The following is a 72,089-nucleotide window of genomic DNA, read 5'->3' on the forward strand; positions in this document are numbered from 1 at the left end:
ATAGATCTTTAGTATTAGTATTGGTGTTTTAATTCTCAACTCCAAACCAGATAAGACAAATATTAGCAAACTTCTGTAGAGGCCAAAAGTAGAAACAAAGAGAATCCTAAACTAGCATCCCAAGATGTGATGCAGAACACTAGTTCCATGAGTTATTAATAGATATTGTATATTTAAAAATAACCAAAAGGATCACAATTAGTTGGATAACATTTGTCAAAAAGGTAAATCAGTTTTTGGTGATCATTAGCACGACATACAGAGTTGTCAAATCACTATGTTATACACTTGAAACTAATGTAACATAGTGTGTCAACTATACTTCAATATTTCAAAAAGGTAAATCCATTTTTTAATTACAAGGCTTCTCAAAACCTTTAATATGCTAACATATATGGTGACTTTCTGAAGGGAATATTATCTGTGGTGTTTCCCCAAATTTTTTGACCACCTTTCTGTTTCCTTTTTGCAAAATCCTATCTTTAACAAGCACAACTTTACCTTTTGCCCATTCTTTTCCATTTCCATACTCATATTTTTGTTACCTTATTCTTAGAACACACTCTCTAATTTTTTGTTATGTTGAATATCTGTTAATATGTGGAGAATAACCGATTTTCCAAAACAATGTTTTGTCAGAGCAAAGACTACATGAGTAAGCCCATTCTATGTAATATAGAATAGCAGATAGGAATGCAAGGGAATAAAGTATTAACAGGAATCCAAAACAACAAAAACATGAATTATACTGTAGTGATACTTACCCCTTCCTGACCTACATAGCAAGTTTTCATAAAGGTAAATAATCATCATAATTTATATTTAATTATTCTGTCTTGTGAAATAATACTATGACATGAAGTCTTAATTGTAGGTCCTTTTACTATAGATTTTCAAGACCCAGCATGAAACTACATGGTAGTTTCAAGTTGTATAGTAGTTTAGATGCCTATACTCTATGATATGGGGTTTAAAGGCATTGGTTTGCATGCTAATATAAAGACAGAATGCATAGTAAGTTTTTTCATCCAGCACATATTAGGCCTTAGCATAGCTCAAGTGGCACTCAACTCCTTACTGGGGGCATGATAAAGTTCCAGTATGCTCTCAAAGCACACATTTGCTATCCTATATGTGTGCATTCATGTCTGACTGAAGCACACATCTTCCCCTTCTCTCAAATGTTTTCATGCCTCTATGAGTCAGATCATAAGTTCTTGGGCCAGACCCTACCCCTCTTTTTTCCTTTTGTATTATATGTAGTACTTGTAATCCTTCCCAAACACCCAGAGGCCACCCAGGTGTAACATATCTCTGACTGTGGTATTGTCTTTCAAAAGATTGCCCACACCTCCCCCAGTATGACCCCCACACTCCTACAGACCATCATGGCTCATTCTCTCCATTCCAGCGAGGGCAGCCAGGCACAAGCTCCACCTAATTTATAAATGACTACATTCTGCAAAGACCCATCTACAGTCAGAAAACAATCTTGGGTTTGATTTGAGTGTGAAAACCACTGTATTCACTTGTTTGTTAAAAGAGTTATGGAGATGTATTAATCACTTCAATTTCTGGACTATCCCCTTCCCCCCACCAAATTATGAAGAAGAGAAAAACAAGTGGGAAGGAAGCCTCATACAGTATTATTTCATATCCCTTTACTACCATGCTTTGACACAAAAGTTCACAGACTTGTAGAATCTCTGAATTAGAAGAGATCTTAAGGTCAGGATGGTTTAAGCACATAGCCCATAGTGAAATTAACATGAGCACTAGTGAAAAGAGAGGAAACTTTGAAGCTGGATGAAATAGTTGGCCTTGCCATTTCTTGTCACATGGACTTAGACAAGTTACTTAATTGTCCTGGGTCTCCATTCCCTCAGCTGAAAAATGCTGAAAACAGACAGTGTTCGGGGCTATCATGAAGATGGGAAGTTATATATTTAAGATGCTTAACATTGTGCCTAGCACTAAACAAATAATAGCTATGGTCTTATTCATTTACTTACTTATTTAGTTCCTACATACTCGACAAATGATCATCCAGCTGTCTTAACTCCTTGCCCGCCGCATCAGCCCATTCCACCTTTGGAAAGTCTTCCAAGAATTACAAAGTGTGTCCTTATTGTTGTTGCCAACTGCCCAAGGAGGAAGAGACTGAGGCTGGATGGTAGCAAGAGCTATATTAATGACTGATAGAGGAGGCTGTGGATTCAGATAAATAGGAAAAGAAAATAAAAATTCAGCCTCAGTCAGGTCAGAATGCACTCATTAGCCCTCCTACATACACATGCATACCCTATCCCCAAGCCCCATAGTCTTGTTCAGAGAAGGTTGAAAGAATTTGACTATCTAGTTGCTAGCAAAAATGTGAAGAGGCTGGCAGTGCTAAGCACTTTGGAACCTGCAATATCCAAGCAATTCTTAGCATAGTTCATTCTCTAGGCAAGTGACTTGCCTCCGTAGATGAACCTCATAGGGCAAAGTTTCAGATTCACATCTAAGAACAATTGCAGTTTACCACAAGTCACGGACACCAATGAGTTGAAAGAAACATGTGAAGCAAAGTGATTAAGAATGTGGCTCTGGAAATAAATTCTCTGAGTTTGAATCTTTGACAACACACTTAAATTCTCAAAGCCTTAGTTTCATTGCATCTAAAATGAACAAAATAATAATAAAGGAAATCACATAGAAAAGTTGTGAAGATTGGATGAAACCGTGTATACAATGCATGTGTTACAGTGCTTGGTGCTTTTAAGCATTCTCTAGACATTGGCCATACATTATTATAGAAAATTCAACTATTAGCTTTTTTTTTAATTTTTGTTTTTTAGAGAGAGGGAGAGAATGTGTGCAAGCAAGGGAAAAGGGAAGAGGCTCCACACTCAGTGCAGAATCCCAAAGTGGGGTGAGATCCCAGGACCCTGGAATCATGATATGAACCAAAATCAAGAATCAAAAGTTAGTATCTCAAATGAATGAGCCACCCAGGCACCCCAACTATTAGCTCCTTGAATGCCAACATATGAAAGCTACACACATATATATAAGATATTTAGAAGGAATTTAGAAGTAATAAAGACTACAGATATTCTGAATGCAGATGAAGGATTCCCAACAAATACTGACATTATCTTCTGACATCTTCATTTCCAAGCGTAAGAGAATATAGAATGTTAGGGCACCTGGGTGGCTCAATCAGTTGAGCCCCCGACTCTTGATTTTGGCTCAGGTCATGATGTCATGGTCATGGGATTGAGCCCTGAGTGGGGCTCCATGCTGAGCATGGAGCCTGCTTAAGATTCTCTCTCTCCCTCTTCCTCTGCCCCTCCCCTGCTCTCTCTCTCTGTCTCTCAAAAAAAAAAAAAAAAAACTACATTTTAAAAAAAAGAGAATATACATTTTTAAAAAAGAGAATATAGAATATTAAAGTGATCGTATATAGCAAATTATTCACCAAGTCAAGTCTCCTAATTCCAAATGTTATACCCTTTCCACTTTGCCATGCTTTGTTTCACTACATTGTTGTTGATTTGGGATTTGGGATATGGCTATTTTAAAATTCTTTGCTCCTCCTCCCATCTTGAGTTAGAGTTTAATTCTCTTCCCTTTGAAAATGGGTTGCTCTAACTCCTAAGGCAAACTGTTTCTGCTGAATCTGTCATGGGATCCTTGCCCTTGGCCCCCAGCTGCCATACTATTAGGAATATTAGCCATATAGAAAATTCCATGTAGGCCAACAGCCTCTGGCTAATAGCACCCCTGGAATTCCTAGCCAGACACCATCGGCTGACAGACTACATGAGAAGCTTTCAAGGTGGAAAGCGTTGGGAAGTTTTGGAAAGCCTGGAAGTTTTCAGGTTTTCAAGAAGCTCCAGAGACCAAAGTGAGGATCAGCAAGCTGAGTCAGTCGACTTTCAAACCATAAGATTTATTATTATTATTATTATTATTATTATTCTTTATTGTATTGTTGTTGTTGTTTTGTGCCATTAAGTTTGGGAGGGTTTGTTACATACCATTAGATAACAGAATGAAAACAGGAGTACCTTTGGGTGTTATTTGTAGGTATAGGCAACAATCTTCAGAGAACCAATTGGTCCCATGTAGGGAATTGCTCTGTCCACACATAAAAGGAATATAGTGCAAGCTCTGATGATTTGTATTTGCCTTTCTGAAATCAAGTCATCCTGTGCATTTTGCACTAAGAGAAGAATTGAAGAGCTTGCTTTGCAGAAAACAAATCCCACTCAGTCCATTTCTTTCTATTTAGTGCATAGTGCAGCAAAAAGATCAGGAATAGGGGCGCCTGGGTGGCGCAGTCGGTTAAGCGTCCGACTTCAGCCAGGTCACGATCTTGCGGTCCGTGAGTTCGAGCCCCGCGTCAGGCTCTGGGCTGATGGCTCGGAGCCTGGAGCCTGTTTCCGATTCTGTGTCTCCCTCTCTCTCTGCCTCTCCCCCGTTCATGCTCTGTCTCTCTCTGTCCCAAAAATAAATAAAAAATGTTGAAAAAAAATTTAAAAAAAAAAAAAAGATCAGGAATAGATGGTTGAAATGGCCTTTCCCCACACCCTAAAAATAATGGATGCTCAGGGCATGCTGTACAGATATATATGTGTAAAAGGCAGCCAGAATCACTCTCCGGGCCAAGATTCAGGGCTCTAGCCAACCCTAGGTCCCCATCCCCAGCACTACCACCCCATTTCAGTAAGGATCTTTCATCATCCATGACTTTCTCTCTTATCCTTTCAGCTCTCATTTCTCTCTTTCTACTAGCTGCCCTCTTTCCTTAAGCAGCTTAAATTTTTGCCTTCTTACAACAACAAAACTTTCCTTTCCTCTTGCTCTCTAATCAACAAACATTTGAGAGACTGTCATGGACCAGTTACTACATAGTGTGCTGAACTTTGGAGATACCATCAAGGAGTTCCCAGACCAATAAAGGAGCTCAGATGTCAAGAAGCTTCTCTTCAGAAGAAACTTCTTGCCAGAAATTCACTCTCTTGACCTCCCATTTTTCACTATCTGATAACAATTTTTCCTGCTAGAACTTCACTTCCAGCCCCACTTTTTAACTGCAACTAGTCTTACCAAGGCCCCAGTTGCGAAATCCGAAGAGCTGATTTCATCACTTATCTTACCTAATGAACACTGCTGACCATGCTGTCAGACTTCAAATTTTCTTCTCTTTTAGAGTCAATGTAATCATTTCTCTTCTTTACATTGAAATGTATGAAGTAACTATCTTTAGCTCAAAAATAGGCAAATAATAAAGACCTTGAGGAAGAAAAGGATGATGGTAGAACTCAGGGAATTTTTTTAGCAGTCTGAAACTATTCTGTATATTATAATGATGAACACACATCGCTATATTATATATTTGTCAAAACCCATGAAATGTACAACACCAAAAGTGAACCCTCATGTGGACTATGGATTGGGCACAGGAAGAAATTGAACTGTGATGCAGTTACAGTTAAAACAAAAGCCTCAGTCAACTCTACTAGAAGTTCTGGAAAAGGGATGGTTGGCCCTGCTGAGTTTTCCCAATGGTGGCACCTCCAAATTGACCCACCATTGAACAAAGTCTGTTCTAAGGGAGAAGGCATAACTCTGGGTAAAGCAGAGAGCAATTCCTAGAGAAGGTGTCATCTGAAGCAAGCACTCTAGCAGCTCAGAAATGAAGCGTTGATTCCGCAGGGGATCTGGACCGCACATCTTCGTATCCACCACATTTACAAGGGCAACTAAATGGGCATTACATGGTAGAGTTGCAAAGCATGTAACCTTTATAAAAATATTAATACCATTTACTCAAATCTTCAAAAGAAATTAATAAAACTATTTTATTTTATTTTATTTTATTTTATTTTATTTTATTTTATTTTATTTTATTTTATTTTTTGGAGGGAGGGAGTGCACAGGCACGTGTCCATGTGTGTTTGTGCACACAGGCTAACAAGAGAGAGGCAGAGGAAGAGCGAGAGAATCCATGCTGACAGCGTGGAGTCTGATGGGGGGCTTGGTCCCATGACCCTGGGATCATGACCCGAGCTGAAATCAAGAGATGGACGCCCAACTGACTGTGCCACCCAGGAGACCCTAAAACAATTTTATTTTAATAAATTTTTCCAATTGTCAAAAGAAAGCCTATGAGAATGACACTAACATGGTTGGAAAGAAAAATGTAGATAAGCCAGAATTTTTGGCCCAAAACACAGAGGTCACATATGATTCATTGTTTGTATTTGGCGCTATATGAGATATGGCTTCAAATATGCTGAGAGTGAACTTTCTTTGAAAAAATTCAAAGATTATACACAATATTTTATGGACCTGTCAAAAGACAGAAATCCTCATGGAACAGATAGCAAATTTGACCTTACAACTGCTTTTGAGTACATGATGGGAATGTCAACTAAATACTGTTAAAGCAATTAGACTTAGCTTAGACAAGACAGAGAATCCATTAGAAGAATGAAGTGAAATAACAGAAGATCCGCAAATAAAAAACAAATTGTGGTTTTGTTAGAAAATGAAGTTACTTCTGTACTTGTTCTGGCTACAGTTATTTGTTATGGACTATTCCTTGTTATTTATTATAAAAAATAAATAGATATAACATGGATATTTTCTTTTTAAAATAAATTGAAAGCACTTTTTATTTTAGAGTAAATTATTTTTCCAAATGAAGAGAAACTACATGTGCAAAATACAACAAAAGTGGCATTTTAATAAAATATAAAGAAATGGATATGAAGAAGATTCACCTATAAGTAATCCTATAACAAATTTCTCTACAGACTATATTCTGACCATCTGAGATCAAGGCATCATCTCAACTGAGACAAAGAATTACAGTGAACACAGATAAGTTGTCTCATTCAACATTACAGTCAGTGATACACAAATTGTGTTTAAAGTCTTGATTATAACACGTATGATTTGTGCTGAAATAAAAACAAGAAAAATAGAATTATGACATAAGTATATGACAAATTCTTAAAACTCTTTGCTACGGTGTAACAATACAGAAAGTACACAAATCATACATGTACAGCTCAGTGAGTTTTCAGAGCAAATAACCAGCACCTAGTTCAAAAAACAGAGCATGATATGTGTCTTAATTTTATTGCTCATTCAGACACCTCAACCCACTAATGGAAGACCAGCCATATGTGATAATAGCAGAATTCAGCTGTAGTCCATAGTTTGCTCTGTCTTCACACTTATTTTTATGTTTTGTCATCATGAAATTCATCTCAGTCGGGGAATAGAACATATTTATTGACACTTTGTTGCCTTGATTTATGATGTTTAGGTATTTAGTACTTCATCTTGAGCTCCACGAAGATTAGGGCTTGGCCTGCCCATGACTTCAACTTTAAAAGGCCCTCTGTTCAAGACCTCCTTAATGCTTGGCACTCTCCAGGTCTAGGTATAGAGATGACTTACCTATGCATAATTTCTCCCCTTGTCCCCCCAGTCTAAATTTGTTTTATGCTGTCATTCTAGCTCATAAGCCTTATTCTTTTCTTCATAGTGCCTACCTCAGACTGTATGCACATTTTTGTAAGTTTATGTGTTACTGTTTATCTTCCACCTTTTTGAAAGTTCCAGGAGGAGGAAATTTGTCTGCTGTCATTATTTTATACCCAGGATGTAGCTCATAGAAGACACTCAACAAACATGTGTTGAAGGAACAAATGAGAAAATGAATAAACTGTGGATTGATGCCTGACTCAAAAATCTATCTACTAGCCCAGGTCTGACTCTTGAGTGCCACAATTCTGTGGCCAGCTGCCTCAGAAGGCATCTCTTCCTGGATTCCCAGAAACATGTCCAACTCAACATATCCAAAGTTAAATTCATCATCTTCCTTCCCTGCTAAAAATCACTGTCTCCTCCTACATCCGTGTCTTAGATTGCAAGTACCACCTGCTGTAGCACCAGTCAGCACCCAGAGAGCAACTCTCTCCCTCCCTCCAAAAACTCCTAGTCAGCCACCATCTTTTAACCTCCCCAAGCACCTTCCACTAACCCTTCCCTCCGTCCCACATTCTTGTTCCAGTTACTATAGCAGCTACCAAACCACCCTTCACACACTAGCAAAATTACCTTTCTAAAATGCAAATCTAATTGGGTCCCTGTGCTTAAAACTCTTCCAGAAAGTTGGGAGGGTAGGAGTTAGTGTAAATGAGCTAGATCTTCATCTTTCACTGTGGAAAGTATTTAAGTACCGTTAAGTTTAATAAATCAAGAAATATGAATATACACATAGTTAGGGTTATGAAAATAAATAGAAACTGTAAAAAAAATGAAGACTAGTACTGTAGCAGAGGGAACAAGGATGAGGAAGACTTTTAGTGTTTATTGTGTGGCTTTCCATAAGGTAAGGTTATTAATCATAAATTATAATAATTTAAAATGAAGATTTAAAAAATATATATATTTTATTAGCTTTCCAATGCCCTTGGGATAAACTCCAAATTTCTTGGCATGGGTCTGTCATAATATGAAGTCAGCCACACTGCTAGTCTCATCTCTTACATTCTCCCATATCAACCTGCTCTCCAGCCACTCTGAAATCATATGCCGAACTCCTCAAAGGCACCATGCTTGTGTTTTTGCACAAGCTGGTCTCTCTACCTGAAATGTAAATCTCTTCTCTGTGATCTGGTTAAGTCTCCCTTCTCCTTTAAGATTCAGCTGGTGTCACGTGTTCCACGAATACTTGCCTGAGTCTCCCCAACTCCTCCCATGCGTAGGTGGTGCCACACCCTTGAGCTCCAATAACTCCCTATGCCTTATTTATAATAGACCAAAAAAACATGGGACTGGTACTGTGTCTCCCACAACCCGGAAGCTTCCTGAGGACAGGGGCTATATCTAACTTCGGTGCCAAGTTCAGTGCAGGCGCAGAATGAGTATTTCACAAATATTGATGAGGAGCTTGCATCTGCTCATCACTAAAATGAAGGAGTTACAAGCAAAAAGCTAGTTTCCTTGAAGAGGTCCTACATTAAAAGGCAATAGTACAGCTGAAAACAAAATGGACAAAAAATGTGAGTAGATAGTTCACAAAAAAATGAGATATGAATGACTCTTAACCATATGAAAAGATACTGAATTTGATTCACAAAAAAGGAAATGCAAATTAACTCAGTGATGAGATACCATTTTAAGCTACCAAATTGGCAAAGATCAAACTGTGATAAAACTGTGTTATTGGTAATAAATAGGATAACAGTCTCTCTCGTACAAGGCTGATGGGAATATATATCAGTATGATCTCTATGCAAAGCAAATTGACAATATTTCTAAAAATTGAAAGTGCAAATACTCCCCCTCAAAGCAATTCTACTTCACACAAGTTTTAAAAGATATATATACAGTAACATTCATTCCAGTCCAGAGCCAGATCTGAAATTCCAGTCCACCATGATCTTTCACCTCTGAATTTGAATTGTATAACATTTAGTTGGAGCTTAGCATATACTGTTTATGTAAATCTCTTCTATTTACCCAACCAGATAGTAAATTTCTGAGATCAGGACTATGTGTTAAACCTCTCTGTCCTTCTCAGTGTCTGTCACTATACTGAACATGTGTGCGCTCAGTTTGCATTCTCTTCACATGACACAAGGCTTCCTCCAGAAAATCCCAAAGCTACTCTAGAAGTTAATGTGTCATCCCAAGGAAGATTGGTGTTACCTGAGTAGCCACTGCAGAAACTAAGAGATACTGAAGTAATCGGGGCTAAGCCTACTAAACAAACCTACTTTGACCTTTTGGTAGGATTTCAGTAGAAGAAAAATGGGAGAGGTTTTTGTTTTGTTTTGTTTTTTAATTTTAAGCTGCTGGTCTAAATCAACAATGTAATTTTTTAATTATATTTTTAACAAAGTACATTTTGAATTTTTAAATTTAAGATATTTTAAAATATTTATTGTTTTACACCTACTATGACCTCTCTCTCTTATTGGTTCCCCGGAGTTTAAGGAGCATTAAAAATAGTTTCAAACAGAGAGGGAGACAAAATATAAGAGACTCTTAGATAAAGAGAACCAACTGAGGATTGATGGGGGTGGGGAGGAGGAGAAAATGGGTGATGGGCATTGAGGAGGGCACCTGTTGGGATGAGCACTGGGTATTGTATATAAGTGATGAATCATAGGAATCTATTCGCGAAGCCAAGAGCACACTGTATACACTGTATGTTAGCTAACTTGACAATAAATTATATAGAAAGAAAGGAAGGAAGGAAGGAAGGAAGGAAGGAAGGAAGGAAGGAAGGAAGAAAGGAAGAAAGGAAGAAAGGAAGAAAGGAAGAAAGGAAGAAAGGAAGAAAGAAAGAAGTGTAGGGGTACCTGGGTGACTCAGTCGGTTAAACATCTGACTTCAGCTCAGGTCATGATCTTCCGGTCCGTGAGTTTGAGTCCCCTACCGGGCTCTGTGCTTACATCTCGGAGCCTGGAGCCTGCTTTGGATTCTGTGTCTCCCTCTCTCTCTGCCCCTCCCTCGCTCATGCTCTGTCTCTCAAAAATAAATAAATGTTAAAAAAATTAAAAAAGAGAAAGTGTCAAAAACTTCAGTTTTTGGCATGTTTATGTAACAGAAAACAATTATTGACAATAAAGGCATAAACAGGTAAAAAAGAGAAACAAACAAACGCAGGGATAAGAAGAGACCACTCAGCTAGATTTTACTGGTGTGTAGTGTCCTACACTATAAGGAAGCAAACCAGTGTTCTTGTATCTCACATATATATTTAATTCAAGCAAAAATAATATAAAAACAGGGAGGGGGACAAAATATAAAAGACTCTTAAATATGGAGAACACACAGGGTTACTGGAGGGGTTGTGGGAGGGGCGATGGGCTAAATGAGTAAGGGGCATTAAGGAATCTACTCCTGAAATCATTGTTGCACTATATGCTAACTAATTTGGGTGTAGATTAAAAAAGTAAAATAAAATTAAAATAAAATAAAATAAAATAAAATAAAATAAAATAAAATAAAATAAATATATATGACTATAAGTTCCCCAGACTCCTTGTAGGAGGTGCTCCTTCTTATCAGTTAAGTCTTACTGATCTCTTGTGAGGTTCTTGTATCTTCAGCTATTCTGCAATCTACAACACCCCAATAGGCAGTGTGTTCAAGGCAGCAAGTTTCCCAAGTTTCCCATGTCAGCAGGTGTGAATACTGTCGTAAGTATACATCTAGCATAACATTTAGTTATTCACAGTTACCAGAGACTAATTACTGAGCATGTCAACAAGACAAGATACTAGTGAGTCAAGTTCTGTGTATACCAAGTAATATAATCTGAGTGTTTATGAACATCAATAAGCATAAACGAGTTACTAGTTAAATGCTTTAAGCTTCATGCAACAGAAAAGCCAACTCAAATGTCTTAATTGATAAAGTTATTTATTGTTTCACATGACAAGAAGTTGAAGGAAGAACAGCTTCAGTGTTGGTTCATTCTACAGCTCAACGATGTCATCAGAACACAGGTTCCTCCTCTCTTCCCACTCTGTGTATCTCTGCGTGTTCTTTTTGGGTTAACTCTCCTCTCCTCACAGTCCTAAAATGACTGTTCCAGATGCCACTTACAGACACAACACTCTGTAGCAGGAAAGAGACTGTTTATTTCCACCGACCTCTTTTTTTTTTTTTTTTAATTTTTTTCCAACGTTTTTTATTTATTTTTGGGACAGAGAGAGACAGAGCATGAACGGGGGAGGGGCAGAGAGAGAGGGAGACACAGAATCCGAAACAGGCTCCAGGCTCTGAGAGCCCGACGCGAGGCTCGAACTCACGGACCGCGAGATCATGACCTGAGCCGAAGTCGGTCGCTCAACCGACTGAGCCACCCAGGCGCCCCTCCACCGACCTCTTTTAAAGAGCCAGGAAAAAATTTCCCAGAGACCTCTTAGAACATACTGCCTTGGCTCTAGTTCAGAATGTTGTCACATGTCCATGCTTAAAACAGTCACTAATGAGAAGATAGGACCACTATTCCGGCTTAAACCAATTATTACCCACTCCCTGGAACGCCCCAGAAGCACAATGGGGGTAGATACATGAACACAATTAGAGTTCTGTTTGTTGCCAAGGAAGGGGAAATGGGTTTTGCTTCTGAATGTCTAAACAATGTCTGAACATGTATATATTAATAGAATACATTTCGACAATTTATGAAATTCTAAATCTTTATCAGTAGTCCTCAATTTTCCCAAGTCTTTTCACAGTAGCTAGTTCATCTGTCAAAGGCCAAAACAGCTTGCAGATATTTATCAAATGACAGATGTTCATTCATCCATCCATTTGTTCATCCAATTAAGATGTGCTGAGTGGGGTACCTATGTGGTTCAGTCAGTTAAGCATCTGACTCTTGCTTTTGGCTCAGGTCATGATTTCATGGTTTGTGAGTTTAAGCCCCACATTGGGCTCTGTGCTGATAGTGCTGAGCCTACTTGGGATTCTCTCTCTCTCTCTATCTCTCTCTCTCTATCTCTCCCCCCCCCACCCTACCCAGCCATCTGCTGCACAGGCATGCTCTCGCTCGCTCTCGCTCTCTCTCTCTCTCTCTCTCTCTCTTTAAAATTAAATTAAATTAAATTAAATCAAATTAAATTAAAACAAAATGTTAACAACAACAAAAAAAGATGTGCTGAGCACGTATCATATTCAAGATAATAGTTCACCATGGAAGACTAAATAATGTAAAGTTTATGTCATCAAGAAGTTTATTATTTGGAAAGTGATAAACTCTAAAAATGATGTAATAGTTTCTTGTGCTATAACATGAAGGTGCTTTTAAGATTAAATTCACACAAGAAATCCATAAGTTCCAAAAAGTTTTCAAGATTTCTGACCTAAAATGTATGAATAAAATTCATGATTTTCTTTAGAGAAAGTAATGGAAACCTTTATGATCAATTATTGAATTTAAGAGTTATAGGAAATTATAGATTTATTCAAATAATCCTTACTGAAAAATATCAAACATAAAATATTTATAGCTATAAAATAGGAATGTGGTGATGGGCAAAAACCCAAAGCAATGAATTTATTTGGGGATGATTATTTTGGCAGAGTTATAATCAGGAATATGATTTTACCATACCTATTATAGATATCAGACTTGAAGTTATTTAGTCCAAGCCCCTCATGTTCTGAGAACTACAAAATAAGAATACATTCTGCCATTAACAGAAAACTTCCAAGGACAGCCCAGGAAAGAACTCCAAACCTGGTGTTCTCCAGGGCACAGGTTTTTTCCTCTGAGATCTGAGCCAGGAAGTTTCTTCTCACATTACTCCTAAACCACCCTCCCCCCACCAAGAAGCATTTCAGAGAAAACCACCCAACTGAATTAAATTGTGCAGAAAAATAAATAAATAAATAAATAAATAAATAATGTGGAAAAGAATACAGAAGGGACCCAAGAGAGAAATTTTTATGGTATTAAGAACAATTCCACTTTTTTGGTTGATTTTTAACTCTTGCTCATCCTAGATAATTCCTGTTTTGAGAATGAGGACCTAATTTATTCTATAAGGAGTTCAGTCACCAAGTAGCAGAAAGGCAAGCATTCTGTCAGGACCTCAGCAGTCCATATGTGTGGGCAGTAGAGAAAGGCACTCTCTGCAGGTGGACATAGCTCTTGCAGGTGAGTAGCTTAAGGGGACCCAAAGGGATTTCAGCCCCCTCCACCCCCTTTGGCTAGGGGCCCTGTGCAGGGCACACAACACATAAATATACACAGTGGGCCTACATGACGGAAAAGAAAAATCTTGGAATTCCTGAGGCTGTTCATGTAGACCCAGAACTTGAATGCCATATACAAAGTCAGGATAAATTCATTTTGCCAGAATCTTTATTCATTACTGACATCCTAGACTATTGGCACAATGATCTTAATCATCTGACCTTTTAGAGGCAATTTCCTCATCTTGGCTGGACAGATCGGACTAAATGCTACATTTGGCTCTATTTTTAAATTGCCCAGATGGGTGTATGACTTGGGGTGCCCACATATGCTGGACTGCTTCCAGAGACTGTTCGTACCTTGGGTGTAACCAGCAGCTGTAGACAAGAGACATGAATGGAGATGAGAGAATGGTAAGAGCCAGGTCAGTGTCCTTCTTATGTAAGTAAAACTGATTTTACCACTTCCCTGTGAAAGTTTGGATTCCAGGGGGTGGTCACTCTTGGTCACCTATAAAATGGTAGCCAAGTGCAGATTGAAATCATGGATGATGGGCAGAAAGTAGGGAGCCAATTCTGAGACAGCTGCTTCTGATCTCTGCTGCACCTACCCCATGTTGGATTGGATTGTGCTACGTGTGGAAGAGTTCACCGTGAAAGTGGTCCTGTTCATTACACTAAACAAGGCCATATTTTTGGGCCCCTACCTGCTGTGACTCAAAATTTGCTTTGTTTCTTTGGAGATTAAAAGGATTTGATGCTTAGAAAAGAGGAGAAAAGGCAAACTGGACTTGAGAGAAGAGTAACCACAATTCCCAAGATTTTTAGGCTTTTAGCAATAATGTGCAGGGGACTGCATCATCATTCAAACAGCTTCTCCTCATCTTTACTTTTAATTTCCCATTTCTTCTACCTAAAATGACTTTCCCTCAGACGAAGTTTCTTCTTCCTTCTTGCATGATCCATGTCCTTCTTTCAAAACAGATGCTTAACATTCACCACTTCCAAGAAGCCTTTTTACACATCCAAACTGATTGCTTCCAGCCCTAAAAATGCAGATGGTGACTGGAACTCAAAGACATAATTGTAACTAAAATTGTGGCGTGGGTCTAAGTCAGCAAACTGCAGCCTGCAGGCCAAATGCAGCCCACAGCCTGCTTTTGAACAGCCCATGAGCTAAGAATGGATTTTACATGTATAAGTGGTTGGGAAAAAAAATCAAAAGAATACTCATATTGTGTAACATATCAAAGTTACATGATATTCAAGTATCAATGTCTACAAATAAAGGTTTATTGGAATGCAGACATGCTCATTTGTTTACATATTGTCTATGGCTGCTTTTGCACTACACTGGCAGAGTTGAATAGCTGCAAGAGACCATGTGGTTGCAAAGCCTAAAATATTTACTATCTGGCCCTTTCCAGAAAAAGTTTATCAATACCTCATCTAAGACATTAAAGGTGCTAGAAATGTTAAATAAGAACACCTCAAAGAAATAGATTTCAGGCAAACCAACAGAACAGAGGTTATCAAAGAGCCACATGAAGGTCTGAGCCCATAATTAAGGCTAAATAGTTACCAAGAGGAGGAGCGTATTTAAAGAAGAAGGAAAAGGGCTACATAAATTCTACCTTTTACATTTAGTAAGTGTGGAGATAATAATGTCCATGTTGCTCACTGTCACATACCCAGTATCTACCCCATTTCTTAGAGCTGAGCAGGTGCTCGTTGAATAGTTATTGAACGAATGAATAGGAAGGAAGGAGGAAGAAGCATAAAACAAGTGAAACAAGAGTTGCACAGGGTTGGGAGTGAAAAAGGGTCCCCAACAGCAATCTCAAGTTTGTCTATCCTTGCATAATATGCCACAGGTTCTCAAAAGTTAGAAGCTAACATACCATTTAGAAGCTAACATATCAATTGTTAATCTGTGCCCAGGAGATGAAAAAATGACCGAATGACTATAGTAATGGCCATGATCCCCATTCAAGCCCACCTTTCCACCCTTCCTCAATCACCAGACACTTATATATTTAGTCCAGAGACAAAATTGAGACTTGAAGATTAACGAGGGGAAGGAAATCAAAGATAAAGCTCATGAAATAAACATCACCACTTGTTGATCTTTGATTAACTGGCTCTTCTTTCCGAAACAGGGCCTCTTTTTCTTTCTCTCTCTCTTTGCTTGCAGGTGACACCCACACATATCCTTCAGTGTTGGCAGAGATGCTCACTCAGATAACAACTGGAGTTCATGCTGCACATTTTCATCTTCATGTGTCATCATCACCAAGTAAAACCACAACTATAGGAAAACAAAGCTGTTTGCTGCTCTTCTGTTTCAACTGACATTTCCACCCAGCTCTCACAACTTGTTCTTTGGAGCCAGAGGAGTGCTTAAATCTGTCATCAAGACAGCACTATCAAGATGCAATGTAAGGAGAATCTAGTCCACCCCTACTCTAGGATAAATTCACCCTTCTGTGACTTTTCGTCCCCTGAATTCCTGGCACTCCAACACCTTTCAAAATTTAATCAAGCAAACAGGATATGAAGCTGGTCTTTGGAAAGCATATATTCTGGCCTTTTGAGTAGCCTCAATAATGAGGTCAGCTTAGAAAAGACAAAATATTCTTGGATCACCTGTATTTCGTCCCGAGCATTTTTCAAGTATGGAGCCCAAGTGTCCACACACCCTGAAAAGAACAAAAGAAATACCGCGAAAGTGTACTACATTCTCCTCTGGACAGTGGTCTGGGTTTCTAAGTTCTGAGAGCCTGTGAATCTTCGAAGGGAAAGCATCCATTCATTTGGGATGCCATCAGAGAAAGTGGAGAGATCCACCCATGCAGATTTGTTCCTTAAGAACCAAACTTCTGAGTACCACTGACGAAAAGTCAAGAGTGAGGCAGTGCCTCAATTTAGGAGACACAAACAAGTTACCAAACAAGGGTCTGGTAATGACTCTCAGACCATTCCAGTTGCTGCTGCTGGTGTGGTGGTTTGGCCTCCATTATGATGGATCTAGAAGTTTCTTTGATTTTTCTCACTCATCCATTATCTCTGTTACAGGCAAGATGAGAGAGGAGAAAGGGTACTGCTTAAAAAAAATCCATATTTTTTATCAGACTAGAGAAAAAAAGGTAATTCAGGGCTGTGAGCAATTATATCATTCAATAGTTATGTAGTTAGAACATGGTGGGAGATCTGTTAGGTAAAGTTATTAAGTTTGCACTTGATTTCACTTTGAACTTGGGTTTCAAGGTGCTAGAACCTTTTTACATAACTAGGTTACACTATTTTTATTAGTCCAATAAAGGAGCACTTATTGAGCAGATTCATTTAATGGCTGATTTTTACCAGTCTTGTCCCTTTCTGATTGAATTGGTTTGTCCAATTGAATTCATGAGTGATTAGCTAAGGTCAGGGTTTTTTGGAGTAGGAGGATGCATATAAACTCATCTTTTTCAAGTTTACCTTTATTAAATTTAATGAGCTCCATTTCAACAAAGAAGAGTCACTTTGGAGAAGAACTCATGGTACACCTATCTGACTTCAGGCCACCTTCAAAGAAGAGTTTGCAATGAAATAAATATGAGCCACTATGTAAATTATCAGACAAGCTCTGTGCCTCTTTTTCAAGGGCCTTCCCCTACCTGCAAGATGATAGCCGTGTGTGTGTGTGCGTGTGTGTGTGTGTGTGGTGATTAACATATCTGATTTGAATTTTCAATTTACTAAAAGTGCCACAATTTTGTTTGTTGTTGGTCTTTTATTTTTAAACTCTTACAAGCCATTAGAGTGTTCAGTTATGAGCATGACAGATAAAGAAGCTGAAATTATCTATCCCCAGCATTCTCATCTGTGAGCTCTTTTTGAATCATAGTCAGGCAAGGCATTTATAGAATTTGCTGGGGTCAAAAAAAAAAAAAAGAGAGAGAGAAATGAGTAGCAGTTCATAGTGAGATGGGATTTTAACTACCAAGGCAACAGTGTTAGAAGTCTCAGTCTAAAGTCATGTTTAAAACATGGTCGATACTCTGTTAAGAGTAAATTTGGGAACTTCAATGGAAAAGCAACTTACTCTTGTCTGTGGCTTATTTAGCATGACCTTTTAAGATGATTCTAACAGTATTGGTTTTCATCACTGCACAAAAATTTCTAAAATGTGAATGAACTTCTATCTATCAGGTTTTCTTTCATCAGGTTCGGCTGTGTATTACATATGTTTTACCTCCTGTTTCACTGATAAAATGGATTTTTGAACTTATTAATAGAAAAGTAGAAAACAGAGCTGACTCTCTCCTTCTCAGAGTATGATTAGTACATTTAAGCTGACCATTAATACATAAGGTGTATGTAGTTCATTCATTTAATCAATAAATATACATTTCATGCCAGGTACTATTCTAGGCACTGGGGATATGGCAATAAACAAAGCAGACAAAGTTCCATCCCTCATGAAGCTTACATTCTACTTTGGGGAAACAAACAATAAACAAATAAATAAGTTTTTAAAAATCTTGCATAAGACTCTCTCTGCCCCTCACCCGTTCATGCTCTGTCTCTCTCTGTCCCAAAAAAAAAATAAATTAAAAACGTTGAAAAAAAAAATTTTTTTAAATAAAAAAAATTAAAAAAAATCTTGCATAAGAGATGGTGAAATGCTATGGTAACAAGGCAAGCAAGGAAAGTATATAGGGTTGGTGGGGCAAGTGGGGGTATTAACTAGGGCAGAAAGTAACATTTAAGCAGAGGCCTGAAGGAAATGAGGGAGCAAGCCAGATAGATACCCAGAAGAGAACATTCCAGACAAAGGAAACAGTATGTGTAAAAGCCCCGAGATGGAAACATGCCTGTGATGTTTGAAGAGAAATATGTTGGAAAGTATGCATATACCTCTAGGAGAGATTTCCTGAGCCTCAAATGTGCTTACAGATCCCAAGAAGTTACTCAGCCCAGGACTTGAGAAAATCCTTGCCAGTGTCCTTGACTTGGGTCAGTTACAGGTCTACAGCAGTGATGACCCTAGTTCTGGGTCCATCACTGCCACCATCTCTAACCTCCAGAATGTATTTGAATTTAACACTTTGAGGTCAGTCCCTAGGTGGGCTGTGGCTCTTATCCAGCAGAGCAAAAAGCTGAAATAAGGGATCTAACATCCATTTAACCATCAACATCCCCATTAAATTAGCCATGATAACTAGTGGATCCGTTAGTTAACCCAAGGGACTGATGGGGTCAAGACTAAAGTTTGATGTCTCTCGTAGAACATTCACATCACACAAAATGCACAGCCTGACATCTCAAAGATCTAAACCATTGGTCTGATGAGAAATTGTGACTAAAGCCAAGTAAACAAACCAGGAGTGTACCTTGCTTGAAATAAAACTACTATCTGAAAGTTTGGGTTTTTTTTAAAAAGCTAAACTGGAGATTTACTTTAAAAGATTTATCCCACACCATTTTTAAATAGCAAGTTTTCTCCAGATTCATGGCCAAAACTGAAGCATACCTGCTTTGAAAGACAAATACTAAAGCATAAATTTAAAAACAGGTACGTGATAGTTCAGTAATTTTACCACTGAGTACACAGAACATAATGTACACTTGGTCTCTTTAAACTGGCATGCTTGGTCCAACATAAGTGAGTTCACAATCAAAAATTATAGAAATACTATTAACTATGAGACTCTTACAATAATAGCAGCAAATGACATTATTTTCTTCATAATTACCTTATGTGAAACTGTAAAAGCATTGCTCCAACCACTGTTTTTAAACCATTTCTTGGCTCATACTAATAATGAAAATGGACTTCCCTGTTAACATTTCTACTTTGGCTCTGTTCAGAGTGAGTAAGAGAAATCTAAAGTGTGATTCATCTATAGTAGACCTATTTTTCCCATCAGAAAATAAAACCATTTGTTTTTACCAAAGATCAAATCTTTCCATTTTTGAAATTTATGTTTTGACATTGCCCTTTCTAAAAATTCTCTAGCTCTATCATTTTCAAATCCAGTCCAGTCACTTGGATTAAAGAACTCTGTGTGCCAAGAGGCTGGCAATGCAGCACACGTGCCAGTAAAAATTCAGGAGTTTTTGTCACCCAAGTACTAGCAAGTTTGACCTTCTTTGGGTTAATTGTATTCATGGAATGGAAGCCCATTTCAAAGTCAACTGAAGTACAATATTTTCTGTCTGGAATCATAGGATTCCTATCCCTCCCCACATCACACACACACACAAAAAAAATTAAAGAAGACTTCTTTCTATACATAAAAGTGGGGGGCAGAATGCTGTACATTTCATTACAAGCTAAAATATCCCAAAACAGGAAAATGGCAGAAGTTAAGAGATTCTCAAATTTTATAGCACCTTATCCCTGGGTAGTGGGTTTAAATTTGTGTTACAATATTCTTCCCCTTCTCAGGGCATTTCCCAGTTTAATCTTTATACATAATTTAAATGGCAATAATAATAATAATAGCTAACATTATTTGTCAGGTATGGTACTAAGCATCAGGGACAAGCATGAACAAAGGACAAATTTGGGCCATGCCCTGATGGAGATTATAGTGTAGGGACAGAGCCGTACATCACTGGTCCAGTACATTATGATCATTACCTCCATTTTATAGTTGAAAAGCCAGAGTCTTAGAAAGTCAGCAACTTTCCTGAGGCCAACTAGTAATGGGACTTGGACAAGATCTATTTCATCTGCTTCTACAACCTAGACTCCTCTAACATCTGAATAAATCGAGGCACTGAACAAATTGTAAAGGCAGCAGTAAAGCTCTTCTTCAAGGTCCCCAGGCATACTCCATTTGACCCAAACCGGAGGCAGAAAAATATCTGTGCTCATTACAAGGTCAGGCTTTACAGGGTCAGGCTTTGTTGAGTATCTTGAGAACTTTGATGTGGACTCAAAAGACATACTCCAAAATACTTTTCCATGTCATTGGACCTCCAGGGCAAACACACAGCTGAACCCACAGAGTTCTGGAGCACAGAGCCCTAAAGCACATAAAGTCTCTGTAAAGGAGTTCTTGCCACATTTCCTTTTGCCTGTTGTCTTCTGGAAATCTTCCACCAGATGCCAGCCACTCCCTGAGCACACTGGCAAGAGTCCCATCATTCCCTTCTATTCTCCTCCTTTAGAAGAAGCATCTTGGGACTCATCCTCCATATACCCTAAGGAGTACTAACACCGCTTTTTCACAGTATCATTGCTGCTCTGGATACGCTTTCAGCATCCCACTTTAGATTTCTGCACAGATAACAAAGAGACCAACCCAGCAAATCTGAAATATATGGAACAGCAAAGCCCCCTCTATGATGTGACTGAAATGATCTGCTAAAGAAATAACACTTCATAGTATTCAAATAATTTTGACATCAGGTGGTTTCATTTCCTGACACATTCTTCTGTGGTTTGGGGGGACTACTTTATTCTTTTCAAATCATATGGTCAATACTACATTGAATTCCCATTGCAGGGAGTAAGAAGAGCAAGACTGCTTCAAATTGCTTTGAAGGTATTCCACTGGTCCAAAGGACTAAATATGACCAGAATTCAAAAAAAAAAAACAAAAAACAAAAAACACAATGTCTATATCTTTCTTAACCTAAAGTATTAAATAGGAACTAGTGGCTCATTTCATGAATGAGAGACAGTGTTTTAATGATTTTAAAAATATGAAGTCTCCCCCCTCCCCCACCCTTACCTATCCCCACCCTAAACCCCCCTTTAACCAAAAGGAATGGTTTTGTAACCTTTCTTCTCCATCTAAAAAGTCCTTCCATATCACACTCCACTTGGCCACAGTGTTCAGGTGAGTGAGATGAAAGAGAAGTGAAATGGAAAACAGATTTCAAGGCTAACAGAATCCACTGGCTTTTTGTTCTCTACTGTAACCTCTTGATCAAGTCAATAAATACATGGTACGTTGAAATTTGGGTCATGGCACTACAAGATAGAGCCTGCCACAGCAATATTCTTTAACTTCATTTCAGAGCCTCAAAATAATGTTATTTGGTCTAGTCATTCAAGAAACATTGGCATCATTGGCCTAATAGGAGCCCCTAATGGGAGCTGGTGGCCGGCTGAAGACGAGGCAGTTTTTTCCTATCCAGAGCAGTTGTGTTGAGCAGGTGAAGCGCTGCCAGCCGGCTTGCATCTGGATAGGCGTCCATGTCAGGAACGGTATGCTGCAAAGTCGCGTGCTGGGGCATAGGGTTGGTAGTGCCTTCGGGTGGGCCCTGGCCTCCGGGGGGTCATGTTCATATAGTCACTCTGAAGGATCCTACTCCTCTTGGTCTTCATCTGCAGAAAAGAGAAACATCACTGTGAAGGGGGCAGGGGCACAGAAAGAGACGTCATGGGAGGAGCTCTAAGACTTGGGAGCAACTATTCAGAACATAGACTGTCAAATGAAGCTGAATACACCTGACTTCACTGAGCGCCTTGGACCTGGATAGTGACTAATCAAACCTAATTACTTTGGACTCTTCCAAATTAACCTGCGAAATCAGAATCAAACAACGTATTTTAGATAAATGTACCCATGTTACTCTTAATACAATCATTTGATCTGAATTCCAAAAGCATATCTAATTAACGTATCCTTTGTTGATATGTAAGTACTCTTTAAGGCCCTTCCTCCTGTGAAAAGGTTGAGCTTCTCCACTGCAATCTTCTTATGTTAGTCATTTGGTTAACAAGCTGTTTTTCCACAGGTAATCCAAGAGGACCTTAGATTCTGAAATGATCATAAAATTCATAGCAGTGGAGTCCAAATTAGTGGAGAGTTATGGTTCTAGACAACTACTTACATTCCTATTCTTTTATATGCACGTACATTTCTGTAAAGACAATAGTGTCCTTCATCTCTGTTCCTCAGACTCTGCTCCTTCTTCCCCTTTCTATCAGGGGTAAGGGAAGAAAGTAGGGGCAATCCTAAACCCAGAGCAAGAGCATACTTGCCATAAATCTTAGCAAAGTTTTGACTGGGCATTAGGAGCATCTTTTCTGAACCAACATGATGGTAAAATTTACATATTTGATAAAAGTCCCATAAAAATTCTAGAAATAGAAAGCTACCCAGATTTCTGAATGCAGAAGTCTCTATTATGAAAAAAAAAATGTCTATTTCTTGGCACCTAGGCCTGGTGCATAAGTAGATATGTTGCATGTGAATGGAATGAACACTTGAATAAATACGTAAGCAAGTGACTTCTGCCCTGGCCTATTTCCATGCACTCCTCCATGAACCATTCATACCTTCGTTGTCAAATGGGCAGGAGCAAATGTTGAAGGTTGGAAAAATACTGACGCCCACATTACCAAATACAGCTAACATGTTTTCAATTGTCATCATTTGAATTCTCAGCCACATTCTACACTAATGATTATTCTCTCCTTTTTGAAGCACTCTTCCATTTGCCTTCTGTGAGATGGTGCCATCCTGGTTTTCATCCTACCTGTCTGGCTACTCCTTGCCTGCCTCCCGTGCAAGCTCATCCTTCTTTAAGTAGTCATTCAATATGAGTTCCCCATAGACTTCTACTCACTCCTTCCTCTCTCTCTCTCTCTAGGCAATCTCATCCCCATTTGCAACTATTCACCCAAATTTATATCTCTGACCTAGACCTCAAAGGCACTTAAAACTCAACATGTCCAAAAGGAAACTCAAGAGCCTCCCCTAAAGTCTGGTCCTCTTTCATTGTTTCTGATCTCAGCGGGTCAGAAACAGTCAGCGGTTGCCCAAACCAGACGACCTAAGCCTCATTCTTGACACAACCAGCTCCCTATCCGCTGTTCCAGGGGACATTTGACAATGTCTGAAGATATTTTGGGTTGTCACATCTAGGAAGAATGTTATGGCACCTAGTGGGTAGAAGCCAGAGATGCTGCTGAATACCCTCTGATGCACAGGGCAGCCCCCTACAACAAAGAATTATCCAGCCCAAAATGTCAATAGTGCCAAGACTGATAAATCATGATCAAAAGAGTCTGATCATGAAAATGAATGGAGTGAAAGGGAAGTAATGGATACAAAATATGTGACCAAATTTAGAATGAATATTATTGGATTGCTTGTCCCTTCCTTTTTGCTCATACCCAGAGATGACTGATGATTTGAGCCTGGGAGCCTGGAAGGATGCTGCTCCATCCATAGATATAAGACAAGACAGTAGGAGAAGAAGATTTGTAAGAGAAGGTTACAAATTCAGCTTTGGTCATTTGGGATTTGAATGATGGATGAATGATCCAGCTGAAACTAAGAAGACCATAACATTAAACAGACATAATTGGGAGATTCATTCAAGAGAAGTAGCCATGGAAACCAAGTGGGTGAGGGAAGTTGCTCTTTAAACATCTTGGCTCTACATCCTTTCTATAAATGAAAGACTAGAGTTCTCTTGGGCACAAGGTTATGACACGGCAGGAGTAAGAGCAAGGAAATGTCTGCCCCCAAATAAATGTGGAAGGCTGCTAATGATACCCTGGCAAGAATTTTAGCTCTTACTACAGCTCTGAGGACTTCCCTTGCGAGACTCCCAATGACAGCCTTTGCCTTCAGACACCCAAATAAAACTATAGCTGGCCCCAATAATGAAGATGTCTTGAGTCTGAGGCTCTCCAGGTTGCACAAAGACTATGAAAGATCTGCTCAATTGGCTCCCATGCTTACCCTCATGCGGTTATCATATAGTGGACTTAGTCCACTTAGCTATAAACATAAAAGTGGGATGGAAATGACACGTGCATGGCTGGGAACACCATACAGTACCCGTAGTGTCCAGCTGCATCTAGCACATGCCTATATGTGTGGGGAGTATTTGCCTTATGTGTCTGTGTGACTGGGTCATCTATTCTGCCCCTTCACCAATCCTTTGTGTCTGCTAAAGATGTGGGACTTCACAATCTATCTTCCCTTGCCCTTCCTCCACTCCCACTCTTACCTCCTTATTTCCTCAAAACAACAGCAAGACAAAAGACAGTTCGCTTAAAGACACAGTCTTCAAGAACACACTGAATTTAAAGGCAGATACTACCTATCCACATACTATCTACATTCCCTACATTGTGATTGATAGTGGAGAAGACCATGTTTTTTAAAAGGCTCCTTTAAGAAAGAGAATAGGTTTTACCATTCAGCTGAGTGAATGGTGGATTGAGTGACAGTAACAGGTGCTGTTCTGCAGCAGCCTGGCAGAGGATAGCTCTTTATTTATTCAAATGTCAGCAACAGGTCAAGAACAGAGATAGAATGTGCAGCTGCTCCCAGAAACCCACTCAACCTACAACTGCCTACAGTAGCACATCACAAGCACTCAGGAAGTTCCGGGAAAACAGCAGCTACACCAAGGCACAATGTAGACCAGTCAAAAATAGGATCCCAGAATAGGACCCAGGAAATGGCTGAACTCTAGGGATCCCTAATTCCCTGTCTAGCTTAGCAAGTTGGTGGTTGCTTAGATAGTAACAGCAGCAAGAAAGATGAGCCAAAGGTAAAAATGCTGTACTATTCTACAAAATATACACATATATTTATTTCACACCCTTTTGGTCAGAGAGTATAAAGATCTAGGTTGAGATGCAAATAAAGAGTTCTTATTGGACAACCTGACTACAAGAGACCACAGAAGATAAGATTATGCCAACAACTGGCTCTTCCTAATTCACGGGGAACCTATGAACTAGAATAAGACTAAAATAAGTTTTATCAAGACAAAGCAAGTAGTGCTACTAAAGAAAAGCCCATAGCATATATGATGTTTCCAATTTGAAAGTAAACTGTTTAAATTCACTGAAAAGGAGAAGCAGGCTTTGTTCCTCTGGGCAGTCCCAGTCACTGGGCCTGGAATTAGTGCCTGATAATAGTAACTGATATTCTAGTGTGTATTTACAATAAGTTTTAAATGATGAGCAGCACCCTTCTGACCACTGAAAGTTAAAGTAATTCTCAAAACTACTTCCTGGGAAGCTGGTAAATTACATTGACCTAAGTCAGCATATTACAGGGGAGCACCTGTCTTGGAGATGTACCCAAAAAGCCGCTGCACCTATATTTTAGATTAAGACATTGAAATTCCTAAGGGATGAAAATAAGGACTAAGGTTCTACATTCTAAATCATTGGCAAGTACCACAGAGGTTCAAAAGTGGGAAGGTACCTTGTATGAAAACACCAAGATCCAGAAAGATGAGGGACTCAACTGACATCAGAGGAAGAATTTAGGCAATTTTCTCTACATAAAAAGCTCTCAGGGTTGGGCAACTTAGAGAAGGCAAGACAGGTAAATATCAACTTGATATCTAGTATAAAGGATTTCCAGGAAAAAGTAGCCACTTTGGTCCCTACCCTGCAGAAGGTACAGATTAGGCAACAGGCAGCTTAGCAAATATCCATCTGCCCTTAGAATCTCTCACAATTCATGTGGGGAATGGGAAGGATGGAGAGGCAAACTTTGGTAATAGGCCAACGAAGTTTAAAAGGATCTCAGGCTGCATCTATCATTGCATGACCATGAACCCGGGATGCCCTCCTCACCTCCACCTACCACCACCACCCCAGCACTATAACAATGCTATAGTAAATAGGATGATTCCACTTGTCATGGTTTTCACTGACCCATGTGTAGATTAGTTAAATGTGTGGAATATGCCTTAAAGACCCTTATGGGGGTTATCAATTCAACAATCTGACAAGCACTCATTAAGCATTAAATATGCTTAATACCAGATGGATGGTGAATATCAAGAGAAATAGTCCTTTGTCCTTGAGGAGTAACATTTCTTATTGAAGACATGACTCATACATGCATCTGACTTATAAAAAAAAATTCAAAGACAACATGGAATCAAAGCAGGAGATACTCTGTCCCACACCATGTACATGAGAATGGGAGGTTTCTGAGTAAGGGGAAAGACCCTTTGGTAAGGGAGTCCCAATTTAACAGTAGATACAGTCATCAAGATATGTTCAAAACTTCAATTTTGAAGAAGGTAAAGAAAAATATGCCAAGTTTGTTACTTGAACATTTGCACAAGTTGGTAAACTCTAATTCAGTGCTGAGAGCTCAGAAAAGTCTAACTCCCGTTATAGTTTCATAATGACAGCAACCATACTTGGCCTCACAAAATTCAACTGCTTCAGAGGAGATAAAAATATGACTCAGATAAACAGACCTAGTTTCTTTGCTAGGTTTGAATGCAGAATGCATAATTTCAGTAGCCAAATTTCTCACAATTTTTGACCCTGAACCAAAATTGTTCATTGGTTTCATTGCCTAGATTCCCAAGTTGCTTAGATTCTTATACATATATGTATATTAAAGCTATTTTACATGTCATAATGATATTGCAAAATGGGGAGAAGAAAAGTACCTGGCCCTAAGACTCCCAACCATCACCCGCAATGTACCCGTTTAGCTTCTTATTCTGCCTGGCCACCTAATTAATGCCTTCTAAAAACTAGAATTCACATTAGGTTTTCATCTCCAATACAGTTGAAAGCTAAAAGAGAGCCTACTCAAACCTAGCAGGGAAATAATAGCAATAATAGTAACAATCACATGTTAAACAGAGAATAAACCACACAGGCACAGTTCTTGAACATGTTCAGATTACATGTGTAGTGGAAAAGGTACACAAAAGCAGTGTTGCTTCTCTTACCCAGCAAGCACAAAGGGCCAATGTTGCTAGCAAGCTATAGAAACCTAGGATTCCACCAACCACCACCAGTGCCCAAAATGGCTTGGAAGATTCAGGAGACAGCTGAGCTGGACAAAGATGTTTCTCTGAAAAATAGAATAGAGTGGGTTAAACGACATGGGAATGGCACTTGAGTACATTTCCTTCCTTCTGAACATTATGGAAGAATGGGAGATGAATCAAAATATGCAAAATATCACTAGCTTAGAATGTGCAGACTTCCTCTTTGGGAAGTCACTGATCATGACCTAGTTTTCAAGACTGCCATTGAAAACCATTACTTTAGAGTGGTGCACTGGTAGAGTTGCATGTTACCTTTCACGTGGATAATGGTCCCATTGCTCTTCTCATTGTCTATGTAAGGAGGTGGATACATGACTTCAATTTTGCAGAAGTAAATATCCGTTTGGTTAACAAACAAATTTCGGAGGTAGAATGTCACTGTTTCATTGCCCAATTTCCCATCACAGTCGAATCCTGTACTTGAGTAGAACTGAGGCTGATGGGAGTAATTTCCATTCACAACGCAGACTTCCACAGCACTATCTACTCCCTTATAAAGGGATGCCCGGAACTCCTTTGAGAAGAGGTTGTGAGTATACTTGCAGCTAAGGTTGACCTCATTGTTGTACACCACAAGCCTGGGCAACTGCTTCACCAAAATCTTGTTTTCTGAAGGAGGAAAAATCATTTGCTTAGAACAAGGTCATGAGGACTTTTTTATCCCCCTGAAATCAAGATATATTAATGAACAAAATAAACAGATCTCCAGCAAAGGCTTTCTCTTGGCAGAAGAAGATGCAGGAACTCTTCGGAAGACAACACACTGAGAGTTTAAAAGTTTACATTTTTATATTATTTCCATCCTTCTTAGAATGGGACAATGGAGAATGTTTTCACTTGGAGGGCAGAATGTGGCCTCCTTTTGGCATTGAGCACCACAGCTATGCGTTTGGAATTTTTGAATCTTGACTAAGATTCCAAAGATGTTAATCATGTTTAATTTTGTTATTTTCCTGATAGAGTGGGATACTTAGAAATGGCTTGTAAACCATGGCATAGATACACAAATAGATTTGTCTTTAAGTTGTGATGCAGGTTTTTGTGAAGGAATTAAAATGTTTTGAGTCATTTGACTTTATTGGGATGAAGAGTAAGAAGGATGAAGTAGGATGAAGAGTAAGAGAAAAAGTAGGATGAAGAGTAAGAGAAAACATAACCCAAGGAGTTTAACTTACCTTCCATAGCATATTCTGAGAGAAGCCTTCTCAAGAACTTCACATATTTGTTCCCTTAAATCACAGAAGATAGAAGAGATATACAAGAGTTCCCCCTCTTTGCCATTTTTCTACCTTTATGCTATTCCAGTAAATGATCAAAGAATATGGAGACCATCTAGTTCAATCTTTTCACTTTTAAAGCAAAGAACCTGAAGCTAGGTGTTATAACCTACATGTAGAAGAGAGCATATCCATCCCATCTTACTTCCCACTATATCCCCATTGCCTGGAACACAACTATATATATAACTATATATATATATATATATATATATATATATATATATATATAACTATATATATATAACTATATATATATATATATATATACACAACTATAACTACATATATATATATATATATATATAATGACTGTTTAAGGGCTAGAAATAATAGATGATTTGTCTAAATCACTAAACAGATGATGAGCAAAGCTAAGACTAAAAAACCCAAGTAAACTACAATAACCTGAGAAATAGACCACTTAAGCATTAAGAATCAACTTTGCAAAGTTCTCTAAATTTTCCATTATTCTAAAACAATGAATTGCTTTGTGTCTCTGACTCAAACTTTAATAAGAACCAAACATTTTTGCCATTATTTTTGGGTATGCTAATAATTGTCTACCTATTTTCATTTTCTTTAAAAAAAAATGTTAGGGGTGCCTGGGTGCCTCAGTTGGTTAAGCGTCCGACTTTGGCTCAGGTCATGATCTCATGGTCCATGAGTTCAAGGCTGACATCAGGGTCTGTGCTGATAGCCCAGAACCTGAAGCCTGCTTTGGATTCTGTGTTTCCCTCTCTCTCTCTCTGCCCCTCTGCTGTTCATGCTCGTTCTCTCTCTCAAAAATAAACAAACATTAAAAAATATTTTTTAAGGTTATTTGAAGCAACATCCCACACACCCATACTGAAGAGCCAAATAGAATAAGAATCTATTAAAATAAAACCTACAATTTAGCCTGGATTTGAATTCAAGTGCTCAGGTGTTTTGTTTTTGCTTTGGGAAGAAGGAAGATGCATAGAACTAAATCACTAAAAGCTTTTCATCACCTATATAGTTCTAAACACTAGTTGTACACCAAGAACTTAAAAAACAAAAACAAAAACCTATCCAGGTCCCATTTCCAGAAATTCTGATGAAATTTGTCTATGCTGGATGGGAGAAGGGATTTGTATCATCTATTTTCATTTTTTAAAACAACTTATTGGGATACAAGTCATGTACCATAAAGCCACTCTTTTTTTTATAAAAAAAAGTATACAATTATACTTATAAAGTATATTATAATTATACTTTATAATAAAGTATATAAGGTATACAATTCAGTGGTTGTGTTTCATTTTGTTTTCTTTGTTTATAGTTGACACACAACGTTACATTAGTTTCAGTTGTACAACATAGTGATTCAACGAGTTTATACTTTATGCTATGCTCACTACAAGTGTAGCTATTATCTTGTCACCATACAACCATATTATAATATCATTGACTGTATTCCCTGTGCTGTACCATTTATTCCCATGACTTACTCATTCCACAGTTGGAAGCCATATCTCCCAGTCCCTTTCACCCATTTTGCCCACCACCCTCACCTCCTTTCCCTTTGGCAGTGGTTTTTTTACTATACTCACAAATTATGAATGGATTGCCACAATCTGATTCCAGAATATTGTATTTTTCTTACCCCAAAAAAGAAATCCCATGCTCATTAGCAATGACTCTCCATTCTTCCTTCCCTCTAGCCCCTGGCAATCACTAAACTATTTTCGATCTCCATGGATGTGCTTATTCTGAGCATTTCACATATATGGAATCATACAATATGTGGCCTTTTTTGTCTGGCTTCTTTCATTTAGCATAATGTTTTCAAGGTTCATCTATGCTGTAAAATGTATCAGAACTTTATTCCTTTTCATGGCCAAATAATATCCTGCTGTATGGATATACCAAATTTTTTTTTCTATTCATCATTTGCTTTCACTTCTTTGTTATTATGAATAATGCTGCTATGAATGTTCATGTGCACATTTTTGTATGGACATGTTTTCAGTTCTCTTGGGTGTATACCAGGAGGGGAATTGCTAGGTCATATGGTTTAACTCTGTTTAACTTTATGAGGAACTGACAAAATATTTTCCAAAGCAGCTGCAGTATTTTACATTATCTACCAGCAGTGTATGAGGGCTCTGACTTCTCCACATTCTTGCCAACATTTGTTATTGTTCATCTTTTTTATTATAGCCATTCTAGTGGATATGAAACTGTATCTTATTGTGGTTTGATATGCATTTCTCAAATGACTATGACGTTGAGCATTTTTATGTGCTTATTAGCATTTGTATATCCTTTTTAGAGAAATGTTTATTCAGATTATTTGCCTACTTAACTGGGTTGCCTTTTTATTGTTGAATCATCAGAGTTCTTTACATATTTTTGATGCAAGTTCCTTATCAGATAAGTGATTTGCAAATATTTTCCCCATTCTATGGATCATCTTTAGTATTGCCATAAAAATTCCCCCCTTTGATTCTAATATTTAGTTAGGGCTGAAAATCACTATCGTGTAACAGATTTCTTAAGCTGACAGCATATTAGAATCACCTGAAAATTTAAAAACCCTTGATTCCCAGGCCTGTTCAATCAGAATCTCTGTGTACAGGATCCAAACATCAGTACTTTCAGTTTCTCAGGAGATTCTAATTTTCAGTGGTTACAGAACCTTACAGTTGAAAATTCATTTCTTATCCTCAACTCATAGGCCTCCATGGGCTTTTCCAACCTCATTTCCTCAAACCCAAGCCTCCATTAGCCAGACTATTTAAGTCAACATCTCAGCAACGTACTGTGTGAGCATTACTCTCTCCATACTTTGTTAACTAATTTCATGGCCTAGAATATCTCCCTTCTCAGGTCTCAAAACAATTACTATCGGTATCACTTGGTCAGGTTCTACATTTTGAGCACCTCCTGTTTCATATGCTTCAAGCTTTTGACTTGTGTGTATTTCCTCTAGACTTCTAGTTTCCATGTCTTCTTTGAGCAAGGACAACCTTTTATGTTTCTTTGTATGGTACCATGTGAATAATAGGATCTCATTAAATAATCAATAAGTGAAAGATGGTAATCTGACTGTATCATTGTTATCGGCAGCTAGGTCTGATTACCATCTCACTAAATCCTTATTCAAAATGTGTGTCTCAACAACTGAGCTTCATTTATGATTCATTCAAACACTCCCTAAAAGCACTGAAAAGCACATGTAAGGAATCAAAAAGTTCAACCTGTTATGATAGGGAAATGCAACTTGTGTTTTGTTTTGTTTTATTTTGTTTGGTTTTATACTTTGCTTACCTAGAAAGAATCATTGAGCCATTTCTGACCAGAAGAACCAAACCCAGCAAGAAATGCCAGCATCTCCCCTCCTTTTCAAGGAGTACAGGTTAGCTATTGGTATTTCCGTTTTCTGAGCCCTCCAGGGGTTGTTTCTCTTACTAATTATTTGGATTCTGTTTTGAGAGACAGTCAAATTCTTCCTGCTCTGCCTTCAAGAGCTGCTATAAGGAAAAAGATGACAACAGGACTTCTCTGCCAAGGTAATAAAAGGGAGAATAAGCAGATAAACCAAGAAAATCTAGAGAGAAACCCTGGAAGGTTAGCCACTTTGGCTTCCTTCTCCCAGCACCCACAGTGAGAGAGGAAGGGAGACGGAAGAAGGAAGAGAAGCTCTAGCATTTATACTCCAGTAGTTTGCTTAATATTCTTGTGTAACTCAGAATATGACACCTTCCCAAGATGCACACAGAAGAGAAAATTTCATTTCCCAAAGATGAATAGGGCACAGTTTCTATCCTTGGGCAGCTTACAGCCTGATGGGAAAGAAAGATACGTAAACAAATGGCTACTTTTAAAATACTGGCACAGTGATCTGCACAGTGTTTCTAGGTGTGACTGGACAACCAGCTCAGGATTTCTGAAAGTGAGTGCTGACCTAAGTGTTGACGTATGCATACACTTATTCAACAAATTTATTAAGTAAAAGCCTAGCTAAGATGAGCCTTTGTGTCAGGGATGGGGTGAAGTAGGAGACTGTGTGGTAGGACATGGGGCATGAAGTAGTGGACTGCAGGGAATATAAGACAAAGAGAGAAAAAGAAGAGTCTAGGCAGAGGAGATAAGGAGGTGAGAAAGAGTATGACAGAGGTAGAGAATTATAGCTACCTCAATTTTGCTGGACCATGACTTGTAAAAGACAAGATTGGCAAACAAGTAGAGTTCATAGCTTGGGCTCTCTCTTGCAGGTGACGAGGACCTATTGAAGCATTGTAAGCAGAAAGGTGATTTCATTTTATAAAAAATATGGAGGGGTGCCTGGGTGGCTCAGTCGGTTAAGCGGCCGACTTCAGCTCAGGTCACGATCTCGTGGTCCGTGAGTTCGAGCCCCGCGTGAGGCTCTGTGCTGACCACTCAGAGCCTGGAGCCTGTTTCAGATTCTGTGTCTCCCTCTCTCTCTGACCCTCCCCCGTTCATGCTCTCTCTCTGTCTCAAAAATAAATTAAAAAAATTTATGGAAGGGCACAAGTAAGAAAACATGGAGACCATTAGGATACAATCATAGTAGTCTAGGCAAGAGGTGATAAGGGCCTGAACTACAATTACAAAGAAGTGGATGAACTCAAGAAATATTTACAAGTTAAAATTGGCAGAACTCAATCTTTTCTATGAGACGTTGACTTTGTATAACCATGTCCACGCCCAGTTTAGGTGGCCATGTCCACACCTTGATGCCCGGATGAGCTGGGCTTTGCCTGTGTCATAGTGGAGGGGTCATTTAGGGTTGGGCTTGCCCCACTCCCTTTTTCTGGTTTCTTTTCTAATAAAGATGGAACAGTTAAAAAAAAATTGGCAGAACTCAGCATTGGCTTAGATGTGGTGAGTGAGGGAGAAGGAGGAGTTAAAAATGATTGTCCTCAGGCCCACAGACCAACCAAGTAAGTAATACTGTTTTGCCTACATCTCTTCTTCACTCATTATGCTCAGAAACTGAGGTAAAGTTTATACATCTGGGCTATGAAAAGACGTTCTTCCAGCCTAAGAGATCACTGCAAAGAAAATGTGAGTTACCTCCAAGGTTCCTGGGAACACAGTTGACTGCCTGTAACTTTGTTCGGTGTTTTCTGTTTTCACAAAGGAGAAGTGGTAGTCTTCCTCTCCTGAAACTGATTTTCCTTCACAAAGCATAATATAGTGATAATATTTTCCTTCTGTTTATCGTGGAGCCTCCAAAGTCAAACCTCAGCATGTTTAAGACTGCTGGGATATCTCCTGAACATAATCTACCTCAGCACTACAAATTGAGAAATTTCTCAGGGAAAAGCAATCCAAGATCCCAGTGTCTTGGCTGGCTGTTACATATTTGGTATTCTCTCGGTTGATGGCACATCCAACAACTGCAAGAGGGAAGGAATAATCCTTTTGTGTGTGACTCCCTGTACCAATACTGTGTCAGGAAAAAGCTTGAAAAATATTGATTACATGGCCATTTGATGAAAGAGACGTCCAATGTGTTTGTCAATGTTTACTTTTCTCTGTCTTCCATGTCAACACATAATATTAAAATTAGGTGCTATGCTTCAAGTGGTTTGCCAAATATGTGTGAGCATGTGGCTATGGTTTCTAGCTTAGGGTTCAACCAAGTTAAGGATTGGCTGATAGAACTTCTTGTTTTCAACATTTATATCCTGATAGCCCTTGGTTCCACCTTGGTTCATGTCAATCATTCAGAGAAGCCTAAGTGTGAAACCATCTCATAGGACTTCAAAATCTACATCTGCTTTAAAGAGACACTAAATGAAGGAAATTCACTTTTGGTGGTAGAAAAAGATAACCAATTCCTCTAAGTGATATTGAATATATGTGATCATTATAACTTACAGTAGACACCTTAATTCTGATTCCTCTTATTTTTTCTTAAAATGGAGCACTGTAAAAATCCACACCTCTTACTCTAGGGGAGTGGGGCAATAACATGGATAAGTCATAGCAACCAATAACGGAAACAACAAATGACATTGGACTTTGATACGTATTTCGGTTCTCTGAGTTTCAGGGAATCCACACAGTACTTCAAATAATTTAAAAACGCATTGAAAAATTTAAGAACATACCTAGACTCACAAAAAAACTAGAGAAATATCTAGCTTCCCCATACTAACATTTATTTGATTCCTTTTTGCTCTTTAGTTCATGCTAGGAGTGAAAAACATCCTTCTCAGGTTAATTTGGTCTTAGCAGACCAAGCCTTTCCCTGTGGATATTTGGTTTCCTTCTTGTGAGTGCTTAGGCAAGGTCCACCTAGGTCAAACCTACTACATTAAAAGAAAAATACTGTAAATTCAAAAATTGTATTTGCTTCTGGTTTCAAAAGATTCGCTTGACTGACATTTCTCTAACTGAATTGACAAGTTGTTTTGATGATGAATTTAGTGCTTTGCTTTCAAAGCCTTTCCTAGCAGCTAAATCAGCTAAAGGTGTGGGGACAGGAAGCTATAACCTCAAACCTCTCTCCCTCACAACTCCTCCTTAACAACAGGCAACATGAAGAATAAGATTGGAGGCGAAAATGTACTTATCTGTTCCTTATAAGCAAGGCAGTGAGAACTAAAAGATTTCCCATAGATAATCTGTGAATCTTGTGATACAGTTGACTTTTGGAAAATTGGAAGTCACACGTGCTTCCATGAGAACTGGTTACAAAAAAACAAAACAAAAGCAAAAACAAAAAACTTTCCCTTTTTCCCTATTGTAAATGGGTCAATTACTACATTAATAGCTGTCAACTCTCTGCACAGGTGAACCGGATAACCATCTCTAAGGTGTGGTTCTAAGCACCAGAGAAGGAACCCTGACCCTGGAAGGACCCTTCTCACCAGCTCAGTTAATGCTTGGATTTCAAAAGAAGATGAATCCTAAAATGCCATGTAGGGAACATATTGACTTCAATTAGTAATTGTGGCCTACAGTCATAGGACTACAAAATGCTTTTTCCTATTTTATCTCATATGAACTCCATATAAACCTCTGAAGTAAACATATAGGACAGCCATTTTTATGCCCATTTTATAGATAGGGAAACTGAGGTTAAAGAGGCCAAATAAGTTGCCCAAGTTTTAGGACAAGTGACCTTAAGGACGTGGCTCATGCTTCATGACTTGTAATGTATTGTTCTTTTCCCTCTGGGTTGCGTTGTGTAAAACTTTCAACACAATTTCGGTGAGTGATATTAGATCATCTGAAAGCAGGACTGGATAGTTGGATGGTACTAGAAGTGAGAATTAGGGAGGAAAACACAATTGAGTAGGGGAATAAATGGAGATCAAGATAAAACCAAATTAAATTCAATTTTCTCCACCGTTTTGCTGGAGTACCATCATGCAAAAAGTGCTCAGCTGGAAGGAATGTTGGAAATAATCCAAGCCAACCCTTTATTTTATAGAAGAGGTAACTGAAAATGAAAAAAGTAAGTGACTTTTTAAACAAGGTCACACAAATAGTGGAACAGCTAAGATTATTTATTTATGTTTCTAGAAATAATGCTTTAAATCATGAATGAATAGAAAACTAACTTTGTGCATTCAGCAGATTCACGTGATTTCTGGTGATTCATGGTCATATTTAGAAAAAGTGTGTTTGGTTTTTTGGGTTTTTTTTTAAGGTTTATTCTTTTTTCAGAGACAGAGACAAAGCATGAGTGAAGAAGGGGCAAAAAGAAAGGGAAACACAGAATCCAAAGCAGACTCCAGACTTACCTGTCAACACAGAGCCCTAATGGAAGCTCAAACTCACAGACTGTGAGATCATGACCTGAGCTGAAGCCAGGCACTTAACTGACTGAGTCACCCAGGCACCCCTAGAAAAAGTGTGTTTTCAAACTTTCTTTACCTGTAATGCACTTGCACAAAACACTTTGAACATGAACATTAGTTGAAACATAGTCACTTTTCATTCAAACCTCACTGGGAAAATTCTTCAGGACACCTGTGAATTACATATATGTATCATGTTTAATTTATGATATGCCATCTTTCCTTTTCCTTATCATAGCACCACAGAGAAATAGAATAGCACCTAGGGCTAGTGAACTAGAGAATAGAGTAGACAGCACTCAAGACTGGTATTTGCATTAAGACGTTAAGGAAGCAGTAAGTAGAAATATAATACATCTTTAATTGGCAATGTGATTTTCTTTCAGAACCTCTCAAGAACTTTATTGGATTCCATCTCTGCACATCACAATCAGAGGTTTTTTTTTTTTTGTTTTTTTTTTGCAGCTTAAAAATCAGATCGTAAGATCCTAATCACGTCGTTTCCTTTTTTAAAATTCTGACTGAACAGAATTTAACGTGTCAGGCAGGAACCCAAGAAAATGAAAGCTTTCTATTTTCAACTATCTTGCTCTGTGGTGTTTGCGAACGCAGTATGAAGGTGACGCTGATTTCCTTGGGGTATGGCACCTCCCTCCTGACCACAGAGCTGGTGAAGTTACTGTAACTTTCCTCTGAGTATATTTCCTCTTCAGGCCTAGGATACTCTTTAACACGTGGCCATCTGACCACTTGCTCCATTTTAGGCTCCATTAAGGGCAGGCTTGCTCACAGGCCAATCCAGTGTTTGCTCAGGGAACTGTAAGACAAACTGTGCTTTCTGGGAAGAAAGTGGCTCTTTCCTCTGTCTGGTGGCTTTGCCTCATACAAATGTGAGAAAGAGGACTACAAAACACTTGTCAGAATTTTGCCATCTTCTTTGAGCTAAAAACAAAGCTAGGAATGACCTAGCATACCTTGAATGGCTCCAGACTCTCTGCAATTCATGTTAAAATGAAAACAAAAATACACATTACATTTTCAAAATCACGTTGTGGTTGTTCCATCTAGTTTTCTAATGACTGTTGTCTTGAAAGTTTCCCCATTTTCCCAAGGAATAAAGATCTAAGGAAAGCTCCTCCAAAAAAAGAGCTTTGAAAAAGCATGTTGTATTTTCAAAGCCAGCCATATGTATGTATGTGTGTGTGTGTATATATATATATATATATATAGAGAGAGAGAGAGAGAGAGAGTGTCTCATTCAGGATCCCTGCGGAAAACAAATGGCACGATCAAAATTGGACAATAGGAGGAAGGCTTATTTATAAAAGGACTGTTGTCAAAAGTGTGGAACCACAAGGCAAATGCTAGAAACTGGCTCACGGCAGCAATTATGACCACCCTTAGGTCTAAAAGGGCATGGGCAGGGTAAGCCTACCAGAACCAGAAGGAAAGAGAATCATGAAGAGGAGGCCACCATGACAGACGCAATGACTTTTTTCAGAGAAACCGGCCACGGGACCAGCCCTGCCCAAGACTGTGTGTGTACAACCATCAGTTCTGTCAAGCATATTTACTCGTATCAAAAGGATGATTTGTATACAAAATCCAGATTCCTTAGTTCAAACAAGTACAATGATTACAGGTAGCAATAAAAATAGAAATAGAAACCTAATTAATAAATTTACTCAACAAGCTGCTGTTAACCAGCACCAATCTAAGCTCCATGTTTCACCCTCATCTTTTTATACACAGGCTGGACACTCTAGCATAGAGGACATTTGTTCTTGTCCTTTTAAAAAACTATTGTGCTCCATGCAATTGTCGGAAGTAACTCAGAGGTCAAATAGTTCAGTAGCAAAAAGTCCCATCTGAGCACCTAGTCATTAATTCTGAAGAGAGAAAAATTATCAAAACGATCAATGAGTACTTTCTGAAAAGAAATTTCAATGTGTCAAAAAATTGTTCTTTGGTATTCTGACTTCTGCCATGACAAAGTCATGCATTTATTCAGCAAATAAGTAATAGAACAAAATGTCCTAGGTTCCTGGGAGATGTAAAAGACTCAGCCTCTTTCTTCTAGGTGAAATCCTAAGGCAAATGCACAATTAGCTATACTCCAAAGCCACGTACGATGCAGGAGCCCTGTCATGGACAGTCGCGTGAAAAAGGCCTTATTTCCAGATGAGATGATTCTGGAGTCTTCTGTGCAGACAGACTGACCTTTAGCCGGGCCATGAAGTCTGGGGCAAATTTAGACAGACTAAGATCAAGGGAATGACTTTTAGCATTAAGGTTCATTGGTGACCAGCAGAGCATTCCTTTTACATAAAGGGGAAATAGGTAAAGATGGCTGATAGCAATCATAGAGAGGTTTCAATGCCAAGAAAAGACACCTGGATTTTATTAGAAAGGCAACGGGAGGTATTGAAGACAGCTGAGTTGAGAACGGTGTGGTAAGTGCTGCCATGCGGGGTGCACTAGCTGGAGGAGGGTGGAGGGGAGGCAGAGACCAATCAGGAGGCTGTTGCAGTAGCTCTGATGTGAGCTCATAGGGCCAGAGCTGAGGAGGGGGCTGGGATGGAAAGGACGGACGTGGAGTTGGTGCTTAGTTGTGCTCACTGACGGTGAACAAGAATCAGAAACGACACAGAGTTTGTGGGGAGGGGGAGGGTGGCAGTGGAGGCATTGTTAACAAAATTTGGTAAGTGAAGAGCGGAAATTTGTTTGGAAAAAAAAGCCGTAGGGTTCAGTTTTAGATACACTGGGTTTGAGAGGTGGGTAAGGCATCCTGAAGGAAAGGTCCAGGAATCAGATGTGCCGGACCAGAGCTCAAGAAAGTCGGAGATAAACACATACATCAGGATGTCCTCTGTATGAAGATAACAGCTAATGTTAAGGCTGCCGAAGGCCATTGCCTGCACTGTCGTAGCCATCCCTATCATCCATCCCCATTCGGACGCTGCCCAGGAGTGCAGAGTGTGAGCGCTCCAGGACTGAAGCTCCCTAAGCACAAAGTGACGGAAATGAGTGTGATGTGACCCAGCCCTACAATTCAGAAGTCCTCAATTGTCCTCTCAGCTCCAAATGCTACAAGGAAAATCTAAGAGGCCAACCAGGAAGAGCACCTTAACTTATACAAACGCTGCCAGACCACCCCCAAATATCCAGTTTTATTACCCTAGTAGTAATTACCTACTACTATTACAGTAGTTACCTATAATCCAAATGGTAGGTAACCAGTACTTCACAGCTTTCTACATAAACAGTATGATGATAATTCAATCTTACATCTCCAAAGAGCCTCCTCGAGGCCACCTTGGCACATACACAATCTTCTAGGCAATGTCATGACCTGGAAGTTTGAAAATAATTACTAAGTTGAACCTTAACATTACACAGGAAGGTGGAAGAGAGGGAGCAAAGACCAAGTCCTGCCATAATTTCTAAGCATCTTAGTACTTAATGTCCTGGCTTGCAGTCTCTCCAAGCAATTTCAGAGATGTCTGCTCTGCAATTCTTTGTATTTTCTCTCTCAGATCATAAGAGCATCCACAAAGGGGCGGGTGGCTGAGTTGCCTCATGAGAGCAGATAAAAGCCAGCATTTCTTATTCCATGTAAGAAGCATTTTTAAACCAGAAATAGACCTGAGATGTCTTCAAATCCAACCTCCTCACATATGAGACAAGGAAATGAGGACCTAGAAAAGTTTTGTCACAATTCAACAGACTAAAACTTCTAATCACATCCCCTTTCCTTGAGAAATCAGTGACTTTAGCTTTTAAGTTTGGGGAAAATAAGGGGGGAGGGAGGTTGTAGAATAACAGACATGTCCTCCACAAAGCCAAGGGCAAGCAGCTACATCCTTGTTCTGAAAAACACATGGAGATTCTGAGATTAACTTCCCTGACTGGAAATTGGAGCCCTGCCCATGATGTTGGGCAAGGTTGTTCTGAACCTTGTGACCCTCTTATCTCAGGCATGAGCTGAGGCCAAGTCCAGCCATATTGTTCATTTTTGAAGGTTCAAGCAAATTTAAAATACAAATGGGCTAAGCCTTCAAAGTCAAGGTATGTATTATCCAGTAGCTCTTGTTGATATAGGTTTAACACCAAGGTCTGTTCTGAAAGAATTATATATATATATATATATATATATATATATATATATATATATATATACACACACACACACATATTTAATAAAAGTTTTTAATGTCAGGTATGCCAGCATGGAATCATCCATCTACCCTAGCTCCATACTAACATACATATCTCTGCCCCTATAAATCTCTTCTTTTCTTCCTCATTCCTCTTAGACATTTATCCTCCTTTCTCTAATACTCCCATCCTCTGTGCCCCAAATCTCCCTCCCCATCTCCTGGAGAAAACTGCTTCCATTCTCCTTTATTTTTCTCCCTCTTCCTCTTTTATTTCCCAATGGTCTTCTTTCCCCTCCACCCCTTCAACACTGCACATTCACTTATTCACTCCCTCCCTCAAGAACAGCATTTGGCTTCTTCCACATGTCAAACGTAATGAAGTCATTCAGTTTGCAAACATTTATTACATACCTATCATATATGAAAAAATGGTAGACATTATAGGTGATATAAGCTCCCAATTGTCTCTAATCTAGCAATTTCCTCTCTTTCCACTATCTCTATTTTGTTCCCCTCCACTTTTTCTTGACCTTTTGAAGTGTTACCTTGCTTCCCCACCATTCTGTCTAAGCTCCAAAATTCCAACTGGCCTCCTTTGAGCCAAAACCAATACCTCCCCAAGTCACTATTCACTTCTCCCCTTATACAATTAATGCTATTAAGCACTATCTCTTTTTGAAATTCTTTCCTCCTTTGGCTTTAGTGGTGTTCTATCGAGCCTTATTCTTTTCTTATTTCTCCAAACACATTCTATGTCTCCTTCACTGGCTCGTCATCTTTGTTAGCCAACTCCTAACCAGAGCTGTTTTCCAGGTAAGATTCAACTCTGCTTTTCTATAGCTATACTCTCTCCTTTCTAGTGGCCATCCATTCTCATGACATCAGCTTTACTCCAAAGATGAGGATTCCTAGATGTTTTATTACCCAACTCCCATAGCTTCAGGTTTTCTGCCATCTCAGGCCCTTACTTCAAACTCAGTGTGTCTAAAACTAAACACTATTTGGCTCCCAAACTCAGCTGCACAGCAACACCTGCATCTCAGGTGGTGATACCACCATTCCCCTGTTAAGCCAAAAACCTTGGCATCACTCTTAATCCCTCCCTCTCTTTCAGGCACTAAATCCTGGAATTTCTACTTTTCAATCATTTCTCAGAATAGTTGTTTCTTTTTGTTCCCACCTTTGCTACCCAAATTCTAATCTACCCCTTCTCCTGGCAAAGTGCAGAGTGTTACAACATGATCTCCTTACCATTAATCTCTAGGCATTCTAGACCATCCTGCTTCCAAAAACTTTCCAGCTGCTTCACAAGGCCTTGAAAATGAAGTCTGAACTTGGGTTATCAGTATTCAATCCTTGGTTTGACCTGATTCTACCCTAACTTTTCAAGCCTCCACACATTCAGACTGGCCCTTTGTTCCAAGAACACGGAACAGTATGCCTTGTTTAATTTCTTTATTTGTATTGCTTCTCCCTCCTGAAGTAACATGTAATTGGTAAGAATATGAAGCCTGGAGCGAGAGTGTCTGGATTTACTCACTTATTAGCTGTGTGAGCACAGGCAAGTCACTCTATTTGCTCCATGCTTCAGTGTCCCCATCTTATAGATAAGATAATCATAGTAACTGTTTCAGAGGATTTCAGGGAAGAATAAGTGATCTAATATAGGGAAAACCGGGTAGAGCAGTGTCTGGCACATTATAAGTGCTAAATAAGTATTAGCTAGCAATTATTATTAATAACATCATCCATTCAAATCCTATTTTTTAATATCCACTTCAATTCCCACCTCTCCATAAATGCTTATATTCTGCATTAATCTTACTAGCATATTTATGTTATGCTTCTTCATTTTAGTAGTAACTCATTCATTTCCTTCTTCAGGTATTTGTTGAACACCTATAATGCTTCCAGCACTGTGCTGAAATAAGTTATAACTTCAGTGTGTTGTTAAGTTATCAGGATGAATAAGACATGATTCTTCCTGCAAAGAGCTCACAGTCTAGGGGGAAAAAACAGATAAAAAGATGTATAAATGCATAATAACAATTTTGGGAAACCTGAGAAGGAAAGAAGTCCCTCACTTTGCCATTTAGGGTCTCAGAGAAGGCCTCTTCAGGTGAGAGGTGTAAGGGACACTTCAGATTACAAGAATAATATATGCAAAATCATTAAGGCACCAAACAGCATGAGGAAGTTGCCCCGAGTTAGTTATCTGTTTCCAGCTGCCATATCCTATCATGTATAGTCTTCTCAACTGGATCATAAAGTCAGAGAGAACTTGGTTAATTACACAAGCAGCTCTTGTGTGCTAAGTAAGTCTTTATAATGCTTTTCCTCTTTTTATATTCCTTCAGACTCCAACAGAGATTAAAAAAATAACAGAGGTTTACTAAATATTTGTTAGATTGAGTTACATTCCCATTGGGACTCTTCTTACAAGTCCATAACACAGGCTGGATGCCCAAGGAGAACTTCCTCAAAGGAGGTGAATCTTGCACTACATTCTAAAGTGAAAGATGAGTAGGATTTGGATGGATAAAAAGAGAGAGAGAGAGTTCCAGGAGGGATGCAGCATCAGAAAGGGCATAAACACAGAGTTCAGGTAGGTGCGACTATGAAGAAAGCTGCAATATTGGGTTTGAGGATCCTATATTAGGGAATGAAAGAAAGTAGATTGGATAAGTGAGATGGATCCAGTCTAAGATCATCCAAAAATGCCAGGACACATTGCAAAGTCACCTTTCTATGAGCATCATCTAGGAACCATCAACACAACTTGCTTTTCTATAGCTGGAGAGATGTCCAAGTTCTTGCCCATCTCTAAGTATCTGTGGTTGAATCCACCACTTGCATGGAGAATTCTGTTTGTAACTGTTTGGCATAAAATAAATTACTGTGAACAGAAAATTATTCTCAATGATACTAAATTGAAAGAAAAAAATTCTAGAAAGATTTCACAATTCTCATTTGTACTTCATTGAAACTCAAACTGGATTTTTATATCAGTCACAGAACCTAGAATAGCACATAGAAGATATTAATAAATACCTATAGAATGAGTACATCAATGAAGACCTGTCTTGCTAAAGCACAAGAAAAAGCAGGCACTTTACAGAACAGAAACCTAGTAACAGCCTGGTTTTAGTCCTCCCAGGAGCTCCAACGTGAAAGGAAACAGTCTTCTTATACGTGCCCATTCTCTCCCAGTTTCTATGGGACAGAGTCTGTGGATCAGAAACGGAACCCTCCTGGACCCGATGTTCCTAAAGCTGGTCTTAAATTGTGTACCCTCTTTTTTAGTAGTGTTCAATATCAAAGAAAGTCATCACATCACATGAAAGCTGCAGATCTAGCGACAGTGATATTCTGCCACTTCAGCATCTGACAAGTGTTCTTAATTAAACAATGAAGACTACAACCTCTACCATCTCAGCAAGTAAAGACAACAAAAAAAGAAAGAAAAGAAAAGACCCACCCACCTCAGTTCCTAACAAGGGAATCTATGTCATTGTTAAAATGCAAGATATGTCAATAATTCAGATTCTTGTGTGAATGAGTGGGTGAACAGGAATTCCTGCTATAATCAATACATTACATGGTGAATCATGAGCCACAAAGTTGACTTAGATACTGCAGAAAAGGGGTCCTGATTAGATCAGAGGTCAGAGTGAATTATGAGTGGGTGACATTTATGACACCATCAGGAACCATTAACCCAGTTACCTTGACAGCTGAAGTCCCACAGATAATGAAGATGATGACAAATGAACAAGATGACGGTAATGGCGATGCACAGATAAAGTTGCAGCTCATAGTTAAGAAATTCTCCACCACAGGGCAGGTTTCCATCCAGCAATGAAAATATAAACACACGTAACATGTATGGTGACACACAGACTAAATCAAGATGCCTATGACGTGAGTATTGAAATACTAGGCCAAAGAAGTCTAAACTCTCTTTTTCACATCCTCTAACAAGTGACCAATGAGCCCTTGACTCCATCCAGTGTTCCTCTCTTCTAATGTTCAGAATCATCAAAATGAGAGTGGCAAGCAAGAAGTTTGACCCCTACTTTGCAATCACTTCTCCCTGGGGCCTGGATTGCCTTCTCTCTCCGGCTTCACGGACCAATTCTTATGCAGCGATTCTCAGACTGAAAGCTCTGGGTACCTTTTTTTTTTTTTTATGACAACACCATGTTAAGACCAAAAGAGTCAAGAAATGACCATAAAAGAGACATAGATTCCTAAACACGTCTTCAAAAACGAGAGACCCCTTCAGTTAGTCACAAAACACCCAGATGTCATTTTTTCCAAGAGTTCAGCTAAACCATCTACTAAGGAGAAAAGTACCAGCCTCTATGAAGTTACATAAGTAACAAATTTCTTGAAGAAAAAGGCAAGCAAAACTTTAACCAAGATGAAAGGGAAAAATGAAAGATTTTATCCTTTTAAGTGACCTGCTGTAAAATAACTGCTTTGAAAGATTGCCCGCCCTCCAATTTGTAGATGAGAAAGTTTGCAATCATGTATCCTTATCAATGCCCGTACTAGTTAATAAAGAGCTATTGTTTTAGAGATGATAAACCACAATGGAATTGTCTTCTAGGATATTGGTGGCATAAGAATTTTCATTTTGTAAACGTCAGCACACTGCATACAGGAACTACTTGGAGGAAAATAACCACATGTTGTAAAAGCTGAATGGTAATCGTGTGGCATTTCTCCACTCAGGAAAATAAAATGAAGACATTAAAAGGGAAGACAGTCTAAGTCTAAAGAAGAGAGAGCAAGATCCCTACCTCCCATCCATAAAAAGGGTTTTAATGTGAGAGCTTCAGAGTTACAATCACAGATCAATTTCTCTTTCTAATCAGTCTGTGAAAATGACTCATTCTATTCCTTGGTATTGATATATTGATATTGATTTTATGGTCCTTGCTATAAAAGTCCTGTCTGGATGGTTGTCTTCAAAAAAATAAAAAGTAATAATCCTATCGTATGTGTGGGAGTAGAGTAAAATAAATTCTTAAGCAATGTCTGTACATTTGAAATGTCCATCAAATTTACTTGAGATGACAAAACACCCAGTAGATTCTTTAACAGTCAGAAAAACAGGCTACAGTATAGTGGATGTCATGAGATACAGCAATCTGCCGATTATATAGCATTTTCAACGCTCATCTCTCTATCTTATCTTTCCGAAGCCCAGCCTCACAGCAACACTTTCCTGTGAGAGGTCAATTACTTCTTGTTGTGGACAACGACCTCAGAGGGGTCATTTGCTGAACTAAAAATGAAGTCTTTAATTACCTTGCTTCATTGATGATTTTTTTTTTTTTAAATCATCTTCCTCCTGCCTTCTATGCCTCTGTCATAAAAAGAAGTGCCAAGGGAAATGCAAAAGCATTGGGGAAATCCACTGTGTTCAAACTGGACATTTGGACAGTTTATTTGTGGAGGTTTGGGGAAAGATGAAAAGAAATCCTCACATAGAAAAATAAGTGGTGTTTTCCTGATTTTTATCTTCATGCTGGATGATTAGCCTTGGTGAAAAATAACCAATACTGGCTGAAAAATCTATGATCAATGCCATCTACGATATGCACATTCCTTCTACCATCAACCACAACTTGGTTCCCTTTCAAGGACTGCAATTCTAAGTTGGACTCTATTTGAAAGTCCAACAAAATCCTCTCAATTTGTAGATCTCAACTGCACAGTTGCCCAAATCTGGTAGGAAGCATGTAACTTTCTTAAAGGATTTGTCTAAGTTAAGGTTTCCTCATGCTTCCTAAATTATATATTTTTTTAAGTTAGCTGTAAAGATCTTTCTACAGTGTCATTAAAATCATGAAGAATCAGGTTAGGTTTAACCTTCATAGAATAAACATTTTAAGCTATGCTGTGAGCCAGTGAGTTCAAATTTTTTAAATAGTGGAAAAGAACAGTTCTACACACACACACACACACACACACACACACACACACGCTTCAACACAGACATACCAGTAATCTCTCTCAATCTTAGGGAGGACAGTTACAGTGTGACAAGAGAATTATTTTATCTATAATTTCTTTATGGAAGGCAAATACAGAGAGGCAAAAAGCATATGGCAGGTTTTGAATCATTGATTAGAATGGATCATGCATCTTTTTATGTTGTAGTTATTTTTTCTCATAAGTTTTCTTACTGGAAGAAGCATTTCAAAGCATTTCTACCCCTACTTCATTAGACGGCCACTCAGTATCAAATCTTAAAAGTCATTTTGGGGGTGAGTTGGCATTTGAAATGCAGATATATCTCCAAGTAGAAAACAGAGGTCCCACATGTGTATATCCTTAATGACAGTTTTAGCTACTCCTCTTTCAATAAATGTTCTAAAGGAAAAATATAAAGCTTTGCATCTTACAAAAAAATATCTTCAAAGGAGATTCAGTGAGTTGATGACAGATGGTTGTCCACAAAGCACATCAGGAGAGTATTTTGTGTACAAATACTTGAATAGTTTCGGTGAGAATGAGGCTTGTCTTTCCTTTCTGTCTATCCTTGACTGTGTAACAAATTGAGAAATTTTAAATATCTTTAAAAAATAAATTTTAAAGATCCCTTAAAAATAGTTTAAAGAGCTTTTTCTAAAAGAAATTTTTTAAATTATTTTAAAATATATTTGGTAGTTTTAAATGCTTGGCACCAGATACTGGGGCATAACCTAGCTCATCACCAGCTTATGTCTTTCGTTGTATCGGCACGTTTTATAAATACACACAGTTTGTAAATGTGCTCACTGGCACAAAAGGCAATGGAATAGATGGGTGTATATGTAACTATTTCACTTGTGCAGGTTGGGAAATTATACCCTTTGGAGTTCATGCACATGATGTTAAGAACAACATCAAATAATGCAGTCTCCACACCACCAAAATAAATGAGAAAGAACATTGAAGATCCTGGCTAGTCAACATACCTTAAAGGAAAAATAATTATCCTATTTAGATGTGCTCACTAATCAGTACAAATCCTGAGCCAAGCGGGACATTTTTCAAATTCTGAGAACGATTCGAATACCCGTCCCCAGCCCACCAAAGCAACAAGCTCTTTCTGTTTGGAATTGTGATTTTCAAAGATAATTTAACCCTGGATATATCTGGAGCTATGAAATCATAAACCACATCACATCAGGCAGAATAGTATAATCGTCAAGAGCTGAAGAGTCAGATTAAGGTGGTTCAGACCCTGAACCAACAACTCATATCTGTATATACTCGGACAAATTAACATCCCTACCCCTTGATCTCTTCATCTGAAAAGGAGTTCCATTATAATAGCACTAAGCGTATCACCTTCATCATCACCATTGGGAATTTAAAGGATTTTAATCTAAGGTAACAGATTTCAGCCAACTGTAAAAGAAACTAATTCTCCATTAGCATTTGGATTTTGGATGGTGCCACCTTCTGCAATGACGCCAGAATTCATTCTGACACACTGAATTCAATTTGAGTAGACATAGGAACTACGACTAACATTCATCTTGCAAGCCAAGCACTGACTGTGCTAAGCATTTCACACAGATTTTTTTCATTTTATCCCCACAGTGACCTTGAGATGAGGTTACTAGTATCCCCATTTTATAGACATGAAAACTGAGACTCATACAGTTTACATACTAGCCTAAGCTCAGCTAGTAAGAAATGGATCTGTGATATGAACCCTAGTGGTCTAAATCCAGAGCTTTCAGAACCAACCCTCTTATAGTAATTGTCTTAATTTTTTTCAAAGCATAATTTTTAGAGCTCCCTGAAACATTGTCAACTACTAGCTAAATAAATCTTACTTAATTCCAAAGAATGTTTCTTAAAATATCATACTGTAGACTGAGAATCAATGAGTTCCTAAATAACAGGTTGCCATATTAGAGCAAAACTACATTTCAAATAGTTGAAACACTACATTTCATAAGTTGTCTGAAATTTAAGATGAGCCAAGCCAATCGAAAACTTCAAAAGAAAAACTGAGAGGAGGAAAGAAATCAACATTCTTTACCTGTTACTTGAATTGAGGGGAAGAAGTTGAGAGCCAGAAGCAGCCTGAGGATCATTGTGCTAACGGTGGGCCAGGGCTCCAGCCCCTCCTCCCCGAGGAGCCCAAAGTGTGAGGGCAGCTGAAGATGCACCTGCCGGAGTCTGAGTGTCTCCGTCATCCACAGCCACCACCAACTCAGGGCACATGATCAAGGGACCTAAACCACAAGGCATCATGACTGCAACATTTCACACAGGATATTACATTGTTTTGATGACTTTAGACTTTTCCTCTTCTTTTAAAGACAAGCTTTTCTTGTCATTGAAAGAGAATGTCAGTTACTCTATGATGGGCTGATGAGAATTATTTTCTGTCCACAGGTATCAGAGCTTGTGGAATAGGTGCTTGAAATCCACCAAGAATTGAAGGGAAGACAAACAAAGCATTCTCAAAAGAGGAAGAGAACCAACCACAGCAGGGAGATTTTTTTATAGCATGAGTAGAGATTGTGTCCAAAAGACAACAACAAGAATTACAGGGTTTGGGAAACATCCCTATCAGTGTTGGGAGGAGTTATAAATATTAGGAATTGAACTTTTGTGTTAGACATAGGTAGCTCTGTGGAGCATTCAGCACACAAGCCTTAGTTTATACCAAGCCTCCCCCAACTCCCTTCCAGGAACTTTGAGGAACACACCCCACACGCAGGTGCCAGCCCAGTGAATATCTGGAAAGGGTTCCCTGAGCAGTGGGAAAGTCAAAAAGTTTCACATATGACATTAGTGTAACCCAAAGCCCCTTTGTATCTCCCTAGGTTCCTCAAGGAACCATTCAAGGTTAAGTAAGAGGCATGAACACAGGCTCTCTAGAAGGCTCCCCAAGACCAGTCACCATGCTTTCACAACCCTCTGCTGCTGGCCAGGCCTTCTGCATATACGGCCAGCCCACTGGTGGAGCCAACACTGCTCTCCTCATCTGGCCATCCAGGTCAAGATCTTGCACTCACTGGCTTTCTCAAGACCTTTCTCATAATTTTTCTACTCCTTTCCTGATAATCTAAGCTTTATATGACTACCCTAATTTGGGGTATTATGTATTTTTTAAGATAACCTGTCCTGCTTTTTATTCTGACTGTGAAAGGACATATTTCATATATAAAATTTATTAAAAGATTCATTTTACCTTTTTAATTATTAAAAATAATTATTAAAACAAAACTCATCCATAATCTTACCACCCTGATATAAACACTGTTAATATTCTGGTCCACTGCCTTCCATAGGTTTTTCTATTAAGAGTTTTATGTATTTAATATTATGTTTTATTTATATTTTCAACAGATATATACTATTATCTGTTATACCGTAATCATTTTCCCATGACATGTAAGTATTCTTTATAAACATCATTTTTAATTGAGATATAATATCCTGTCCTATAATTATATCATAAATTATTTAAAAATCCCTTAACGTTCAGGATGCCTGGGTGGCTCCGTCGGTTAAGTGTCCAACTTCTGCTCAGGTCATGATCTCACCGTTCGTGGGTTCAAGCCCTGCATCAGGCTCTGTGCTGACAGCTCAGGGCCTGGAGCCTGCTTCAGATTCTGTGTCTCCTTCTTTCTCTGCCCCTCCCCTGCTCAGGCTCTGTCTCTCTCAGTCTCTCAAAAATAAATGAACATTAAAAAAAATCCCTTAATGTTCTTACCAACTTTTTGCTATTTTGAAATGCTACTGTGAACATCTTTGATGATTTAGCTCCAAGTGGAAAAAGTCTTCATGTCTCTTCCTCCTCATCTGGTAAATGACAGATCAAAAGTATTTTGTCTCTGGACAGACCCTCTTTGTCCTCATTTCAATTTTCTCACAAACAGATCTTGGTGACCCTTTTGTACTGACATATTTCTCTGCACTTTGGAGCAATTTGGCAGTGGTTCACTTACACTTCTGAACTAAAAGTAAATGAGGAAGTCATGTCCCCAGTCCTGGAGAAAATTCACTTCCAGAATTTGACCCAGTATTCCTGGCTCTGACCCTCTAGATCTTACCTAGGGCCTGATGTCTTTCCAGGAGCAGTGATAGAAGGCAAGGTACCCTTCTCTAAAAGATAACCTCTATTCTGGAGCCACCAGACTACACAGATCTAGAATTTGAGGCTCTGAAACTCATTACCAGGGTTAAAAATATGTATAGTAGAAACGAAGACCACCCAAACTTTCCAATGACTGATAACAAAGGCTAAGATGTGAGTTAATAACTATCTTCAAGTATACCAAGGATGACGGTATAGCATCTAGTTAATATTGTATCTACGGTAGTGTTTAATAGAATCAAATTAAGTAGAAAGAAATAGTGCAGTTATCTGGTCTAATGCCTTTATCTTGCAAAGGAGACTAAAGCCCAGAGAGGATAGATGACTTAATCAAGTAATTAAATGTACTTGATTTTATTACTTGACCAACTTTATTTGGTTTTCATTCTTTAGAATAAAAAGAAACACAAACTTTGACTTCTTGTTTTCAACATGTATCACACACAAAAAGTAAATCATTTTATTAGAATCCTTTCACATTTCCTCCTGAAATTCAAAAGCATTCACATATACTAAGAAGTAGAAATGATAGAGGTCAAATAAGGGACCCCATTTCAGTACATGGGTACAGTACTGAGACTCTAGTGCATTTCCAATAATAGTAGCAAGCGCTAATGTACCAAGCAGCTTACATGCCTGATCTCATTCAATACTCACACAAACTATAGGGAAGAGGCTATTATTATCCCCATTACACAGATGAGAAGACTGACCCTGAGAGAGGGTTAGGAAGTGCAGGAAGCAGTGCAGCCAGGATTCGAACCTAGATCTTTCAAACTTGAACCGCTATTCCTTAACCACAGCACTTTACTGACTCCCTGCTTTCAACCCTCCCCAGTGTTGTAAATTCCTTCAGGACCAAAGAATAGGGAATGCGTGTTACGTTTCCATTGCAAGGCATATTTAAGAAGATGTCTTATTAGAGCCTGTGTGACTGGAGTATGGATAGGAAAGGAGCTAGTGGGCCAAGACAGCACTGGGGATATATAAATCCAACTGTGTTTCATAAAACAGCACATGTACTTTTCTGGAGAAACTCCAGATTCCTTAAATCCGCACATGCTCTTGAAATGCAAGGACATATGCAACATGATGAAACAAATGACCTTACTCAATCAACAAGTATACTGAAGTCCCAACTACATGGCTCATCAGAAAAAAATATAATACAAGTGTCCAAATTCTATAGGCTATTTGAAACCTAATAGGAAATAAGGCTAGGGGTAAGAGCCTGGGGGGAAGAAAAGAATCTCAGAGCATGTAAGATTGTGATGTAATATATATTTTGGTCTTTGTCCTTGGCTCCTGGCAATAGCTCCTAAAACTCTTGTGATTTCCTAATCAATGAAGTTGCTAGGAGCATCTTCTGTTTTAATATTTGGGTCATTGACCCTAGTTTCTGACACACAGCTCCTAAATCCTGTGGAATTTCCTGGGTGATAGGAGCATCTTATATTCTAAGGAGGCAACTTTTGGTAGGTTCCTGGATAGTTTTAGGATGGGGGCAGTTCACCAGAAAGATCAAGCTATGATTAGAAGCTTAGCCCCTATCCTCTGGGGAGGGAAGAACAGTTAGAGATTGAGTTAATGATTGGTTATGCATATATGATGAAGCCTTTGTAAATATCCCTGAAATTCAGGGTTCAAGGAGCTTCTGAGCTGGTAAACATATCACAAGCAAGGAGGGTGATGCACCCTAAATCCACAGAGACAGAATGTCCAGAATTTAGAATCCAGGCCTCACCTTATATCTCTCTTCATCTGGCTATTCATTTGCATCCTCTGTCATATCCTTTATTACATAATAAACTGGTAAGTAAGTGTTTTCCTGAGTTCTGTGAGCTGTTCTAGCAAATTATAGACCCTAAGTAAGGAGTCGTAGAAACCCAGTTTATAGGCAAGCCAGACAGAAGTACAAATGGACAACTTGAGACTTGGAATTGGCATCTGAAGTGAAGGAAGTCTCCTGGGACTGAGTCCTTAATTTGTAGGATCTGACACTAACTAAACAGTGTCAGAACTGAATTGAACTGTAGGACATCCAGCTGGTATTGGAGAAATGGTAGGAATAGGGAGAAAATCACACATCTTGAATTCCAATGGCTAAGATTTGAAGTCCTGTGAGTTTAGGGGTCAAATACCTCAGTTGGGCCACTTTGTAGCTACATGATCCTAGAAATTCACAGTCTGAATTCCTCATGTGTAAAATGGAGATGAAAATACCTCACTCAATAAGCTGTTTCTATCTCACATAATGTGTAGCTCTTCCCACCATCAGGATAGAAATCAGATTTCATGAATCTCCATTTCACCACATTTATAATAGGCTGAATAGATGTTTGTTGGATCAACCAAAATGGATCATTGAATGTATGTTCGGTATATTTATGTGGATTGATTTCACATACTTCATAGCGTGAGCACCACCAGAACTCTTATTTTAGAAATTAGCATAGGGGCGCCTGGGTGGTTCAGTCGTTAAGCCTCCGATTCCAGCTCAGGTCACGATTTGGTCACGATTAGGTCATAATCTCAGGGTTCATGAGCCCAAGCCCCACATCAGGCTCTATGCTCTCAGCGTAGGGCCAGTGCTTCAGATCCTTTGTCTCCCCTTCTCTCTCTCTCTCTCTCTCTCTCTCTCTCTTATCATCTCTCTCTCTCTCTCTCAAAAATAAAAAAAAAACATTAAAAAAAATAATGTTTAAAAAAAGAAATTAGCATAGTATTCCTCCTTGATGCACAATGCTTTAATAGTAACATACACCCGTATAAACTACAAAGTATTACTGAAGAATATAAAGAATCATAGTTGTCAACCCAAACAACGATGAGAAGCCCTGCGGCTCTCTCTAACTCATATAGAGCAAGCCTACCAGGATATTATCTTCTTTGATCTAAATTCCAGCAAGAAACTTGCCTTTCATTTTAGTTTCTAATTCTCCCCAAAACTCTGACTTACAGAGGTTCAAATGCTCACATGGTGATTGTGGGAAAATAACGAAGCCTGAGATTTTCTCCCTGATCTGTGTACTATCACCTCAGCTGTTGGTACGAAAAATTTAAAAAAAAAAAAAATAGACAACAATGACATTAAGAAAGTCATGCATGTTAGCACAAGCCAGCAGGACCAAATCTTGAAAAACATTATGCCTAAAAAAAGGAAAAACAAAAAAATAGCTGCCATATTTGTTGACTAATCCCACCGAGTAAACAGCTATTACAAAAAGATCTTTTTGCAAGAACCATCTAGGAGGTTTTATCAAGGATTACATGAAAAATATGGTAAAAAAAATAGCCAAAAACAACTATCTAAAAACCTTTTGAGCACTTAGAGAGGCAGGTCTACCACTCCAAGTGGTAAAAGCTGGAGCTAACAGGGGTGCCTGGGTGACTCAGTCAGTTGAGCATCCAACTTCAGTTCAGGTCATGATCTCATGGTCCGTGAGTTGAATCCCTGCATCGGGCTCTGTGCTGACAGCTCAGAGCCTGGAGCCTGCTTTGGATTCCTTGTTTCCCTCTCTCTGCCCCTCACCAGCTTTCTCTCTCTCTCCCTCCCTCTCTCTCTCTCTCTCTCTCTTTCTCTCTCTCTCTCTCTTTCAAAAATAAATAAACATTTAAAAAAATAAAAAAAATTTAAAAAGCTGGAGCTAACATTTCCTGGAGACTTCCTGCTAGTAGCTAAGCATTACACATACATTATCTCATCTAATCTCCACAACAACCCTAGTAGGTGGGTACTATTAATATCTCCATTTTATAGATAAGGAAGCAGAAACTTAGAGAATTTAAGTAATCTACCCACAATCACACAGTAAGTAGCAAACCAGGGATAAGCTCCATTTGGTCTGGATCCATACATCATGGTAGAAGCAGACATAACCCTGGTCAACAGCAGCTTGAATATGTAATTGATAGTGCAGTGTTTAGGAGCAAGGATTTTAGAGAGAAATGTATCTTTTTATAGGCACATCTGACCTTTAGCACCAACTTCATAAAGAAGCAAAGAAACAGACAAAAAGACTCTTAAACAGGAAGAACAAACTGGTAATTGCCCAAAGGGAGGTGAGTGGAGATGAATGAATAGATAAAGGAGATTAAGACGTACGAACTTCCAGTTATAAAATAAATAAGTCACAGAGATGAAAAGCACAGCATAAAGAATATAGTCAATAGTACAATAATGATGTTATATGGTGACAATGGTGACTACACTTATCTTGGTAGCACTAATACATAAAATTGTTGAATCAGTATATTGTACACCTGAAACTAATATAACATTGTATGTTAATTATACCTAAAAAAAAAAAAAAAAGATTCAGTGACACTTCTCTGTGACTTGCAAAGTCTTTCTTCAATCAGGAGTATGTGGTTCTCATTACTTTTCTGCTGACCCAGTCGAGAGGAAGAAATAATATGTGTAGAGTTTTGACATCGTCAGTAAAGGAATCCATCCTGACGAGACCAGGAATCTGTGTCCCATCAGCAAAGATACATGGTGAGCTTAGGCAATGCTAATCTCAGCTTGAGGAAAAGGTGTTTTCATGAAAACAGGTTCATTCACTTGGTAATCTGGGGGAAAAAGAAGAGTGGCGAGTACAGAAAATATCGATCACCATCATGAAAGATTGAGAAAGATTACCAACAACCAGATTCTGGCTAACCCATTACGACCATGTAAATTTACAGGTTTTAGGACCTAAAGGTATTATTAGGAGGGAAGTCTACTGTGCTTTTCTCAAATCCTATTATTCAGAAAATCTAACAGCCTCATGGAGCCACATTCTTTCAGTCTTATAGAAGACCAGCTGTCTGCCTTATTTCTGGCATTACACAAAGGTACCAAGGACCTTGAGTCAGGCTGAATTTTTAAGTTTTTGAAGCCACTGGGATATTTGGATATTTGGAATGTTAATTAAATATGACTGGGGTTGGGAGAGCAAAGTAAGGAATGTATTTCACTCCACATCTTGTATTAAACCTGTTTTGACCCTCTTCTATTCCCTACTGTGCAATCAGTGGAATGGTAAGGAGGAAACCTCTGACCTCTTCAGGAAGTGCACTCTTGTCCTGGCCTTGGGAAAACTGTCATGCCTGGTTTTCCTTATTTTAGAAAAAATTTAAGGGCCTTCATCCCCCTAACATGTTTTTAGCCCAGAACCTCCAGGAAATAGAGCTATTCACTTCAACATTATTTTCAGTGGTCTCTCATATTACTGGGCCCCAAGGGAACCTTCCCACCCTCCCTGCTACAGTATCTCCCCTCCCCCTACCCCTTCCCACTGGTTCCCACACTCACAGAATAGGGAAGGTCAATCTGAATACATCTGTCCACATCTCCGGAATGCCACAGAGGAGTAGCAGCTGTTGACCTCTGTTCCAAATACATGATCCTGTTTGTCCCAAAAGTAGCTTGGATGAACTCCAGAGAATATATACAATCTCTACTTCCTATGGAGAGTGTAGGGCCAGGAGAGTATATTCCCTACACATGCTTTGGTGTAAAAACAACCTGCTTTCAAGTACTGGATCCTATTATACTAATAATATTAAAATTAAAAGAACAATTGTAGCAAATGTTTATTAAGTATTTCCTATGTGCCAGATATAGAAATAAGCTAAAAGAACTCCAAGTTTTTAAGTTCTATTTTTTCCTTTAAGTTTTAGAAAAAGCAGGATTTTCCCTTCTAAGTCACTATACCCCCACATCTTATACACTCACACACATTTACTAACCTTCCGTATGTACCGATGATAAAAATGAAGATTTTATGTTTTCTCCTGGAAATTATGGAAGGGAAAAAAGGAAACCTGAGAAGAAAAGACTATAACAAGAAGCCCAACAGTAAGGGATCAAGAATGTTATATGGTGACAGATGGTGACTACACTTCTCTTGGTAGCACTGAGTAATATATAGAATTGTTGAGAGCAAGGCTATGGTCTGAGGCAAGGTCCAGACAAATGTAGTATTTATGAATCCATCCAAGCCACCTGGGTGGCTCGGTCCGTTAAGCGTCCGACTTCAACTTGGGTCATGATCTCACGGTTCAGGAATTCAAGCCCCACATCAGGCTGTGCACTCAGTGCAGAGCCTGCTTGGGATTCTCTCTCCCTGCTCCTCCCCAACTCACACTTTCTCTCTCTCAAAATAAATAAATAAATAAACTTTAAAAAAAAAAGGAAGAATCCATCCAGAAACATCCATTTACACCATAGTGTGTATGTCTTTCATACACGGTCTTGAGGAAAATTTCAGACTAAACTAGTTTGTTTAGTTTCTGTTATATGATAGGTGATTAGATATAGATATAGATGATATAGATACATAGATATATTAGGCTGCTCAGATTTGAAGTGACTAAAAGCTAACTCATCATTCTCTTCATTGAGGGGCAAGAATCAATATTGGAAACACAGGGAAATCTCATCCATGTCAAGAACCTAAATGATTCTGATTTCTCATGCTGCTGTTCATTGTGTGAAGTTTATCCAGCTTTGCTATGCCAAGTAGGACTTTTGTAGAGATAAGGGAATTATTTAGTGGGCTTCAAAACAGAACAAACAACACTAGGAAGTCTGTAGTGACCTTGAAAAGGCACGTGTTCACCCAATAAACCCATGTTTGGTGCCCACAATAGAGAAGGCCTTGTTCTACGTGCTGAGAGTCCAGGCAAGACTCAAGTCTGGAAGAAACACTGAAGAAGAAGCCCCTAACTTGCTTAGAGAAACTTCTCTGGGCAGGGATGCTACAGTTTGGAGGATAAGCAAAATTGGCCCAATCAGCAATGGGGAAGAATGGGAACTTCCTTCTAGGAAAAACCCTGAAAGTTCATGGCTTGTTTAAGGAACCATAAGAAGCTCAGTGTTCTTAGGAACATAAGCATGCTAGATCCAGGCTGTCAGATAGGTTTAATTTCTTACATCAGTTCCAACTGATTGATATCAGCTGCCTGAATCACGGTGGTGACCAGGATTTCAGTAGGAGCATGGGAAGGGCCAGGGGAAGGATAGGAATGGCTCTCTGTGGCTCCCTGACTGGGATTATAGTAAAGCCATGAACACAGATCAGATTGCAGGCTACTCTTCCCCCATCTGTCCCTTAAATCTTGGCATTTTTACATTGTTGGGGTTGGAGGAGGTTAACAAATTATTCCCTTCTACTTGCTAATACGGTTTTAAATCAAGTAAGACTGAAAAAGACAAAGGAGTCAGGCTTTGGTGAAGACGCAAATATCACTGGTAAGAATGTGGCTAAGATGGGCAGCCACAACAGGCTCCCCAGAATTAGGCAGATTTACCCCTCCCCCACCCCGCCAAGTTAGGTCATTGCTAGAAAACCAGAGGCCCCACCTACAGGAGCAGAGTCTTTACCACTAAGCTACCACTGGGGCCAGAGCAGAACACTGTTCTCTGCAGGCAGATGGGTCCCAATCATGCGGACAGGAGGCAGCAGGAGCCAGAGGGAGATGTGAGGTCAGGAGGAGGGTCTGTTTAAGGTAGAAGATACAGAGAGGTAAGCATGTTTTCATGATCTAGCAAGGAAGATACTGCAGAAAGACTGAAGAGGTAAGATGGGATAATTTGTAGGGGGAAAAGGAAAGAGGTGATAAGAAATAGGCCTAGATCATAATCTAATACCTAGCATTAATTAAAAAGGAGGGCACTTCTTTGAGATTGGCACATTCATCTAGGGAAACGGAAGTGAAAGCAGTTCCAGATTAACGACCATTGACCAGGCACCTTTCAATTCACACACATTATCTCATAGAAGCCATGGGGAGGAGCTCTGGCTACTGGTTCATTTTACAGATGAGAAGACTACTAGTAGCAGAAAAGAACCGAACCGCTCTGTTGCTGCTCTGAGACTGATCCTGGGAGAGTTGAATTCTCTGATTCCTTGCTCTTCACAATTAAACCATCATCTCATTAAACCATCCCTTTAGAAAGAGCTTCCACTAGACCACGAATCAACAGAAGAGGCACGTTTAGAAACCATCATTCAGTTTGTGGAGTGGAGGGCGGAGGCTGGGAGCGAGTGAATGGCCTCCTAAGCTTTAAATCCGGTTTCTGAAGTATCTGAAAAAGTGAACAAACATCTCCTTTTCCTTTTTGTCTCCATCGCCTCAGGGTGCAGAAATAGAAATATTTTAATTTTGGGGCGCCTGGGTGGCTCAGTCGGTTAAGCGTCCGACTTCGGCTCAGGTCATGATCTCGCGGTCCGTGAGTTCGAGCCCTGCGTCGGGCTCTGGGCTGATCGCTCAGAGCCTGGAGCCTGCTTCCGATTCTGTGTCTCCCTCTCTCTCTGCCCCTCCCCCGTTTATGCTCTGTCTCTCTCTGTCCCAAAAATAAATAAACGTTAGAAAAAGAAATTAAGGGGCGCCTGGGTGGCGCAGTCGGTTAAGTGTCCGACTTCAGCCAGGTCACGATCTCGCGGTCCGTGAGTTGGAGCCCCGCGTCAGGCTCTGGGCTGATGGCTCGGAGCCTGGAGCCTGTTTCCGATTCTGTGTCTCCCTCTCTCTCTGCCCCTCCCCCGTTCATGCTCTGTCTCTCTCTGTCCCAAAAATAAATAAAAAAGTTGAAAAAATTAAAAAAAAAAAAAAAGAAAAAGAAATTAAAATTAAAAAAAAAAAAGAAATATTTTAATTTCAGCAGAGGGGCATGAAAGGATTTCTTCTCTCTGGGTGCCACCTCAGACTTCTGGGAAACCAGGCTGACTTCTCAGGGCTTTTGGTGTTATGTCCCTGCTGAGAAATTAGACTTCCTAAAAATAGCACCTGCTGGGTGGCTAAGCCGGGGAAGGTGGCAGACTGGCTAACAATCTGCATTGTGCACTCTTGCGGTGTCACCTCTGAGGACCCTCGGTCTACAGCCTGAGGAAATGGGGAAGACTCAGGCTGACTGAATGGCCTTCCTCCAGGAGGTCGGAGTTGCAAGATTATGTGTGCTTTTTTCCAGCCGTCTACTTAAGAAACGTTGAAGGAAATGCAGTCTTTGTACCCAAGATTGTGGGCACTTTCCCTCCTCTCTCGTTTTCTCTCTCTCTAAGTCTCCCTTGATCAATCCCTCTCTTTTTATTTCTCAAAAACTCAGTCTCTGAATTGATCCACAAGCTGAATAAAAATATGTATGCATTTGCACAAACATGGGGTTGATGAGTAAGTCTTGCCTCAGCACTTACTTCACATGGCTTGATATGCAAGAGGACGTGTGGACATTCTGTCCCCAACATTCCTATTACATCCAACTGTCGAGACTGTGTCCATGACATCTGACAGTTCTTAACTTTTTTGTGTCAAGGACCCATTGGTGGTCCGAAAGCCTAAAAACCCCTCTCATAATCATGTGATTTCTACTGATAACAAAGTCATGAGTACTGCTAAAATTACTGTGATTTGTGGCCTAAGTATATTGTTGCAATGCTAAGTTTCAGGGGTTAGTGAAAACGAAGATGTAATTTCTCTCCTGCCCAAGATTACATCAGACTCCTGGTTAACAATCCCAGAACAAGCCAGTGCATCTGGCTGCCGTCAGCAGCCCATCCACCAACCTGTGGGGTGCACACAAGTGCACGCACACACACACACACACACACACACACACACACACACATGCTCTTCAGCCTCAGCTGGAATCTGGCAGCATCTTAATGACATTCATAAAGGACACATCCCAGATGTCTTATATCCTGAAAGGTCAAGGAGCAGAAAGTGTGAATAACATTAGAGACCTCAATATCAGTATGCTCTTCAGCCTCCAATTCCATGCCTGACCAGGCACAGATGGCCACTCCCAACCATGGTTTTCTCATGTGGGCCTGATACTGGGCCAGAATCACAAGCTCGACCGTTCCACCTGTGCTTGTTTTTCTCCTGCATTTTAGATGAATTCCAACATTCCATTCTACTCACTGTCCCTCAACAGGGTGAGACATACAGTGCTGAGACTTTCAATATACAGTGAAAGGACCACACTCAGGCTCAGATCTCCTGCTCTGCATGATAACATCAAGCCCCCTGACCACTGCAAGCACTCCACATCTTCCATTTGATAGTCTGTCCTTGACAGTAAATCAAAAAATTCTTGGAGAATTTCTGTCAGAGCACACTCCCTCCCTCCCTCCCTCTGCTGCAGACCATGAGTGTTGTTTTTAATCCTCTGAAACACCAGTTTCTTCTAGGCAGCAGGACTTCACTTGAGCTTTCTCCTGGAATCTTCTTCCCCTTGGCTCTTCTGGAGGCTTGCTTCTCCTCCTGACAGTCATTTCTGGCTGCCATACTTCTTTTATTCCCTACCTCAATATCCAGCTTACTTTTTTAAATGCCCACAGTTTATAGTTATTTTATATATTTGTACTTTTGTCCATCTCTTCCATTAGAAGCTAAACTTCTTAAGGGCAAGGACCACATCTGGCTTCTTCACCTCTGTATCTCAGCACATAATAGGAACTCAACAAAAAATTTAGTAGTAGTCCATCCAGCCTAGTTCAATTGTCTATCACCTATTGATCTGGCTGCCACAGTTCACTGTACCTGCTATGCCAGTATATAACAACTGGTGTGGATAATCCGTGCCTTACTTCTCTCAACCCGGGGAATATGGTAGTAGGAAGTACAGAATTGTTTAATCTCTGGAACCACAGATTTTGGTGCCTTAGGAATATGCCAATTCTAGCTGGCCAGGAACTCCTTCTGAAAAACTCTCTTATCTCAGTGTCATAGTTCCAGGGACATCAGTTTTGGAATAGTAGTCCCCTCCCTAAAATTCACTTCTTTTACAAGCCATACGTTCATCCACAGATGACTAATGAGCATTGCACTCAGTGATGGGCCTGTTAATGTGGGCTAGGAAGACACAGGCAAATGAAGCATGCCCTCAAGACAGGTAAACGATTAACTACTTTACAAAGTAAGTTTCAACTTTTACATAGAAAGGAGCAGATGGGCCACATGGGTGGCTCTGTCAGTTGAGCATGTGACTTCAGCTCAGGTCATGATCTCATGGTTCACGGGTTCAAGCCCCGTGTCAGGCTCTCTGCTATCAGTGGAGCCTACTTGGGATCGATCTTCTGTCCGTCTCTCTCTTCCCCTCCCCTACTTATGCTCTCTCTCTCTCAAAAATAAAAAATAAATTTAAAAAAAAGAAAGGAGTAGAGAGTATTATCTTGGTTCATATAGACATTCTCTTTGTAAAACATCTATAAAACTACTTAAACGAATCAGCATAAGGGCACCAGAGATATGTTCTTTGTGTGTGTGTGTGTGTGTGTGTGTGTGTGTGTGTACATTTATACTTGCCATCTCTTTCAAGGTCCTGCAAATATTAATTAGAAAATGAGTCTCCCTCCTAGGGGTATATGAACAAGACTTTATCATTCAACATGGTTACTGCTGCTTTAAGGGAATGTCTGGAGTTGTAGCACTGCCCAGCCCAGTAAGCACAATGGAACATTTTCTTTGGAATTACCTCACTCCCAGTGACCCACACAGGAAATAATTATTTTGGTAGTCGCCAGTAAACAGTGAAACACACTTACTTGAAAAATAAGCTCTTTTTGACCCTGCAAGACAGTGGCTTCACAAGCATAGCTGAGCCTAGTTTCTACCCAAATTCAATAATTTTGTACGTAAATGGTGCCTTATTCTTGGATCGTGGGTTCCCAGATCCAGGCCACGCTTCAGAGTTCTGCCAAAACACTACAGCAAACAGCGGTTGCCTTGTATTTCTGGCTAAAGAAGAATGTAGCATCAAAGAAAAATTAGATTTCTTTCCTGGGATAGAATATGGAAATTCCATGGATGTCCTAGCAACAAATTTAAACACTATAGTTGTGTCTGAGAAAGTACTCCTGCTCTTATAGACATCAATCATGGGGAGTGCCAGAGAAATATGGCAGCGTTTGGAGTAAGTGACAGTTCTGGGCAGGATTTCTGAGTCTAAATAAAAATTCCAGATCTCTACTCTATTTTAGCAGAGGCCCAATTTCACAGGGCTTTCTTTTTCTATGTACACCCCAAAAGGCAACACCCTGCATGAAAGCTATAGAGCTCTGAGAAGAGTCACACTACCTGTTGAAACAGATGAATTGCAATAACAAAGCAATGTTCTCAACTAAAACTGACTCTATTCTACTGAAATCCAAAGTCACACTGATTTAGGATCAAGTCTTGACTGCTTTGACAGAGACACAAAATAATAGTGGTTTAAACATAATCGATGGTTTTTCCTCTCTCAGCTAATGGTCTGGGAGTAAGCAGTCCAGGACTGGTATGGCAGCTCAAAGCTCAGAGGCCCAGATGCCTTCTATTGTGTAGTTCTGCATCCTTGAACCCACGTGGTCCAGGATGGATACCTTCACACCACCACCCCAGCCAACCAGAAAGTAGGTCGAAGAAAGACAGGGCCTGCCCCTCCCCATAATGGGCATAACCCAGAAATAACATCACTTCCACTTATATCCCATTGGCCAAAACTTAGTCATATGAGCAGCAGAGCTTTCAAGGCTGTTCCCAGAATCCCAGTGTTAGGGATTCTGTTACTATGGGGGGTGGGGGGGGGGGGAAGGAAAGAATCAATACCAACAGGCAGCTGGTGGTTTTCTACAATTGTCAATTTTCATATTACTCCTTTGGTGATGGTTAAATCATCAGAAGACACAGCCTCTTTTTCTGCAAAGCTACTGTACTGTGCCCCCCTCCAGAACTGGCCCATTTGTCAGACCACCCATGCCAGCATGGTACACCAGTAGTAAGGAAGGAAAGGCCATGAGAGTACAGCCCCAGCACCTGTGTGCTTTGTGTGGTGATGTCTGGCCAGATCAGAAAGCAGGGCTGTACCCCCACCTGGGAAACTCCTGTGCTCTAGTCGGTTCTGAGTATTGTCATCATTTATTCTATAAACCAAAGACTACTTTCACCCAAAGGTTATCCCATGGTTGTGAGGATCACTTTGTCTCACAATGGCTTCTCGACGGCCCTAGAAGAAAAATAAGGTAGGAATGAGTCAGGGGCACAAAGCTCCCAGGCGATTTTAACTTTGGACAGGAGGGAGGATTTCTCCTACCTTGCAACCCTGAAAGAGTTACCTAGTACAAGAAGGGATACATGTTAACCTGGGCTTTTTTTCTGTGAGTTTCTGAGGTTGCCCCAAGAAATAGGCTGTGAATAAAGGAGGCTTGGGAGGAATTGACCCAGCCCTCTTCTTGAGTCATTTTGGAGTGAGATTATGGACTTCAAAAGGTATAGAGAATTCCTGAGCAGGGACTTCCCAGAGATTTTCATTCATCAAGAAGGAAAGAGTGAGGGGCTCTGTGCTGAATGGATTAGAATCCCACCTGGTGTTTACACCAAAATGCAGGATGTACTTAACATCCTGACATGAATGGACCGTCTCTTAGAGGCAGACAACAGCACCAGTTTATAGTGTGCGGTCTGGTCATATAAACTTGATGATATTTACTCTAGTATCAAATGATTAAAAAACCAAAGATATGGATGTTCAATATCTTAAAGATAATCTGTGAAATGATTCATTAAAGGGGGCCAAATTGAAATAATTCCTACCTAGAGTGATGATATAGAAAAGTGAATTTGTTTTGTGTTGTTAGGAGAGTTTGTGATATGTTACTACTAACTTATGATAAAGTCATAGCCAAAAAAAGTCTTTGAGGTGACAAAATCCCACATTATAAAAAAAAATCATCATCATGTAACATAAGACTTATAAAGTATAAAGGTATAGAAATTCAATCTTACAGAAGATTTTAGTGATTTATAAAATGTATATAATATAGTTGATACACACAAAGGTATAGAAATTCAAACTTACAGAAGATTTTAGTGATTTATAAACTATATATAGTTTATATATAAACTGTGTGTGTATACATACACACATATGTATAGTGCAGGACAATAGAGTCTTAGCAATGATTTTAATCACAAAACTATTCCAAATTCCAACTCAAATCTCTAGTCAGGGAACATTAGGACATCCTCTTCCTGTTTCTGCCTTGTCCAAATGTTGGAACAGAACCTTGGAAGGGATCCAAGATGTCAGGAAGAAATTATTTTAAGTGCTGTTGTGCTTGGGAGAAGCAGAAGGACAACATAAATTGAGCTCTGTATCTGAATCCATGGATAGTAATAATAAAGCATGCCCTAAAAAGACTCCACTATGTCAATTTCTGGCAATGGACAAGGGAAACTGCACAGGTGTCATGTACTCAGGCCTGTTTAGTCACTCCTTCCTCTGCTCTCTTAGCACATTGTACATCCCTCCAGTAGCACTTACCTCATTCGTGACACTGTGACTAGTTGTGCACAGGCCTGTCTCCAGCACTGGCCTGTGACATGGAAAGGGGTTAAGAACACTAGCTCTGGGACCAAATGGCCTATATTTGAATCCCAGCTCTTCTACTAATTTCTGTGACTTGGAACAAGTCCCTGAAACTTGCCATGCCTCCGTTTCTTCATCTATAAAATAAATTTAGCAATGGTATCAGTCTGATACGATGGCCATGAATCTTTCACGACAAATGAACGAAAAATACATCCCGCCTTAAGGTACATCTTCAATAACTGCTAGCTGCTCTTCTGATTACCATCCAGGGATAAATCACATCCTATTCATCTTTGCATTCTCAGCATCTCTAGGGTGCCCAGTTCCTGAAAGTTGTGTGTAAGTTGAATGAACTGGTTAATGAGAAAATGTGGTCAACAAAAGGCAGTTCCCTCCAACATTCTTAATTCACCCTACTGGCAGGCAGTGGAGAAAATTCTCTGCCTGGTAAATTTGGGGACAATAAGTAGGCATGTGCAGCCTAGTCTCATCCATCTTCCTCTTGAGAAGGAGCTGGCCTCAAGAGGCACATGCTGGACTTGAAGCCTCCAGCTACCCTGGTGGGTAGACCTACTCTTTCCTCCTCTTCTTTGGGAAAGGGAGGCAGATTGCCCACAGGAAGCTGGCATTCTCTGCTTTCCTCCAGAAACAGGTTTTCCCCCACAGGGTTTGGTGCCAGAGAAGAGCAATGAATTTTGGGCTCAGTTGGTAGATTCACGGGTCCTCACACTAAGCTGTTCCCTCCAACATAACTTAAGCAATCACAAACATGGTATTTTGGCTTCCACCTGCCATTCGCTTGGACTATTTCCTAATATGTTCTATTTACTGATCCCTCTTTAAAACCCTAAACCTAGTTTAATGACAAAAATAATTTTTTCATATTTTTAATTTTTCAGAATCTTTTTTTTTAGTGTGTTTATTTACAGAAAGTATGCAAGCAGGGAAGGGACAGAAAGAGAGGGAGAGAGAATCCCAAGCAGGCTCTGCACTGTCAGTGCAGAGCCCAATGCGGGGCTCGAATTCACAAACTGTGAGATCATGACCTGAGCTGAAGTCAAGAGCCTGATGCTCAACCGACTAAGCCACCCACGTGCCCCTAATTTTTCAGAATCTTAAAGTTTTGCTCTTGGGAGAAACTGAAAACACATGAAACCCTGGGGAATTGAAGAGTTGAAAGAGTAGAGTGCTGGTTGTTCTTCTTTTTTCCTCTCCAGATCTAGTCTTGACTTTTCTTTGCTGGACCTTGAGAGGCTAGCCACTTTGGCTGCATCATCTGGACTCCCTTGCCTTCTGGATTCCAGTTAGGTTACAGATATTGGAGAAGCCTGAGGGTGCAGAAAGTGAGACCAGAGTGTTTATTCTGTCTGCTCTTTCCCCAACTGGTGAGGTTTGGGCAGGGGCTGCAATCCTTTGCTTGTGGCCACAGCTCTTGCTGGCCACCCTTCCTGTGGCTACACTTGTGCTGGGTTCTCTAATACCACTTGCTCTCTGTGTCCCTTCAGGCCTAGGAACAGTAACAGAACCCCAACATTGCTAGTTCCCTGGGTGCCTCATCATCTTTGTTAGTACCCTTTACGCTGCCTGCACCCCTGTAAAGAATCCCTTCGTTAAAGTCTCTTCAACGAAACCTTTGAGTACACGATCTCTTTGCCCCCAGGACCCCGATTGGAATAAGTGATGAAGAGTAACAGAAATCATTGGGCATTGCATAACCTGATGTCACTAAAAACATTACCTTATTCTGATTTTATATCACCTAGAAACTTTCTGATAACTTAGCTTTAAATGTTGTTCTAGCTAAAGGAAGAGAAGACCCTGGTCAGAAGGTCTCCACATACACATTCTCTGTATGGTATAATATCTCCTCTCAAATCAGTAGATTGTTATTGTGCTTCATAAAAATAGTGAATGGAAAGTCAAAGGGAAGTGGGGGTGGTAGAATTAACTTAGTTTACTTTTAGTTCTATGGAAAAAAATCACAAAAGTGAAGAAGTGACATTGTAAGATAAAGAACTCTAAGATCAGGGTTCAAAGATAAAGAATCTGAGGTTTACAAGGCATAAGCTTCTGCAAGCGTAGCGTCTACGTAAACTTGGGCATAGGCTCAATTTTTGTTTTCTAACTCTCTAACTTATTTCCATTTGCCCTTTTATGTTTCAATATGTTTGCCTATTCACCTGTGTTTACAAGCGTAGGCAATTTCTCACCACCTTAAACTTCAATGCAAGAATGAATTCTGGCTCACAAGATAGCATCAGTCAAGATCAGAACTCAGAGAGAAGACAATAGCCAACCAATAATTACTTTTCTGCAGAAAAAGCAAAAAGCACAAAAACAAAAATCCTCAGTCCGGCATTCCAAACTTTCTGAATCCGAAGCCACCACACCCAGTAAACTCACTGACCTCAAAAATACACCAGGCTCTTTCCTGCCATTTGTCCTTTGCTCATTCTATGACCCACACCTGAAAGACCTTCTGGTCCTCTCTGTCTATCCCAACCTGACTTTTCAACCGTCAACACCCAGGTTAACCCCATTGCTCCACAACACTTTGCCCAGCATAGCAGACCACAGTGTTCTCTGTTCTCTGAGCACCTCTGACACTTATTGACTTGCCGCTTACTGAATTGCATGTTTCTTCTTTATTGCTTGAGCCATTTCACTGTCTCTCCCCAGCCTTATTCCTGAAGTCATTCTTGGTGACTTCAACATCCTTCCAATATAATGTGATATCTCATAACCTTTTTATTCACTCCTATTGAGTTGCCCTCTACAACACTTCATCCACCAATCCACCAATGGATTGCCCTCTACAACACTTCATCCACCAATCCACCAATGACAAGGCTATCTTGTCATTACCATTGACTGCATCCCTCGTGATCTCAACTTCAAGCATTATACTCTCCAATCAATTACACTCTCCAATATTTCAGATGATTCCATTATCTCAAACCCCTCCAGTCGACCAGGACTGCCATCCTTTTTCTCCTCCCTTCTGTGTTCTCATTTTCCTCCTTATCCAGCTTAAAGACAAGATCCATTACTATACTCACTAACTCACTAACTCCCTAGACCTGCCTTCTCTCCCTCCTTTATATTCCTCTGGAAAAACCCCAAGTCTAATTCAATCCAAAGCTCTACATTTTCTGTACTTGTACTTGAACATGGCTGGGATCAAGCACACAACCACTTTGACTGTTCTCAATTTAAATTTGAGACTCCCTTTATTGGCTCTTTCTAAAGAATTCAACTTGGTGTTTGTGCAAACAATAATCCTCTTTCTTTTTGCTTTCATAGGCTTACCTGCTATTTCATTAAATAAAAACTAAATATAGTAATAAACACAAGTGGTATTAGCAGGTTTGGGAATGAACCAAGCTGACTCTTAATTAGCATATAATCAGCTGGGGAGAACAGAAGTGTGGGATATAATAGTGAGTAGCCTTTTATCCTGGGCCATGGACCTTAGCCAGAGATTATTACAGAGAGTATGGAGAACCTCTGTTAATCTGGCAAGTAAATTTAGTGGAGGTCAGATAAGACAATGTCTACTGTACAAGTACATGTGGAAACTATAGATTCTGTCCATAAGATTCTATAAATAAGCAAAAAGGGATTTACTTCCCACCACTTCATTATTTCCAAAACAGAGTATATTTGAGCCCAGGTTTGTTAGATTTATAATAAGGCTATTGAGAAGCCTATCAGTTTGCCTCAGGCTCTTCCATCATTTATTAAACATGCTACCATTCGGGCTTCATCCCATCGTGGCCATTTCCTAGTTAATGCACTAACATAAATATCAAATTCTTTAAGTAGTTTCACATAGAAGTAAATTATCTCCTCTACACATCATGAAGATAACATTAAGAGCAATTTCTCAACCATTTATTCTCATTACCATCCTCCCCCTACGGAACATTTTTAGACATTTTTTCTATTTACTCCCTACCCTATGAGAATTAGTATCATAGATATACTTTATGTCTTTTTATATACTGTGCATATGCTTATCCTCTAAAGACTACTATTCTATACACACACACACACACACACACACACGAACCAGTTGTCACCTCCTTGGGAAAGTTATCACACTGTTGAAACTGCATGATTTAGGACATATGAAGTGCATCCTATATATATACATTTTTAAATAAAAATTGTATACATTTAAGGTGTACAGCATAATGATTTGACATACATACACATAGTGAAATTATCACTTCTGTCAAGCTAATTAACATATCATCCACCTTTGTGTGTTTCCAGAGCACCTGAAATCTATTCTCATAGCAAAATTTCAGTATCCAATACAGTATTATTAACTATAGTAGTAATGTTATACATTGCATCTCTAGACTTAGTCATCCCACATAACTGCAACTTTGTATCCTTTGACCAACATCTCCCCACTTCCCCCACCTCCCCACCCTGGTAACCCCCATTCTACTCTCTGCTTCTGTTACACAATCCTTGATTGTCTGTTCTCTGTGGCTGACAAGGTGAACACAGGGCTTATGGGTTTGGGGAAGTGGACTGCTTTAGCTGTGGTGCTGTCAGTGGTGTTTCACGCTTTTATGTTTTTCTTTTATTCCATCTTTCTGAATTGACTATCCTTATTCTACCAATTCAACTCTCATATTTTTATTAAAATGCTAAGTAATTCGATACCAGGCTAAACTAAAGTTCGTATTTTCATCAAGGGTAGTATAATACTACTGGTTTATACTAACAGCACCTGGTTGAGTGTCCAATCAGTTGGGCATCCAACTTTGGCTCAGGTCATGATCTCACAGTTCGTGAGTTCGAGCCATACATTGGGCTCGCTGCTGTCAATGCAGAGCCTGCTTCAGATCCTCAGTCCCCCTCTTTCTCTGCTCTTCCCCTGCTCGCTCACTCTCTTTCTCTCTCTCTCCCAAAAATAAATAAACATTTAAAAAAGAATAGTACAATATTAAGCAACAGTATCAAATAAGCCTTTCCTTTTCAAATTATTATCAGTTTCCTTTACGGGAGAAATAAAATACCTGTGAAAAGTATTCTCCAGTATTATCATACCACTACCTGTGCCTTTTCAGCTCCATATCTATTTACTGGCAAAAGCATATGTGCAAGCATTATTAACATTAGCAACACAACTCGATGGTCTACATGATAGCATTCAGGGGGAGAAAAGGGAAGAAAAAAAGGCAAATGAGAAAAAAACAGAAAAGAAGAGTGCTGATTTTTTTTCCCCTAATTCATATCCACAATTTATGAAACATCAACTTAATAGTAGCGTGTTGTCCTACTATATTAAAGAGGTCACTCTGCTCCTCCAATGTTCACCTTCTAATACTGAAGTTATTTTAAGTTATTTTCTTAGATCTGAAGCCAGAAATAAAAATATGCTGTGTCATGTATAATTATTTCTTAAGCTTCTAAGAGTAGTCTTCCTGACATGTGGAGAGCAGTACAAATGACTACTGCTCTTCTTGTCTGTCTCTGTAACTATTTATCCTTTCATAAGCTCAATATGGAAGAATGTACACCCTGATTTAGAGGTTGGTACTTTTTTGAGCTCCAAAACTTCCATGCAAAACAAGGTTCTGACTCACTAAATATCAAGACCATTGGGAAACAACTTCGGGGAAAATCAGACTGGTGTTTACCAAAAGTTGGTTTTTGCCATTAGCAACGGAACCAAGCCAAGCAGCTGAAATATCTAGAATAAGTATTAATGTATGCCTTTTCCCTATATAGAAATTATGCATCTTGAGTTTACAAACTTCATTATTACAGGAATATAGAAGGGGAGAGAGGAAGAAAATAGGAGTTACATTTCTTACAGATATCCAAAACTCTAACAACACTTTAAATTTTCCTGCTATTTTGTGCTAAAATCTTTTACTTCAGTATTTCTACCTACTTTGTCCCCTTTGGTAGAGTTAGGAATTAGATACTTGAGTGAGAATGTATATGAAGCCTGTTTTCCTCCATTAGACCGTACACCCCACAAGAACCAACACCACGTCTGTTTTTGCTCACGTTCCTATGACAAACATAGGGCCTGCACATAGAGATGTCCAGTAAATTTGTTGAGGGTTGAACAAATTGGATAGGACAAAGGACATTTTGATATATTTTTTTTCCATGCAAAATTATGCTGCAACCACACCTATTTTTTTATTCATCCATCTTGATTGCTTTTTTTAGTGTTTATTTATTTATTTATTTTTGAGAGAGAGTGAGCGTGAGTGGGGGGAAAGGCAGAGAGAGAGGGAGAAAGAGAGTGAAGCCCAAGCAGGCTTCATGCTGTCAGCGTAGAGCCGGACACAGGGCTGGAACTCACAAACCGTGAGATCATGCCCCGAGCCGAAATCAAGAATCAGCTGCTTAACCGATGGAGCCAACCAGGTGCCCCTTAATTTCTTTATTTGCTCATCATAGAACTGTTTTGTGCCTAAACAGAGACTGTTAAGATATAGTCCCTGACCCTAAGAGACTCACAATTCAGAAGGGGAGACCAACATGTAAAACAGTTAATGATACAGTACAGTGAGATGTAAGAAATAATATATATCCCTGAAAGGGGAAGAGAGAGAGGTAGCAATCCAATTTCTCCTATTGAAATCAAAATTGTATCTCCATCAGGCAACCATGAAGGGTAGAAAAAAATAAATTTGAACTGAAGTTTTGTTTTGTTTTGTTTTGTTTTGTAACAGGATTGTTGAAAATGAAACCAAACTAAATTGGAGACTTTGTCCATCTAACTCCTTTCAGGTCTTGGCTTCAGGTCTTGAGAGAAATCTCCTCTGACCCCTCTTCACACACGCACACTAGGATACATCTCCTGCCACACACTTCCATTGCAGCAGAAAGTCC

At 39.4% G+C, this 72,089-nt stretch overlaps 1 protein-coding gene and 1 long non-coding RNA gene across 3 annotated transcripts; both read right to left on the reverse strand.

The window, feature by feature from the left end:
• Window positions 1-11,425: 11,425 nt before the first annotated feature.
• Window positions 11,426-12,554, reverse strand: LOC131499937 (uncharacterized). Its single transcript, XR_009256102.1, has 2 exons — window positions 11,909-12,554; window positions 11,426-11,675 (listed from the first exon to the last, which is right to left on the reverse strand). It is a non-coding gene; the product is annotated as an uncharacterized LOC131499937 (long non-coding RNA).
• Window positions 12,555-18,089: 5,535 nt separating this feature from the next.
• Window positions 18,090-49,020, reverse strand: CD28 (CD28 molecule). Of its 2 annotated transcripts, none has more exons than XM_058708526.1 (4): window positions 48,939-49,020; window positions 27,769-28,125; window positions 27,415-27,539; window positions 18,090-22,057 (listed from the first exon to the last, which is right to left on the reverse strand). In XM_058708526.1, exons 1-4 carry the CDS (start codon window positions 49,018-49,020, stop codon window positions 21,929-21,931), a joined length of 693 nt encoding a protein of 230 aa, XP_058564509.1. In that variant the 3' UTR covers window positions 18,090-21,928. The 2 variants fall into 2 exon arrangements, with proteins under 2 accessions (XP_058564509.1, XP_058564498.1); XM_058708515.1 differs by having other exon boundaries at window positions 48,809-49,004.
• Window positions 49,021-72,089: the final 23,069 nt, after the last annotated feature.

This window comes from Neofelis nebulosa, chromosome 2 (genome assembly GCF_028018385.1).
Source record: "Neofelis nebulosa isolate mNeoNeb1 chromosome 2, mNeoNeb1.pri, whole genome shotgun sequence".
Classification (NCBI taxonomy): Eukaryota; Metazoa; Chordata; class Mammalia; order Carnivora; family Felidae; genus Neofelis; species Neofelis nebulosa.

Bases quoted from the DNA above. Each gene is read 5' to 3' on its own strand.
- CD28 (XM_058708515.1), bottom strand. From the start codon at position 48,965: ATGACGGAGACACTCAGACTCCGGCAGGTGCATCTTCAGCTGCCCTCA. The intron at 28,126-48,808 runs GTAAAGAATGTT...TTCCTCCTTCAG, and splicing joins CCCCTCAATTCAAGTAACAG to AAAACAAGATTTTGGTGAAG. The intron at 27,540-27,768 runs GTAACATGCAAC...TCTATTTTTCAG, and splicing joins GACCATTATCCACGTGAAAG to AGAAACATCTTTGTCCAGCT.